Source organism: Magnolia sinica, chromosome 2 (genome assembly GCF_029962835.1).
Source record: "Magnolia sinica isolate HGM2019 chromosome 2, MsV1, whole genome shotgun sequence".
NCBI lineage: Eukaryota > Viridiplantae > Streptophyta > Magnoliopsida > Magnoliales > Magnoliaceae > Magnolia > Magnolia sinica.
The window spans coordinates 9,044,282-9,105,229 of record NC_080574.1 but is presented as its reverse complement, the minus strand read 5'-3'; the positions used below and the strand labels follow the sequence as shown (position 1 = coordinate 9,105,229).

Below are 60,948 nucleotides of genomic sequence, written 5' to 3'. Positions count from 1 at the left end.
CGATTGAGAATGAGCTAGACATCCACTTGAGAAGATGCTGCATCAAGTTCGAAAACTTCAGATATACTCGAACCCCACACTAACACACACCGAACCCCTCCGACAACATTGACCAACTTTGAGTTGCATTGTAATCTCTTCGAACACATGTTGAACTCCTTTACAAAACTTGGAATCAATGTGTATCAACTTGAGAAGACGTTATCTCAAACTATGGAGACTCTGGACACATTTGAACCCTACATCGACACAAACCAAACCGACACTGAATCCCTTCGATAATACCAATCGACTTCAAGTTGCACTACATTTCCCTCGAATGAATGTCAAACTCCTTCACTGAACTACAAAACAGTATGTATCCATTTGAGAAGATGTTATCTAATGGTACATAAACTCTGAACATACTCAAACCCCACACCAACATGGACCAACTAATGCCAAATGCCTTCGACAACACCGATCGACTCCGAGTTGCACTATATCTCCTTTGAATGAATGTTGAACTCCTTCAGTAAATTAGGAATTGATATGTATCCACTTAACAAGACTTTATCTCAAGGTATAGAGATTTCAAACACATTCGAACCTCACACTGACACATACTGACCAACATTGAACCTTTCTAACAACTCTGATTGACTACGCATGTTAAACTCCTTCACTGAACTAGGAATCGGTATGTATCCACTTGTGAAAATGTTATCTCAGGGTGTAAACACCCCACCTCAAGCCGATAAGCTTGATTGAACAGAACCTTGATCCATACCTTTAACCGAAAACCAAACCCCAATCCACACCCTTAAACATGATACAAACCCTACTCTAAACCCTAGAACCCTAAAAACCAACCTTAAAACTAGTCTCAAACCCAAACTTTAGGAACAACTAACTCATAGAGTCAATCCATTAAATCAACTCACCCGATTAACCCACATAACCTACCCAGTTAACACACTAAGTCCATAAACCTATTTTGGCTAAAGCTCATTCCAAAGCCCAAGTTAGAGGAAATGTAAACAACAAGATAGGCTCAAAGGACCAAATATGTCCACGTGTACAGGAGGAACCTCCATTTGAAACTAAAGCAAAAAAGGAACGACGAGGCTTGCCATGTGACACTGGTCGTATTTTGTCCAGCTGCCCACTCGTGTGCCACTATCCTTACTTATTTCATTGATCGAAATAAACCACAAGTGCATGGCTGCAATGTAGTAATAATTTGGTAAGACCGAGGTCGTACTCACAAGGACTTATACTTATGTGATTTATGGAATACTTTTAGAACTAGAACTAGAATTAGTCTAACTTATATAATTTGAATTATAAAATAATGAAGTAATTGAGAAGGAAATCAATAGAGATAAAACACTAGAGCACTAATGATCCACTTATGACTATTCCTTAATGTTTAATTCACTTAATTCAATTGGATTACTCAACTAGAATCGAAGTCCTGTTGTAACTACCTGGATAAATGAGTAATTAATTAAATTATCATTCATAAACTCAAAGCATATTTAAACTTCAATGGAATTAGTTCTCACATAAAATATCAAAGTATTGATCGCAGAATATTCAAAGCATCTATCATGCCCTTAGTATAGGATAGATAAATGAATTTTACAAATCAAACCCTTCCAAAATAAATAAGCAGTTGTCCTTCGTAAGTATCTAATGTGCTTAGAGTCGATAATGGATCAAAGTAAATAAAAAATAAACCTTCATTCAAACTAATATCGATAAAATTGTTCGACAATCAAATCAATTACATGAATCAAAGTATTTAAAAAAAAAAAAACATTAAAAATAACTACAAGATTCACCTCTTAGCCTTATCTAAGAGGTTAGCCAATTATAGATATGATTGAACTAAAACTCAAAAGAAAATTGTAAAAATTAAAATAGAACCGAAGGATTGGAGGAGGATTCTGTATAAGCTTCACAACTCATTACTCTTTCTTTTCTACCTTAATTCGTACGTATGAAAGCCATAATCACCCCTTTATATATGAAAAATTTGTACTGACTTGGAACCGACTTCAAATTTATGTACTTTTGTTATGCATCTGTCGCATTGACTGTATGATTTTGCTTCGGTCGCACAGAATTAGTCTATCAGTTGCACCCTAATTTCTTCAATATCTATTTAAAATATTTATTTCTCTCAAGTCGCATCGAATCTCCCTTTGTTGGCACTAAACATAGTTTCGGTCACACCTAAGTGTCGAGCCGAATTAACTATAAAAATCACAATTTGTTGTTGAACTGTAATTACGTGGTTTCAATGTATGACTAACATTATGCCATGACATTTCTAAAACTTATTTTTGTACATATATGAGTTATATTTGATGTAATAATTTATTATATTTGACTTGATGGTTTATATTTAACTTTTTGTTTTATATATATGGGAAAAGGTTCTATATGGTCGAGCTCATGGTAGTTCCCTATGAGGTCAAGTTGTGTGGGCCCCACCATGATTTATGTTGAATATCTAACCCATCAGTTAGATGCACCATTCCATAATAGGCCTAGGGCTTAAAAATCAAGTCAATACATGACTTGTGTGGGCCACACCACATACAAAAGTTGAAAGGGGTTTCCCTCCATTAAAACACTTACAATCATTTTTTGGGCCCACCGAGATGTAGTTCACAAATCCAGCCCATCCATTATGTGTGTCCCACTTGGATGAGGGATCAGACCAAGTTTCAAATGCATCAAAACTTTAGGTGGGCCCCACCAAGTGCTTTTATATGTTTTAGGCATGTCTTCACATGATTTTAGATGGTATGGGCCACATGTGTGCTGTATAGGGTTGATTATTGGGATATCCCATCATTTAAAGGAGACCCATCAAATGCACCGTGTTGATGTTCAACATAAATCATGGTGGGGCCACACAGCTCTACCACATGGGGAGTTCCCATGAGCTTGGCCATATATAACCTTTTCCATATATATATATATATAAGAGTTACTTACAAATATTTTTCTATAAAAAATCAAATCTATAGTCATTAGCCATCAATTATGCATTTTTTTTATGGCCAGAATGATGGCTGTCGATGTATTTCTCCAGATCATAATAATTCCCAACGGCTATAGATTCTAACCAAATTCGATGACTTGGAGTTAACGAATTAGGCATTTTTTTTATATATTAGATAGCTTACCTGTATGTTAGATCTACCTAGCTTTTGAATCCCGCCCCCTTCCACTCACGATTCTCACCGGCCAAATAGATATGATCACGTCACAAAAGAATTGCTGGTGGACAACCCTATGTGAAACATTGTGGAGTGAATGATTACCATTGCAAGCTTCTTGTCAACTTATGAACATGTTGGATGGTAAATAAACATTATGATATGATGGGAAAGATGTCTTCTCACGAACGAATCATTAGTGGACTACCTCATATGAAACAGCGTGGAGTGAATAATTACCATTGTGAACTTTTGCATGTTGGATGGTAAATAAACATTATGATAAACCTTGGGAAGATGTCATGTCACAAAAGAATCAATAGTGGACTAAACCGTGTGAAAACAATAAGGAGTGAATTATTATCATTGCAAACTTTTTGTCAGCTTATAAACATGGTGATAGGCCTTGGGAAGATGTCATGTCACAAAAGAATCATCAGTGGACTGCCTCACGTGAAAACAATCTCCAGTGAATGATTACCATTGCAAACTTCTTGTCAGCTCCTGAACACGTTAGATGATAAAAAAAACCATCATGATAGGCCTTCGAAATATTTTATACGTATCATTATCCCTGTAGCGTAGTATCGTGTGGTGTGGTCCCACACACAACACTTGTACAAGACAGTTGGATGCTAGCCATACACACCCCAATGGGTCTCAAAGGAAATTCCAAAATAGGGCGTATTGTCTATGCAAGTGGACCATCATTTGGTGACCCAAACCATCATGAATGTCCGTGGGTCCCACCCACAACACTTATATAACAACTTCTTCCACGTGGCTTCTAAAATAGGGCATCTTGTCCATATAAGTGGGGTCAACCCAAACCAACATGAATGATCAATCTCATTAATTCAAAAAAATAATATTGAGTGTGGTCCGCATGAGACTTAGATCTATCTATTTTTGGGATCATGCCCTAAAATAATCATAAAAAGTGGATAGACCATGTATATTAAACACATATATCATGGTGGGCCCATAGATCACCGTATGCAAGTGTCTTTGACCTATGAGGATTGCCTGCCCATTGCATAGGAAGTTCATGTAGTTAGACAATGTGGGCCGAGATTTCGGTCACAAATCCACTCTATACATCAGTTTTGCAGGTCCATAGTAGGACAAAATTATAATAAAGACTAGGCAGATCGAAAACTCTTGTGGGCCATACCACATTAAATAGTGGGAACGTAGACTCCACCATTGAAACCTTCCTAGAGCTGACCATGATGTCTATAAGCTATCCAAACCGTTGATAGATTATTAACACTCAGATAAACTGTAGGCACAAATATCATCCTGATACAAAAGTTTTGTGCCCCCACAAAAAAGTTTCCATTGGTTGGCGTCCAAGCCGCGCTGTTTTTTGGTGGTGTGGCTCACTTGATTTTTTTATCTACCTAATATTTAGATTAATTTTGATTTTGTTGTCTTGCAAAACTGATGAATTGAGTGGATTTGTTACAGAAATCTCTGTGGACCCATACAGCTTCCGACTGTCTTTGCGCGGGTCAAAGGATTCCAAAAACGTGCGGCCTCAACTTCAAGTAACAAGGTATGGCCCTAACCGTGAGGCCCACCTTGATGCATGTATTGTATATCCATGCCGTTCATATATTTTTATGACTCCTTTTAGGCCATGAACCCAAATTTAGGTAGATCCAAATCCCATCTGGACCATACCACAGGAAACGATGCTGATTGAACACACACCGTAAAAAACTTCCTAAGGCCAACTGTAATGCTCACCGTAATGTTTGTTTACCATCGAACATGTTGATAAGGACATAAAGACCTTATTTAAAGGAAAAAAGAAATTTCAGCTTAATCCAGAACTCTTATAGCCCCCAAAAAGCCTTTAATTGTGGGCATTCATCACCACTGTTTCCTTGGTGTGGTTCACCTGAGATTTTTATATGCCTGATTTTTGGCCTCATACTCTAAAATGATTTTTCAAATTGTATGGACGGCATGGATTAAACACATACATCATAGTGAAGCTCATAGTGCACCGTATGCAATCCGCGGGTTAAAGGCTCCGATTGCAGGACATTTTCATCCTTTTAAGAAAAATCATACTTTACACAGACGAATGTTAGAGAAAGCTAACGGAAGTTAACTGGTGTAGCTTAATGAACACTTAATTAAAAAGGTACGGGATATAAATATCACATTTATGAGGTACTAATTTGTAAAATTCTCTTAAGATAATTAAGGTTACAAACCAAATCCGTTTGAATCTGACTTTACCATGGCACACGTACTGTACGGCTCTCCGCACGCACCCCTACCGACAAGCATCTAACTCAAAATCAAACCACTCTGCATTCTTGTGTGGCCCACCTGATAAGTTGAATAGCATACATCTGGCATGTGCCGCCAAGGTAGATTCGCAAACTAATCCGTGTCCGTTGATCATCCACATTGACAACACTCTTGAAGAACGTCTCTGATCATTCTATCCAGATTAATGTAAGAAGATCCCCCTTGTTTTGTAGCTTTAATTGCACATTCTTTCCACATTATGGCTTTATTCCTCATCTGCATTCCTTTCTCTCCATCCATCAATTCTCTCACAAGGTTCTCAACTTCCACTCTCTTCACATTGTTATCAATCTCTATTCCAATTCCCCATTCCTTGCAAGCATACCGACAATTCGTAAACTGTTCAGAGAAGAAAGGCCAACAGATCAAGGGCAGTCCACTGCATACACTCTCTAAAGTCGAATTCCAACCGCAATGCATTAGAAATCCACCAACAGAAGGGTGGGCCAGAACTTGCTCCTGTGGGCACCAACTAGCAATCAAACACCTTCTTTTGGTCTCCTCGATGAAATCCAAAGGCATGATTGTTGAGTCATCATTCAAGAGATCAGGCCGAATGATCCATAAGAATGGAAGCTTGCTATTTGCAAGTCCCCATGCGAACTCTGTCAGCTGGTGGGCCGTCATGACCGTGATACTACCGAAGTTCACATAAAGAACCGAACCAGCTTGTCTTGTGTCCAGCCATTTTAAACACTCGGGGTCTTCTTTCCATAGGCTTGATTCAATCGACACCAACCCATTTTGAGGAATTTGATTCACGAGCATTGAAAGAGAACCTACGGTGTATAACCGAGGAAACATGTGTCTCAATGCTTCGATGACTTCGCACTCAAAGTCATCAAATGTGTTGAGAATTACACCCCAAGCTTTGTGTGCATTTTCAGCTTCCTCGCCCTCGATACTGACCATGATATCATCACGATCAGTGGTCCTCACGAAACTTGGGAAATCTCTTAAACGGATATCCTTCATACCTGGTATCCAATCGATGTGAGCGTCGAGATATCCATTAGTTAAGTAACTCTCATCTACAAAACACAAATTTGTATGATTCATTACATTACTCTTAAAATAAGCACTACAAACAGCCAGATTCTGACCTGTGTCAGGCTGGGCCACTTCAGACTGTTTATTTGTCAGATATCAAAGCCAGGCCTGGTTGATTGGATTTTGGCTGGGCCTATGTAGAGTTTAGTCAAAACAGAGCTAAGCCCTGACATAATTAGGCTAAAAATTTAAATGATCCACGACGGATTGGCAGGTTGAAAAAATGTCCTGACCCTTACCGACAAGGGATTAGACCCGGAAGTCTGATGGAGCAGTTGGCCCACTGGAAGCTGTACTTTCAGATGACATAAATCGTAGATCATTTCCCCAAGTGGGAGCTAAGGATAACGACCATGTGTCAACCCACTTGGGCTCACAGACTGCGGTCTATCCAAGCCGTCTATGTCATACTCTGTAGAGGTGACCATCAGAAGCTTATGCTCAAGGGGTGATGCCGATAATCACTGGTAGCAGAAGGAATACGAAGCATTAAAAAGGCCATTTCAAATGGCTTGCATTCAACTCTAGATCATTTGAAGCATGATTATTACCACATAGAACATTTATGATGGACGTGAAATGCCTCACATCGCCTAAGGAAAAAGGGAAGCCCCACATGAACGGTGAAAAGTAAAGTTTCCTTGGTGTTGCCTTTTTCATCATGAAGCCAGCATCTGACGCCCACACATGATGCTCTTTCTATGAGAAAGGGTTACAGGTTATTTAGGCGCATTCATGATAACATTGACAAGATGAACTATTTCAGGCGCGGGGCAACCTCAGCATGAGGGCATGCATAAGGGGGCGACACATGCAGATTATTCTGAGTTACAACGAAAGCATAATGAACTCGATGGGAAATAAAGGATCGGGAGTTTAAGAGTAGTGGGTGTCAGGGGAACAGCGGAATCACACATAGATGAATCTAGGATAGCACCAAGCAAACACAAAAGAAAATACAACGATTTAACGTGGAAAATCCTTTCAGGAAAAAACCATGGCACGAAGTGACAGAAATTCATTATGAGAGTAGAAATTACAAAGAGAGAAGACTTAACTGATTCGAACAACCTCAATATCTCACCCTTGCTCCACCTCTTTGAAACCCTAGAACTATTTAGAAACCCTTGGAATACGTCTCAATCTTATTTCCACCCATATTTATAGCTTATAGGAGAATCTCAAACAAAATTAGAAACAAATTTCGCAAATCTTACAAATCCGCAAAATTCTACACAAAACATTCGATGTCAAACATCATCGAAACTTATTCTTCAATGACATCGAAGTTGGGTCGATGACATCGAACTGAAACCTAAATTGTCCAGAGACAAAACCCAATTTTCTGTAAAATCTTGATTGCATTGATCTAGTTTCGATGTCATTGAAGGTTTAATCAAACATTCATCAATGGCATCGAAAAAAGTGCCCAAATAGGTCAATGACCAACTGGAGAAAATCCGAAAAATCTCAATGGGATCGAGCACTGTCGATGGCATCGATAGACCCTATATCTAGCTAGATTTAAGACATCAAATACAATAGTGAGTTCTTTCCCTCCTACAATCTCTATCATTCATGCAATTCTTGGCCGTTGAAATTAACCCTCAAATTTTCATTTAAGTATTTTTCTCACTGTCCCATCCATTTGAGGATGTTGTATAATGTCTTAAATCTGTCTATAATAGGGTTTGCCGATGCGATCAACAGACACCACTCGATCCCATCAAGCAGATGTTGATGATGTCGATGCCATCGATAGATACTCAATCCCGTCGAGAAAATTTGAAAAAATCATAGATGGTTGCTGGACAGTTTTAGAGATTGCTACTTGATGGCATTAAAAGATCTTCGATGTCATCGATTGGTCTTCGATGAGTGTCAATACCATCGAAGGTCCCATTAAAGGCGTGTGTAGTTCTACGTGAGTGGGTGATTGTTTCCTATTTTGATTGTGGTAGTATATATGCTGGGTGTAATTGGAATTAGGGTATGTTTAGGGTTCCTTAAGATGTTCTTAAGGGTTCAAGAGCATTGCCAGGGTTTTTAAAGAGATTTTTGAGGTTGTTCGGATCGGTAAGTCCATCTTTTATTATATTGCTTTCATAGTAGATTGTTTGTCATTTTGCGTCGTTATTTTTTCCGTGAGGATTTTTTCATGTAAAATTAGTGTGTTCTCTACGTGTTTGGTTTATGTTTAATTTCATATTATTTGATTGGATTCGGGTTTGCTTCCGCTTAACTTCCATTAGATGACGACTATGGAATAACCAAGAGATTCCAATCAGGTAGGCCTCCCTACATGGTTGATAGCTAGATTTACAGTCTCCATTACCCTGGATGCATCCGTTGCTTTGAGTATACACGATCTTTTTATTTCTTGCAAGTGGGTCCATTGTTCAATGGAGGGTGCTTGAAGGACATGGATTAGCTACTGACAGGTTGAGTAGCGAGACTCGATATTGAAGTGACGTCACCAAGTTCTGGAAGCCCCACCATGACATATGTTTTGTATTCACACCATCCATCAATTTGGAGAGATCATATTAGGGCATGATCCAAAGAATGAGTCAGATCCAAAGCTTGAGTGGACCCCACCACAAAAAATAGTGGAGAGAGAGTGATGCCCACCATTAAAAAACTTCTAATGGCCACAAAAGTTTTCGATGAAGCTGATATTTATGCTTTCCTTTCTTTCATTTGTTAACACATGAACAGGTCAAATCTCAAATAAACATCATATATGGTGGACCTTAGGAAGGTTTCAATGGTGGGCGTCACTCTCCCCATTGTTTTCTGTGGTGGGGTCCACTCCAGAATTGGATCTGCCTCATTCTTTGGATAGTGTCCTAATATGATCTCTCCAAATGGATGGACGGTATGAATGCATCGCATAAATCATGATGGGTCCATAGAACTTGGTGACATCACTTCAGTAGCGAGTCTGGCTACTCAACCAGTGAGTAGCTAATCCGCGTTTGTGCTTGAAGATCTCCTCTCTTGAATTTGTGGCCTATAAAATTGACCATTGCTAAGAGCAATACAGTCTACATTTAGCCAGACAGGGGTCAAAGATTGGTGGCTAGTATCTTCAATTATGTGAGATCGTTGAAGATTGATTCATCCATGGTGGGACACAATATATCAATGGTCTGAATCAATTAACATGAGCCTGAAAATTAGAGTGCACCATGCAAAGTTTTCCATGTAGATCACCAAAATGTCTTGTGTATATGACATTCAGCCATCCAAAAGGTTTACCTGCATCTCCCCTCGTTAGTTGAGTTGGTAGTAGAGACGTGTGCAGGTGTGTGAGTGATCCAAGGTTCATTTTCTTGGTTGCCTTTGTAAACCTTACACCTTCAAAGCATCAAAGGTCAAAAAAAAAAAAAAAAGTTTCCATGAATGTGAAGATCAGCAAGCCCGAACATGGGACAGATCAACTGATTAGAGGGGCAATATGTGTGCATTATAATCGGATTAGCATCTTTTTACGAGATGTCTTAAATCTGTACATGCAACAGGGGTTCGATCGATCGACTACCCTGGTTGATCAATCGAGTGAACCCCAAATTATACTGATTGATCTATGGACAGTTTTGAATAGTATTGATATTGATCGAACTGTTGGGTCAACTGATTGATAGAATTCAGAAAATACCTCTAAATCACTTGAACACTTTTGGGTGTGTTTGATCACTCGAACATGATGGTTCGATCGATTGAGGATTGGTCGATTGATGTCGATTGATTGATTTTTCAATTGACGATGTGTACGATTTTACGTAATTGCATGATCAGTTTCCCAATCCGGTGTTATGCTATATATATATATATATGGGAGTAATTGCGGGATTATGGGATTCTAATTGGGGGCTTAAACATTTTTAGGGTTTGGAGAGGAGAAAACGATATATATTTTTTTCTGTAAGTTCTTACATTTTCTTGTAACTCATTTTCATAGTGATTCATTAACGCTTTCTGCCATGATTTTTTCCCACAGATTTTTCCACCTAAAAATTCATGTATTCTTTGCATTCGTGATTGCTTGCTTGTGTTCATCTTTTGACTATTTAATCTAAATTCAGAGTTTACTTCCGCGACTTTTTCAACACATCTGTCCATTGTTCTTTGTTGATGCAGGGATGGGTGTAATAAGGTCGATCACCATCTTCCCTAAGGATAACTACTTTAAATCCACAAAGCTTCTCTGGACTCCTCACAGAGACTTCTCGAATCCACGAGGAAGAAACAAGAAAATAGAAATAATATTCATGAAATTCATAAATTGATTGATGATTGAATAAACGAGTTTACAACCCTTTAAATAGAGATATCAAGCCTTGGAAGAAGTTTCATAATTAAACTACAACTAAAACTCCCTAAAATTCGTAACTTACTTAAAATAATAAATTTACTATTTATAATAAGTATAATATGTTCCTTAACCATGTTATTCTTCTAATTTTTCTAAACACTTTTTATGTTGGACACAACTCCTAAAGCTCAAAGGATGAAGAGTTATAATCAAACTAAAACTTACTATAGATATTAAAAACAAAAATAAAATTGATTTTCGACCGTTGATCTGATAAAATCTTGCAAATTCGGGGTGGGCAACCTGGCAAAGCTGGGTTGGTTGGTTAAAGTAGCTTCTCCTACCCAAAATCATACATGGTACGTCAACTAACTCATTCCAGTCTACAAGATATGCCTGTTTTAAGGTTCAAACGGTCTTGATGACTTCCACCTCCGATTGGGCCTTCTTTGGTCCATCTTGGAAATGAAAGTGTCCATGACCCGCTCTACATCATTTGTGGTGTTGGCCACGTTATTAGTGGATCCACCTAATTTTTCCATAGGGTGTTCTTTAAAGTGTGGCAAATGTTGTCGGGGTAAGATAATGTACACAGTCCATGTGTTGAAGCTTCTTTTTTTTTTTGGTTAGCTTGTTAGTATACCCCACTGCCAGTTCACACTTCACTGTTAGCCACCCCCACTAGGGATCAATACCAAGACCTTAGTGTTGAAATGAGATATCTTTCACTCAGTCTACCACTTGAGCTATGGATAAGGGTGTCATGTGTTGAAACTTATGCACTAGTTGGATTATAATCTATTATCCAACTAGTAGCTCCTGAGGTCACCTTATTATACAATACTAAATCCGACGATGCGTACAGTACAGGGCCTTTTTAGTTTGTTCAGGTGGGGCTTATAATCACATGCACCTAAAGTTTCAAAATTTGAAATTAAATACTGAGCGGTGGCAACGCCTGCAAGTCTATTTGCTGTGCTGGACTTTTTTTAGTAATAAAATGCATTAAAATGATTGTAATGTACATATCATGGCTATGAAAGACTAGGTGACAAATTCTCAATTGGAAGTTATGTAGGAGAAAGTTACCGCCAATCCCATGAACAGTGAGGATCTATAGGCGGACTATAATTTATGGAGGCAATAATTTTATTAGTAGCCATCTCTTTTGTCCTGATAATATTTCATTGGAAAACTATCCATGATGTCTAGATCCCTAATCAGTCTTTCAAAATAAAACTCTTTAATCCTACATTTAGTTATTTAACTGTTTTAAAAGTCATGTGTGGCTAGTTTCATTCCGGTCCCTTCTGTAGGTCCTTTGATAACCATATGCAGAGATTTTGAATTGTTTGTTTTTATTTGAGTCTGTCATGGTGTAATATTTATTTTCCCTTCAAGAAGGTTAAAGGTGGTGTGGTCTAACCTTTCTCAAAAATAAATAAATAATAATAATAATAAAACTATCACTAACTTAATTTTTTTTGTTTTCGAGTCTTATAGGAAAGTTTGGGTAGACTATAGCCATTTAACTCGGGCCTTGACTGTTGATCTGATCCCCTACGGGCGGTCTGCGTCATAACATCTATGCAGGCCATCTTAAGCCACATAAATGACTGATTGCGGGCGTTTTCTTCGTTTGATTGGCTGAAAATTGCCAACATCCACAAAGCAGGACGCCTGGAGGTGATCAGTCTCTATCCATGTGGGAGATTCACGGTTAATGGGCCATCCAGAGTAACTTCCATCATCAAAACAAAGGATTGGACCATTAAATCATGGATCCCCCTTTTTTCAATCTGAAGAACCCGAACCTGCTGTAGATGAAAAGTAAGGAAAAGGTAAATGAAAAGGTTACCTTTGAGAGGCGTGTAGCCTTTTTGGATGAGCTCTCTGAAATAAAGGTAGGTCATAGCACCACAAGCGCTCATGGTCCAAAACACCAACTCCAAGATCCCTAGTTCCTCCGCAACCTGTAGAGTAAAGGTCATGAATCCATCTGCTATTATGCAAGACACGGGTGGCACGGATGAGTCGTTGTTGAGCTTCCTTATCAGTTTCCGAAACGGTACAACACAGTGGGTCCTTGTCGAGATGCAGAGTGCTGCAATATCTTGTGTCCCATCATGATCGGACGGTGGTAGTCCATCGGTTATTGTTTCGAATCGGAAATCATCTAACCCCTTCACAGAATCTGGGCCTCTGGACCTAAGTAGGCGTCGGTAGTTGTACTCGGTATGGACATAGGTGATATGGAAGCCCCTAAAATGGAAGAGTTTGGCTAGTTTTAGGAGAGGTTTTATATGGCCCTGAGCGGGATATGGAACGAACACTGCGTGAGGCTTCTCTGCCCTTAAAGGATTCATTTTCTCATAGGAACCCTCGAGCTAACCATGTTCTTTTTATATAAGACCTTATGAGCCTGGAACTGTAGTTGGTTTTGCATGGGTTGCCTGATGGGCCACACATGCACCCACTATAAATAATCAGGACCGTCTGTAGTGTAAGATTAATGTACATCCGCCCTGATCTAAAGAAATTACCTTGTAGATATGATTATGACCGTTGAAATCTGGCATACGAACGGATGGTTGAAGACCAAGATTCGACAGCTAATTTTCAATGGGAAATATTGGTGATCTGGATATTTTTGTTCACCAAATGACATTGGGACTATGGTCAATTTATTATAGGGCCAGAAAGGAGGGTTGCATATGACCATCCTACTGTGGATGGATGTTTGATCCATGTGGCCCATCCTACTCGTTTTGTACGGCAGCGTTAGTTGATAAGAAGGGGAGTGCTCACGTAACGGTACACGCAGCAATTCCTAAATTGTACACGCAGCATATATTTTGTTTTACGTGTAAAGGTATCTTTACAGGTGTTGTGCTCTTAACTTTTGTAAATAAAAAAATAAAATAAAATGGTGCGTAGTTTAAAATTTTTCTCGTGTTTGCACCTGCAGCTTATCGAGCTTCGTGCACAACCAGAGTTTTAAAACAGGAGCGGATTAGCTGTTACTCGGGTAACAGCTGTGGGTGTTACCCTGACCGTGTGGCCCCACCTTGATGTATTTTATATATATCCAAGCCGTCCATCGGTTTTTTCTAATCACATTTTAGAACGAGATACCAAAACTTAAGAAGACAAAAAACTCATGTTGATCCATACCACTAGAAACAGTGATGAATGACTATGAAAAGCAATTTGTGGGCCACAAAAGTTTCGGATCAAGCTGATATTTGTATTCCCTTTATCCAGATATTATTCACATTTTCAACATGTTGGATTGCAAATAAAAATCTAAAAAAAAAAAAAACTTATGATAGGCTCTTTCGAATTTTTAATATCAATCACCACTGTTACCTGTGATGTGGTCCAACTTAGATTTGTATCTGCATGATTTTTTGGACCCTGCCCTAAATGGGCTGGATAAGCGGATGGAAGGCGTGGATATACAAAACATCATCAAGGTGGACCCCACGGTAAGGTAAACACCCACAAAGCTGTTACCCGGGTAACAGCTAATCCGCTCCCTTTTAAATCAGCGCCCGCATGTGTCCTCGTATTCGTTTTCTCCGGTCGTTTGCCAATTGTCAAAGCTACATGTCTCCATTAAATGTGAAACATTGTCAAATTATTCGGAGGAAAGGTAATAATAAAAATCTCATGAAGAGAAAATAAGCAAGTACGCTTGTGCAGATGATGTCGTCTAAGATTCTTTCTTTCCGAACCGTTCAAGTTAAACTTGAACACTGTATATGGTAGTGGTTGGAAAATCTTTTCAAGAGAAATCAACCAAACTTACCCATCAAAGTGATAATATGGCAAAAAAAAATTGTATGGCACCTCGCATCACATGTGCCAGATGGGCCCTGGTTGGATGATCCAAAATGTTGATATAATGGGATTAGGCTGAGGAGGCCATTCCTCAAAGTATTGAAACATCCTAGCCATGGAATATTTAGCTTTTCTTAGGTCTGTTGGGATTGTGTGGAAATAAATTTGAATTCCATTAAACAAGACAAAATCTAACATAAATAAAAAAACGCAAAAAATACACAAATTTTATGTGAAAAAACTTTTCACTTACAATTCACTATGAAAGCAATATTACAAAAGATGGATGAACTTACTAATCTAAACAACCTCAAAATTTTCATTGAAAACCCTACCAATGCTATTGAACCCTTAGAAACGTCTTAGAGAACCCTAACCTTTCCCTAATATCAATTATACATAGTATATATACTACCACAACTAAAATAGTAAATAAATTGCGCATTTATGCAGAACGGCATATGACTTCGATATATGGGACCTTTGATGGCATTATGACGTAGGGGAGGATGAGAGGTCGAGCACGGATAACTATTCTGAATCCACAGAACTTCTCTGGACTCTTCACAGAAACTTCTTAAATCTACGAGGAAAGAAAACAGGAAATAGAAATAAATTCTAATAAATTTGAAATTGATTAATGAATGAATAAAAACGAATTCACAACCCTTTAAATAGGGGTACCAAGCAATGAGAAAGAAATCAGAATCAAACTACAACTAAGACTCCTAAAATTTGCGACTTACTATAAATAGTAAACTTACTATTTATAGACAATCGTGATGTCTACTAGTGCGCAAGGTTTTCGACCAAAAATAGTTAGTGTCCTATTTGGCTTCACCAAACCGTTCTCCTAATCTTTCTAAGCTCTTTTCACATTGGACGCAACTCCTAAAGCCTAATGGATGAAGAGTTATAATCAAACTAAAACTTACTAGTTATAGTAAAAACGAAATTAAAATAAAAAACCGACCGTCGATCTGACGGTATTTCACAAATCCGGCTTGGGCAACCCGGCATAGCGGGGTTGGTTGGCTAAAGTAGCTCATTCTACTCCAAAATCATATATTTTACGTTAGATAATTCATTCCAGATTGCGAGATACGCACGATTTAAGGTCCGATGGTCTGAATCATTCTGTCATCGACCAGGCCTTTTCTGATCCATCTTGACCATGTAACTGTCCGCGACCCACTCTACATCACATTAACACCCATTGAAGACCAGTTAATGATACCAAAGATCTTTCGATGCCATCAAGTATCAACCTCTAAAATTGTCTAGCAACCAATTAGAATTTTTGTGAATTTTTTTCAATGGGATTGAGTATCCATCAATAGTATCAACATTTGCTCGATAGGATGGAGTGATCTGTCCATGACATCGACGAACCTGGTTACATACAGATTTAAGGCATTTAGACATTAATAAGGTCTTTTTATCAAAAGGTGAGAGCAGATCACCCCAATGTTTTTTTTTTTTTTTGAAAACTTCCATACATCCATTATAACAGCTTTCAACATAAAGATTCAACCCTCCTTACATTATATGCAGCCATTAAAATTTGGTGGGCCCTTGCTGATTCAACAGCCCAGTCGACTGTAACCAAGTCTGAAGAAACCTTTACCCTACTGCAACAACGTTCAAAGTAGGTGCATCCTTCAGACGACACAGTTACCAATATTAAATAGAATATCACAACAGCCCACCTTGCAGAAGCTGAACCTCAAATCAAAGAGTATATTCCCCTTCTCGATTTACCCAAGTCTCTCAAGAAGATGCTTCCAAAGGCAACGATGCGGGGCTTCTGACTCACAGAAAATCGAAACAGATCCTTTAATTTTGAGCAGCCATTTTGATTTCCACCTGTTGGGAGTTCCAATTACTTTCAATGCTACTTATTCCACAAAGGAGAATTTCTTGCCCTCAGCTATGTTAGTAGCTGTCTCCCTAATCCACAAGGTAACTTTTTGGATGACCTCCTCTGCCATTGCAAATCTACTTTTAAAGACTTCCATTTCTATTCAACCAAAGCTCCCAGAGAATTATACATGGGACAATCCCCTTCAAACAACTGAATTGGGAAGAGTTACAGGCAGTGCTGCACCGTTGGAGGAGCCTTTGGTGGAATAAAATACATGTGCACATGAAGTCGACCCAGGTCGAGCTAGGCCGAACATGCTGAGGCTATAATGGCTTCAGCCCAAGCATGGCCCAAATCTTGAATAGGCCATACACACAAGCCCAAGCCCAGCCATGGGCTAAACTAATAGGTCAAAGCCCGGTCCAAGCAATGTCAGGCTCATGGAGCTGGGAGAGCTATCCAACCCATTGCCACGCATAAATCCAAACCATTGATCTATTGAGTTCAACTTGGACCATGCCCCAAAAGTTTCTAAGATTGGGATATTCCTGCAGCTAGAGCTGGGCATGGAGTCAAGTCGGACCGAGTTAGGGTTGACCCGACTTGATCCGTTTTTTAAATAGACCTGACCGAACTCGACTTGACTTGGTACTGAGTCCAGCATGCCTGAACCAATCCAAATCCGGGTCTCGCTTGGACTAATTCAAACCGCAAGTCCGACCCAGTAAAAAGTACTGAGTTGGTTCGAGTTAGCACCGATTCAGAACGAGAGATGAGGGAGGGAGGGAGGGAGGGAGGCAGTAGAGGGGAGAGAGAGGATGACGTGGTGAATCCGGTTATGGTGGTAGGTGGCTGCCGAGCTTGGAAGAGGAGAGAGAGAGAGAGAGAGAGAGAGAGAGAGAGAGGTGGTGGATGGTTGCTGGACTTGGAAGAGGAGGATGAGGGAAGAAGAAAGAGTTTGGGATCGGGTCGGGATGGGTCAGGTCGGGTCGGGTCCAGCGTGTAGGGTTAGAGATATTTAAAATTTAGGGTTTTTAAAAAAAAATAAAATAAAATCTTCATTAGAGTCATGTGCAAGAATTTAAGTTTAAAAGTTATTTATTATTTTTAGTGAATTTAGAAAAAAAAAATTACAATTTTGAAAAAATTATGATTTTAGAGTTTAAGGTTTCTATCAATCATCTTTATTACTTTGTAAACGGACTTCATTTATACTTCCATTAATAGTATCAATTTTGTTTGTTTTTAGAGATTTCTAGAGATGAAGATGGTGATTTCTTCTATCTTATTTAAGCACTCGGTACATTTATCCAGCGTGAATCAACTTATATGAATGGATTGGACTGCATTTAAACATCACGCGGGCCTTAGGAAGGTTTCAATGGTGGACTTTTCCATCCCCACTGTTTCCTGTGGTGTGTCTCACTTATTTTTGGATTTGCCTTGAGTTGGAAAAACTGATTTACTGATGGACGGAGTGGATGCCGTTCAAAAATTGCAGTAGGCCCTACAGAGCTTAGGATTACAGTAGGCCTGGCATTGGGTGAGGCCCAGGTCTACATTTTTAGCAATGGGTCAGGCCCACGCCTGCATTTTGAACTGATCCGACCAGCCTTGTTCAAAACTTTGATTTAGCTAGGCCCAGGTCCAGCTATTGCCATCGGTAGTTACGGGGGCTCCTTGTAAGCTGTAACTCGGGGTTACAGGAAATTTCTGTCAATGGTAAAGGAGATAAAAGGATCTTGGATCCGATGTGGTTGGGTCATGAGGACTGACATGTGGGCCCACTGTTCCATATTCCGGACCATTGTACCATTCCATCCATCCATGCCCAAGATAATCCTGATCATTCGATTAGTTAGCACATGTGAGCCAAGAATTCAATGGTCATAGACGGGTGATTTTATAAGGACTAGTTGATGTAGGACGTGGTATCAATGCATTCCTAGCATGGTTGGATCAAAAGAAGGTAAATAGTAAATTAACCATAACTTTTGATCCATTTCTGATTATGGAGCACGTAACCTATCAATCTTTACTGCAATAGGCCATTTGGGGTGAACCGACCCACTTTGTAGGTTGCATCTGTCCGTTTTCACCAGAAAATGTGCACTTCAGCTGAAAAATGAAAATTTAAGAAAAAATTACTATTTTTAGTAATTCTGATTTTTGTTATATTTCCTTTTTTTTAGAGTTTTAGATTTTTCTTCACTTGTAAAAGTTTATTTAGAATTTTTGTTTTTAGAAATCAGGCTTTAGAAGAGTTTACTAGAATTGAGATTTTTATTTGAGTTAGAATTTTGATATTTTTGGTAATTAAGAATTTTGGTTAAGGTTTTTTATTTATTAATAATTAACATGGACACATACACATTAGACAATTATCAATCAAGCTATTTTTGAATTTATTATAATTATTTCTATTTTTAAAAGAAAAAAATCCTTGCGTATTCGAAGAATATATGGGAGAATCCAAAGAAGCTCCAGGGATTCAGAGTAGTTATCACCGAGGAAGATGGTGATCGACCTCATCACGTGTGTTGATGCAATTTTCCAGCAGACCCTCCCTGATTAACCCATCTAGACTTGCACAGACAGAAACAAGAGGTAAATGAGACCCTAGCTTTTATAGGGGACCCTCCAATTGCTTAAGTCAGATCTTTGGGGTCTATTGTAGGGTAAGATCTCTTTGGAAAAGAGTCACCAGTCGAGTATTAGGGTGTAGGTGTGCGTACCTAATTACTTTGGCTGGGGATACCTCTATTTATAGGAGAGGGGAGACGTACGTGAAAGGGAGTCTTAGCTGGAGACGAATCCTATCCGTCCAGGATCCATATCAAATCTCAAAGTTCGTAGGATTCGATCTAATCCTCCAAAGATCTTGGGAAGGATCTTCGGGCCGTTAGAGAGATATTCAGATTGTTGATAGACGGGGATTGGTCATTTTACCGAACCTCCCATGAAACAGGTATTCTCCTTTTCTTGGAGGTTGTTCCGAACTATAACTAAGCTCTGGTCGAGCTTCAACCGGCTTATTGCCAACCTATAGTCGAGCCATGGCTGTCCTATAGCCAAGCTATGGCCGACATATAGGTTAGGTCGGCAATTGGCCATTTAAGTGGACTTACAGTTGAATCCGCTTTGAGTGTCCTTACAGTTGCATCGACCCTCAGAGGAGGTCGGCCTGTTTCTGGACATAGACACCCTTCAGGGCTCTGATGTCGAAGGGCCCATGTTGTTTAGTAGAATTGGTTCATTCCATAAGTCGACCTGTCCGAGTTAACTATTTTTCCACCCAACAACGTGCATCCATTCGTCACTAGTTGAAGAGATTCGTGGGAGGAAATATCAAATAACTAGGCCTGCTTTTAATAACTTCAAATCAATCAAACGTATTTGTCTTTTCTTTTTTTTTTTAGAATTTTTTTTTATATCATTTCATTTGAGGGATAATTACATTCGAGCCCCCCTTAAGAGAAAAAATTCTGGAGGGGAACCTATCATAAACGCGGCCACCAAGAGCATGGAGGCAAAAAAAAAAAACCCAGAAAACAACACAGTCACTCACACCCTTCCCTGACCGAACCCAATCCCACCTTGTCAAGAAAATAGAGACCCCAAACCTGAAGCGGGAGGTCCTGGAAATTGGTAAGGAGACGGGATTGTTGGTCCGAGCTCCCGGCCCGAGCCAGTCTTCTCTTTAAAATTAAAAGTATTTGTCATCTATGCATCTCTCCTTTCAGTCTTCTCTTTAAAATTAAAAGTTAATATCATTGTTTTAAGGGAACCGTGCTCCATCCATCATGTGACTTGGGTGGTCTGTATTGGCTAGCAATGGCCTGGTGGGCCTTGTCCTGATTTCAAAAGCTTTTAATCAGTCAAATTTATATTTCTCTCAAAGCGTTGTTCTCTATCATCTTTTGAAATTAAGAGCTTCAATGGATAAGAAGCATCTAATACATGATTAGACTAATATTCTATATTATTATTGTAAGAGAAGACGTCCTCATCCACCTTATGTCATGGATGGTTTGGATAGGTTGCCAATGATGGAACGTGTCTTGTCCTAACTATAACAACTTCAAAAATCTCTGGTCTCCTCGTTGAAATTAAGATCTTTGATGGCTCTAATATGATTAGACTGAAAGGATATATGAAGCAAAAATTCGAAGAAGAAATTATTTATTACTTTTCAAGAAAAAAAAAAGTGGTGAATAGAGAATTGGGACCATGCAGTATGTGCGTGACAACCAAACCATTGTTATCATTTGAAGCAAAAATCTATCGGATCCAACCATAAGGTGGACCAATCCATAAAGTATCATATATAGACCACTTAAAAACATCCATTCACGTGTGGCCCATTTAACGATTTGATGGGCCAGATATTTGGTTCCTTGTAGATATGATTATGACCGTTGAATTCTGGACCTCATCACGTGTGTTGATGCAGTTTTCCAGCAGACCCTCCCTAATTAACCCATTTGGACCTGCACAGACAGAATCAAGAGGCAAAGGAGACCCTAGCTTGTATAGGGGACCCTCCAATGCTTAAGTTAGATCTTTGGGGTCTATTGTAGGGTAAGATCTCTTTAGAAAAGAGTCACCAGTTGAGTATTACGGTATAAGTATGTGTACCTTACTTTGGCTGAGGATACCTCTATTTATAGGAGAGGGGAGACGTACGTGATAGGGAGTCTTAGCTGGAGACGAATCATATCCGTCCAGGATCCATATCAAATCCCAAAGTTCTCGGGATCCGATCTGATCCTCCAAAGATCTTAGGAAGGATCTTTAGGCAATTAGAGAGATCTTCGGATTGTTGATAGACGGGGATTGGTCATTTTACCGAACCTCTCATGGAACAGGTATTCTCCTTCTCCTGGAGGTTGTTCCGAACTATAACTAAGCTCTGGTCGAGCTATGATCAAGCTCTGGTCAAGCTTCAACCGGCTTATTACCAATCTATAGTCAAGCCATGGCCATCCTATAGTCGAGCTTTGAGTATCCTTACAGTCGCATCGACCCTCAGAGGAGGTCGGCCTGTTTCTGAACGTAGACACCCTTCAGGGCTCAGATGTCGAAGGGCCCGTGTTATTTAGTAGAATTGGTCTATACCATAAGTCAACTTGTCCGAGTTAACTATTTTTCCACCCAACAACGTGCATCCATTCATCACTAGTTGAAGAGATTCATGGGGAGAAATATCCAGTAACTAGGCCTGATTTTAATAACTTCAAATCAATCAAACGTATTTGCCATCTATGCATCTCTCCTTTCAGTTTTCTCTTTAAAATTAAAAGTTAATATCATTGTTTTAAGGGAACCGTGCTCCATCCACCATGTGACTCGGGTGATCTGTATTGGCTAGCAATGGCCTGGTGGGCCTTGTCCTGATTTCAAAAGCTTCTAATCAGTCAAATTTATATTTCTCTCAAAGCGTCGTTCTCTATCGTCTTATGAAATTAAGAGCTTCAATGGATAAGAAGCATCTAATACATGATAAGACTAATATTTTATATTATTATTTTAAGAGAAGACGTCCTCATCCACCCTATGTCATGGATGGTTTGGATAGGTTGCCAATGATGGAACGTGTCCTGTCATGACTATGACAACTTCAAAAATCTCTCGTCTCCTCGTTGAAATTAAGAGCTTTGATGGCTCTAATATGATTAGACTGAAAGGATATATAAAGCAAAAATTTGAGGAAGAAATTATTTATTACTTTTCAAGAAAAGAAAAAAAAAAGAAGTGGTGAATAGAGAATTGTGGGGCCCATGCAGTATGTGAGTGACAACTAAACCATTGTTATCATTTGAAGCAAAAATCTATCGGATCCAACCATAAGGTGGACCAATCTATAAAATATCATATATAGACCACTCAGAAACATCCATTCATGTGTGGCCCATTTAATGATTTGATGGGCCAGATTTTTGGTTCCTTGTAGATATGATTATGACTGTTGAATTCTAGACCTCATCACGTGTGTTGATGCAGTTTCCAGCAGACCCTCCCTGATTAACCCGTCTAGACCTGCACAGACAGAAACAAGAAGCAAAGGAGACCCTGGCTTGTATAGGGGACCCTCTAATGCTTAAGTCAGATCTTTGGGGTCTATTGTAGGGTAAGATCTCTTTAGAAAAGAGTCACTAGTCGAGTATTATGGTATATGTATGTATACCTTACTTTGGTTGAGGATACCTCTATTTATAGGAGAGGGGAGACATACGTGATAGGGAGTCTTAGCTGGAGACGAATCATATCCATCCAGGATCCATATCAAATCCCGAAATTCTCAGGATCCAATCTGATCCTCCGAAGATCTTGGGAAGGATCTTTAGGCAATTAGAGAGATCTTCGAATTGTTGATAGACGGGGATTGGTCATTTTACCGAACCTCCCATGGAACAGGTATTCTCCTTCTCCTGGAGGTTGTTTTGAACCATAGCTGAGCTCTAGTCGAGCTATGATTGAGCTCTGGTCAAGCTTCAACTAGCTTATTACCAATCTATAGCCAAGCCATGGCCATCCTATAGCCGAGCTTTGAGTGTCCTTACAGTCGCATCGACCCTCAGAGGAGGTCAGCCTGTTTTTAAACGTAGACACCCTTCAGGGCTCGGATGTCAAAAGGCCCGTGTTATTTAGTAGAATTGGTCTATACCATAAGTCAACCTGTCCGAGTTACCTATTTTTCCACCCAACAATGTGCATCCATTCATCACTAGTTGAAGAGATTCATGGGGAGAAATATCCAGTAACTAGGCCTGATTTTCATAACTTCAAATCAATCAAACGTATTTGTCATCTATGCATCTCTCCTTTCAGTCTTCTCTTTAAAATTAAAAGTTAATATCATTGTTTTAAGGGAACCGTGCTCCATTCACCGTGTGACTTGGGTGGTCTGTATTAGCTAGCAATGGCCGGTGGGCCTTGTCCTGATTTCGAAAGAACGTGTCCTGTCCTGACTATAGCAGCTTCAAATATCTCTCGTCTCCTCGTTGAAATTAAGAGCTTTGATGGCTCTAATATGATTAGACTGAAAAGATATATAAAGAAAAAATTCCCAGGAAGAAATTATTTATTACTTTTCAAGAAAAAAAGGGAAAAGAAAAAGTGGTGAATAGAGAATTGTGGGCCCATGCAGTATGTGCGTGGCAACCAAACCATTGTTATCATTTGAAGCAAAACTCTATCGGATCCAACCATACGGTGGACCAATCCATAAAATATCATATATAGACCACTCAAAAACATCCATTCACGTGTGGCCCATCTAATGATTTGATGGGCCAGATTTTTGGTTCGTGTGACCACCATGCTCGGTTGCATATATAAGTTGGACGGATTGGATATTATACACATACCATGTGGGCCCAACGATTCTCAACTTCACAACTTTTAAAGAAAAACTAAATTAGATATTTTGGTAATTTCCTTCTTCAAAACGTCTCCCTCAGAAATCTCGATTGGTGTAGACATTAGTTAGTAAAATAGAAATTCCATGGAATTTCACAGTAAAAATCCCTATGATAAACCCTTATATTGTTATTGTAAGGGCATGCTCCTTGACTTTGATGGCCTGGATAGGATGGGTGCACCCTGCGGGCTGATAGAAAAGCTTCCAGCCAATAAAATATATTGTCTTCTCTCAATCCTTCGTTCTCTCCCCTTTGAAATTAAGGGCTTCGATGGTCAAGAAGCTTCTAATATACATACTTCAAAATCCCAAAAACTCCATGTCCAGTCAGGTCGGGTTGACTCGAAGACTTTGCCGAGTTTTGAGTTGAGTCAACGAGATTCAGAACTATCGATATTGTAAGATTAGCCTTTATATTGTTATTTTAAGTGAAGCCTTGCTCCATCCACCCCATAATTTGGATGGGTTGGACGGGCTGGAACGATTAGGTTGGCCGGCAGGCTCGATTTGCTTCTTAACATGGGTTTAGGCCATACTTAATAGGTTGCGGCTTGTCTTCAGTCAGGCTTAGCTTGCCTAACCATAACCGACCAGACGCTTGCAAGAAGCTTTTAAATAGTAATATAAGTCTTAAAATCCCTTGACCCAATGTTCTTCCATGAACCATCACTCATCTCGGCTTGTAACGCTGGTACTAGATAAAATGAAAATGCGCAAGAAACAAGAATCAAACTCATATTAGGGTTGGTGATGCCACTCTAACGATATGGTAGAAAATAGATTGTTGTTAAACGCCTTTTTTATTTTTTTCATTTTTGTTAGCTTGTTAGTACACCCACTGTCAGTTCACACTTCACTGTTAGCCAACCTCACTAGGTATCGATACTTGAAACGGGGTATCTTTCACTCAGTCTACCACTTGAGCTATGTATCAGGGTGTTTAAACCCCTTATTATATAATACTTATATTGAATATTAATTATTTTAAATATTCTTTACAATTATGAAGATGATAATTTATAATTATTAATAAATATCAAGTTGAGTTGAGTGGAGCCATTGAGTTGATCCGAGCTGAATGAACATCAAGTTGAGTTGAGTTTTCAGGTTTTTAAACTATGGCTTTTTAAAATTTGAGTGTCGTTACCTCCATCAAATTGGACCCAGTTAAAATTAGGAAGGTTGGGCCAAGTCAGCTCAGGTTGAGTATATATACTTTTAAGAGAAATATTATATATATTAAATATAAATTGATTATTTTAGCAATGGATTGAGTAAGGTTACCTAAGCCACGCGCATGTATGAAAGCACATTTCTACATCATGCATGTGTGGACATGGGGCATGTGTCCACGATGTAATCCATCGATCGAGTTGGCTCGACTATCTAAATGCTCTTGTTTGACTCAATTTTAACTACAAACATTTTTTCAGGTCTGGGGTGAAGACCCGGACCTAAAAGTAGTCAGATCAGGCAAAATGCGACTCCAATTAGTCTGGTAACAGGTATTATAGCACTTAACCTGAACTCAACCTGTTGACAGTCTTACTCATCTCTTCCGTAAATACAATGAACTCTTCCATGAATCATACAACAATGATCATGGTAACGCAACAACACTATCCACAGAATATAGTTGTATGCTTTGAGATCTAGAATCCAAAGTCCTATAAAATTGTTTAACAAACCACAAATTTAATTTAACTATTCCATCCAACGGGGTCCGCTTTGATCAAAATAAGATGACCTACTAGTCTTATATATTAATCCATTACTCAATTTGAAAATCAACGGGGAACTTTTTTAACATGCCAAGTCTCTAGACAATTTTGGTCACTTTCGATTGATTGACTCTACCCATTGATAAATCAAAATAGATCATATTTAATTCAGTTTGCTCGTTGGACATATTTTATTATTCTCGATCGGTGCCATCGATTAATTGAGATCGTTCAAACGGACCATATTATGCTTTTTCAAATTTGGTTGCTCGACAAAAATCAACTCGTTTAATCAATCGAACACTAACTTCGATCAATCAGCCAAAGTTAACTAGGTTTTGTTCCACAATCCAATTTCTCTCTTTCAATAATTTTTTTCACAAGAAGTTAATTACCACGGTATTAGGGATCAACCCATTGACTTATTCTTCCACCAAGATTATCTCTACCAATTATGCTAAGTATTTGATTTTATTAATAGTCATAAAATTAAATTGTTAATATTAATTAGTCTGATTCTCATATGGTTCAAAATTCAAGGTCATTACACCTTTTGTCCAGTTCCAAAAGATTTCTACGGATGGTCCGGCCACGGGCCCAAGAAATGGACCATTGGATCGTTGAATCATGGGCGCTACTTTTACCAACTGAAAACCGAAATATCATGCCCAAATCCTCGTGTAAAAGAATCCATGATTCTTCGTGTAATAAACTAAGTTTTCTGATCATTTATAAATGATGGCATTCATGTGGTACTGGTACCGCCACCACAACTTATTGTGGTATGGGCTGTTGTGAGGCCCGCATCAATAGTAAATCAGATCCATTTGTCCATTCCATCCATCACTCAGGTCTAGGCCATTGGATCAAAAGGCCCAAATGGCAATCCAGGTGGGCCACACCAAAAGGAATAGTTTGGTGGGGAAACTCAATGTTTAAAATAACAAATAGCGTGTAACGCACGTATTGAATATGATTACTGTCAAAGGTCATGTGATCTGTGGCATCCGAATCAATTATCCATTCACTATGACTAACAAGAGCAAAAGTATGAAAGGCCTTATCAACGTTCCCAGATGTAGCAATGAAAGAGGATGCTTGCTCAAGAGTGTTAGTGCTGATGGAAGGTTCAACCACACCTACAGAAGCATGATGATTTGACTTTGAATTTCGTTTGCGAGGTACCTTGGCAGGATCCCACCATTCTAGATACCCAATCAATTCAAAGCACCATGACTTAGTATGTCCGGTTTTTCTACCGGATCACCATAATAGGTGGAAAGAGGGCAACCAACCTGTTTGGTAGAGAATTAATGTGCAAAGAGTTGCGATTCATCTGACCCATCATAGAAAGCTTTGGCAAGTGTAGTCCAGATTTTACGTGTAGTAGACAATCTAAGATAGCTCTTCATAATCTCCGGTGACATAGAAGTCAGTAACTATCCTTTGACCTTTTGATTTTCAGCATACCACTTCGCATAGGAAGCATCAGTAACCTTCGGAGGAGGTGTTTCACCCTTAAGGTATTCAAGCTTCTCACGTCCTGTGATCTGCATTTCCATGATTTAGGACCAGACATCATAATTGACTTCAGTAAGAATGACACTGGTTGTGAAGCCGGGGTTTTCTGATTGCACATGGATAATTGGTACAGAAGATGATTCGTATTTGTCGTTAGTCATGGTGCGAGGAGTATATGAGAATTCAGGCTATGATGATATAGAACTAATAATAAGAACTGCTCTGATACCAAGTCAAAATAAGAAGTTTGTGAGGAAAAGCTTCAATCCATTTTTCTTCTACTTGATTGGCATAAATAGCATGTGTACAGTTTTAGATCCTATAGTTTAGGACTGTAATTGATAAATATAAGGAAATCTATAACTACTGAGATACAATCAAATATTTACAGAAATTCTACTCTATCTATATAGCTAGCAGTAGAGATAAATCAGGACTTGAATCACAGAGAACCAACTTGGAGATAATTACTCTCAAATGTCAACATTATTCACCCCGTAGAAGCTTGATGCATAAGCTATGGAGTGTGTACCACAAGCTACGCACTACTTGTAAATTTTTTATTAAAGTAATAACAAATAGTTAAAGGAGTAAATATATATTAAAAAAAATAGCCACTGAATTGATTTAATACCATTGCTTACTTAAAATAGCTCAATGTAACTAATTATTAAAACTATTAATTGACTTTATTGTTTTACTGATAAATAACATGTATAGCGGACAGGTTACATGTTAGGCTATTTTGATGGGTACCGTAGGTAGCACCAGCTATTTACAACACACCCGTAATCATGCGAGTACACCTGTTATTGAAAGTAGGAAAAATGACCAAAAAAAAAAAACCTACCTACCTACATTTATATAGAATTACATTGTGGTACTTTTTTCACAAAAATTCCCAATAAGCTACTCCATGGTTTAAGCAGTATTATTGGAGTAGGTTGGATTTCTTAACAGAAGTTGGGGTTTGCTGTGCGAGAAAAGGAGTTAGCAGCTTGGGTGAACCCCACCACCCTGACCACCAGGTGAATCACCTTTATGTAGGGTCTAAAAATTAGCTCCATTTGTGATTTAGGTACACCACAAAAAGGTACTCATAAAAAAAAAAAGGGTACACCACACAATAAGAAATAGTATACATGGGAGCACTCACCCTCCAAATAGCTTCCTTTGATCATGTGGTCCATTTGAATCACATGTGAGTCTAATGTTTAGGCCTCAACATAAATTTTAGTGTGGCATATAATGGTTGGATGGGACTTTATACAATCATCACAATGGGGCTTATAAAATTACAGGTGGGCATCTCTCTCTTAATTGTTATTTTTAGTGTGGCCCATGAATCATAGATCAGCCTTGTTTTTTGTCCCTAACCTAACATGGGTCTACGCATCTAATAGTCAAAGTAGATTTTACCTAAACATTACCGTAGCCCCGAATAAAAAATCAAGGGAGGTATCTCTCTTGCAACTGTTAAAAGAAAAACTGAGATTTAAAGTATTTTTATGGGACACCCACTCTTACTTTTCTAAGGGCCCATTGTGATGTGTATATATGAGATACATCTTGACCATTCGATGTGTGGTCTCATGTTAGACCTAGGGAAAAATTAGGTAGACATGTGGTTTAGGTACGCCACACCAAAGGAAATATCTAGGAGAGACATCTGGCCTTGATTTTTACAAGTCCACTACGATGATTATATGAGATCCACCCTAACCATTAGATGCCACACCTGAATTAACTCTTGAAGCCTAAACGTTAGGCCCATCAGTGTTTAGGTGAGCCAGACAACGTATATAATTTGGTGAGTTTGCCCTTACATTATTTCCAATCACCTGGTCTACATAAATCACTAATGAGGCTAATTTTTTAGGCATTGGGTCTAACACGGTGTTAAACACCCACTTGCTTGGGTGGATTTCACACCGACCCTTTTGCTGGCACTGCTAACCGCAACTTTTTGCTTGCACGGCTAACCCCAAATTTTTAATTATGAAATCTAATTGGAAGGTACTCCAATGATAATTAAATTAATACCGTGGCTTATCGAAAACCTTTTTTAAAAAGTGAGAATGTTATTTCTATATCAAGCATGTTATATATATATATATATATATATATATATATATATATATAAACGCATATCCCCACATAGGTCGCAGTGGGATTTCACCACCTATGGTACTGGAACCCCACAACACGGCAATGATAAGGACCCAAAGGGCACTCATCACTCATATGGTACCGGTACAACCACAACTAGTTGTAATACGAGCCGTTGTGAGGTCTACGTCCAATGTGAATCAATCCATCCTGCCCAATAAATAAAATCTTCCCCACCATTTGTGGGGCCCACTGTGCTCTATATATGTCATCTAATCTATTCATTAGATGTGCCCCACTAGAATAAATGGACATGAAAAATCAGGCCATTAGAAAATCAAGGTGGAACACCACGTGAATAAATAGTTTTTAGGAATGATTTACATTGTTCTTGCGTTGTGGCCCACCTAATTTTTTGATTGGCCTTTGAAAATAAAAATAAAAATCTTGTTGTGTTCCACCTTGATTTTGTAATCTAGTATGAGTGGAACAACATGATGGAGAGCATGGAACTAATGCACAATTAATGTGGGCTCCAAAATGACCTGATACGCGGGTTGGCGAATTTGGTAGGGACTCGAACCCGCAGTCTATCAAGTTCAGAGGCAGGGGTCTTTCATTCTCCCACGGCCTAGAACCACTTCCCCTTTCAATCCTTATTGGAAGAAGGAAGTTGGGTTACCAAACCCAGGATGCATGGAGGCCTAGCCAAGAAGTACCACCAGGCCTTGTCCGATCTGTCGAACTTGGCCATATACAAAAACATGAAGTCTTCTGGCGTCAGCCTCTGGTTCCCCGCCCAATGCCAAATGATAAAAGTAGTGGCGAGAGTTCTCCAGGAGTTCGGAACTAGCTGCCCCGGCGCAATTCTCAACTACATTGTCAGCTCGCGCAAGAATGGATGGATGGAAAATTGGAGCCTGCACTGGAGGGCGCAGATAAAAATGGCGATCTCCCCCTCAGCTGGAGAGTCTGCTTGGTCTATGAGGGCAGGAGCTCGGATATGAACCGAGTCAGAGATTTGATAATCTTCACGAAGTTGAGCCATCTGAGACTCGACCAGAATCAAGCCCCCAGGATCTAATGGTTTTGATCTTCCTCCAGAGGGACCTACCTTTAATCGCCCAGCAGGATATTTAAGAGTCTTCTTTGGCCTCTTGCCTCGACTTTTGGCCCTCTGACTTGTGGTTCTTTGGGCCGGGGCTAAAGTGCTAAGGGAAATGGCCTCGAGAGGACCTTCGGACTCCATGGATCCCGAGGTTGAAGTCCCTGGTTCGGACTCTAAACCAGCTCCTCAAATCGAACTCATCTCTCCAGAATCACTCTACATAAAGGAAAGATGTGTTAAGTGTTAGAGGACTCACAGCGTTGCAAGCAATTTCTCCTGGCAGAAGTTTTTTCAGCTCCGACATCTTCCGCTGGGCTGAATCTCCCCTTCGATGGTCGGGAATCCTTTATCTGGCGATAACAACGCTTTCTCCGACAGAAGGCGATTTCTAGTGAAGGGCGATTTTCGGCAAAGGTGATTTCCGGTAGAGAGCGATTCGGAAGGAAGGAGCGGAGAAAACGAGAACGCGAGAAGTGTGAGAGCGAGGAAGGGAGGGGTTTATAAAGTCGCCTCATCGCTCGACACCATCAATGCAAGCGACCGTTTCAGAAGCCGATGCGGCTCGACACTGGTGCCATGGTACACGTGGAAGAGTGCGATACGTCCGAACCTGTGCTTCAAGGTCGGAATCTTCTCGGCATTTAATGTCATTAAAGACGCAGGTGCTTCCTCGCTCCTCTGACACACGTGATGTCGTTTCCTTCGTCCCGCCGTCTATAAAACGTTACCATGTGTCCTTCACTAAGATGACAGAAATCGAAGGGATGTTGTCATTGCGCCGCACGTGGAATCGAAGATGTGCGAATTGCATTAATTGTGCCCCGATCATCCCAATCGACATCATGAACAAAGATACGAAGGCGTCGTCTACATGACCTTATTAATAGGTTGGATGCTAAAAAAAAAACATCATGGTGGCCCTTAGAAAGGTTTCAACGGTGGGTGTCATTTCACTGCAACTTCCTCTAGTGTGGTCCACTGGATCTGTGTACTTGCTTCAATTTTACTTACATATCTTAAAATGATCTGAGAAAAGCGATTAACGGCTTGGATAAAACACTTATATCACGGTGGGCCCCACAGAGCCCTGCCCAGACGGATTACCGTCTGGGCGGGGGTAGGACGCAATCCACATCTGAGGTACACCAGCCAATCTGCTTTCGTAACAAAGGGAAGCGAAATGGCCTGTGAGGGTTGGTGTACATCACACTAGATATATAGCTGTTGTGGGTCTGATCAGGAGGTATGTGTTATATTCAAACCGTCCATTCATTTGGCGAGGTCATCTTAAGGCTTAAGAAGAAAAATAAGACAGATCAAACTATCAAGTGGACCTCGCTACAAAAAGTAGTGGGAGATTGAACGTCTACCATTAAAACTCTTTTTGGGGTCACAAAAGTTTTGGATCAATATGAAATTTCTATTTCCTCTTCATCCAGGTCTTTTTGACCTTATGAACCGATTGGATGGAAAATAAATGTTATGGTGGGCCCTATAAATTTTTTAATGATGAAAATCATTATCTCCACTGCTATTTATGATGTGGTCTAGATGATCTTTGAATATAATTCATTTTTTGAATAATGCTCTAAAATAATATCTAAAAATAGACAAACGGTATGGATATAATAAATACATAAATGTGGAGCCCATATAACTTTGATCTCCTTTGACCCGTTCGTAGAACTCAGAGCTCGAGGAGCGTTAGTGCTCGGCACGACACGTGCATACCGTAGCTATATAGCTGGATCGTGCCAATCCGCTTCCGTAACAAAGTAGTGGTTGTTGTGGGAAACGGATTGGCTACTCCCCCTGCCACCAGCCAATGGCTAGTGGTCGGTGCTCTGTGGCCCCCACCATGATGTATGTCTTTCATCTACTCCGTCCATCTATTTTTCTAGATCATTATTATAATAAGAATGAGGTAAATCCCAATGTCAACTGGAACACATTACAGGAAACAGTGTTGAATGAACGTCAACCATTAAAAACTTTTTAGGGGCCATAAAATCATTGAATCAAGTTGATCTTTGTTTTTTCCCTTCATCTGGGTCTTTATGACCTAATCAACAGATTAGATGTCAAATAAACAGTACAGTGGACCTCGGGAGGATTTAAATGATGGATATCCAATCACTATTGTTTTCTTGTGGTGTGGTCCACCTAAGACATATACCCTCCTCATTTTTGGGAGCCCTAAAATGATCTTTTAAAATAGATGAACATAATGGATGAAGCACATACAACATGGAGGGGCCCACGGAGCACCAACCACCAGCCACGGGGCTGGTGTCAGGGGGAGTAGCCAATCCGTTTTCGTTGTTGTGCGTCCGTACTAAGCATGCCGTGTAACAAAGCAGTGGCTGTTGTCCGACCACATGTAACCCTTACTCGGTAACACCTAACCCTATCGGATTGTAACGGGGACCTGATTGCGCAGGGCGGCATACAGCACAAGGTACAAGGAAAAGCTGGTCCTTATTCTTGACCGGTGGTAGACTCACATGGGTTCTTAGTGTGCATGTGGGTGTGTGTAGGGTGTGCGCACGTGATTAAAAAAAAAAAAAAGTGCTATGCAACCCCACCCTGTTCACTCATTGTATCAACTGACTTTAAGACATGATAAAAATAAAAGAAAGGCATCTCCAAATCCAATGTGAACAAATTCACCTGCTGTTAAAATAAATTTGAGAGCTACAAAAGTTTTGGATGAGATATTTATGTTTTTCCTACATACTGGTGTTGTAAAGTAGGTTGCAGGTGCATTCATGAAAAAAATAAACCAAAGAAGGCTCAATCAGATGCGAAAATAAATCAAAAATGTCAAAATTTTATATCAGTTGTATTTAGAGCTGGGCATTGAGTCGAGTTAGACTGAGTTAGGGTTGACCCGACTTGATCTAGTTTTGAAATAGGTTGATCCGAACTCGACTCCACTCGATGCCAAGTCCAGCAAGCCTGAACCGATCTGAATTCGGGTCTGACCTGGACTAATCCAGACCGAGTCCGACCCGGTGAAAAGTACCGAGTCGGTTCGAGTTGGCACTGATTCAAATCGAGAGATGAGGGAGGGAGGGAGTACAAAGGGGAGAGAGGAGGACGCTGGTGAATCCGATGATGGTGTTGGTTGGCTGTCGGGCTTAGAAGAGGAGGGTAGGAGAGAGAGAGAGAGAGAGAGAGAGAGAGAGAGAGAGAGAGGAGGAGGAGGAGGAGGAGGAGGAGGATAGTGGTGGGTGGTGGATAGTGGTGGGTGGTTGTTGGGCTTGGAAGAGGAGGATGAGGGAGGAAGAGAGAGTTTGGAATTGGGTTGGGTGCAGCGTATAAGGTTAGATATACTTAAAAATAGAATTTTTTATTATATATATTCGAATCCGAGTTGAGTCGGTTTTGGATCGAGTCGAGTCTGACCGGATCGAGTTTCGAGTCGAGTTACCGGGTAACTCGAACTCGACTCGATTTGAGTTCGGATTGGGCGAAGCCTAATCGGTTTGAACTAACTCACCCATTCGATTCGGGTCAAGTTGAGTTTGAACAAGTCAAACGAGTCGAGTTAGGCAAGTTGAGTCCGTTCGGGCCCAACTGTAGTTGTATCTCGCAAATCGGAATGAATTTTTTGACATATTATATATTATTTCGAGTATAACTTTTAATCCTTTGAGTTCCAGAAGTCATGCCTAATATGACAAGGGCTTAAAAAGGTTGAGAGAATAACATTATTGGATCAAATTAGATACTATTTTTGTCTGAAAACCACAAAGTCTAATAGGATTAGAGGTCATCTATGAATAATAAGTTTATTATTTATAGTAATTCACGTTTTTAAAGCGTTTGAGTTAGAGTCTAGTTTAAAATTTCATCCTAAGTTCGAGATTCTTATTTGAAGAGTTGTAAATTTTTTTTTAAATCAAATTATTTAGAATTTATTAGAAATTAATCATGCTTTTATACCTTGTGGATTCAAAGAAGCTCTATAAGGAGTCCAGAGAGCTCAATGGATTTGTAGTAGTTATTCCCTGAACACTGGACGATGATCAACATTATCATGTCCCTCCCTACACCCACACTCCCTGCGCCAACAGGATTATCCGACTTAATCAACATCTTTGATGGCAAATAAATATTATGTTGGGCCCTACGAAGTTTGTAATGGCGGGTATTGAATCAACACCGTTTCCTATGGCATGGTCCACCTGAGATTTTGCTCCCTCATTTCGAGGCTCGTTGTAAAACGAGCTGGAAAATGAATGGACGGCATGGATAAAACACCTACATCATGGTGGCCCCATCAAGCTTCTCCAGCACAGACCAGTACCGACGATAAGTGCTGCGTGCTACACTGCGCAATCCTAGTTCCCTTTACAGACAATCTCCTAGCTTCTCTCTTATAAATACCAGCTTGAGTTTCAAGAATTCCACCACCACCACCACCACCACCCAAGATTTCCTTTCTTTCCTCTTTGAAATCCAGGCTATAACAAAACAGTCATGGGGTCTCTACTAACCCAGAAGCCCCATGTGATTTGCATCCCATATCCATCCCAAGGCCCCATTAACGCCATGCTACATCTAGCCAAGATCCTCCATTTTAGAGGCTTTTACATCACCTTTGTCAACATCGACTTCAACCACCAACGCCTAGTGAGGTCTATGGGCTCGGACTCCATCAAGGGCTTCGATGATTTCCGATTCGAGACCATACCTGACGGTCTTACAACACTCAATCAGGACCGCACACAAGACACTGCGGCCCTATGCGACTCCCTTAGAAAGAATTTCCACTCTCCACTCCTTGATCTCTTAAAGAAGATCAATGCCATGTCGAATGTTCCCCCAATCACTTGCATAATATCCGACGGATACGTGAACTTTACTCTACAGGCGGCCGAAGAGCTAGGCATCCCGGAGTATCTATTCTTTACATCTAGCGCGTGCTGTTTACTGTGCGGTCTTTATTTTCCAGAGCTCGTCGAGAGAGGCTACATACTATTGAAAGGTACCCTAACGAGGAACCTTCTTTCTTTCAACATTATGCAATTTTACAAAATTTAGGGACCTGGTTGGTTGCACAAGTGAATTAAATTGCTATCGTTCAGGGTAGAGGTGGGCATCAAGTCGACTCGAATTGGATTGGTCCAACTCGACTTGATCATATTACTGGAGTAAACGATTGTACCATTCTGCCATTACCAAAAAACCGGGCAAAGGCTATGGATTAAATCCGTAGTCATAGACCTATGGCTACGGATTTAGTCCGTAGCTAGTCTGTAACACGACCGTCGCCGTAGGTGCCATAATGATAGGTCTGGAACCTATAGCTACGGATTTATCCGTAGCAATTATATCTGTAGCAAAAAACTTAAACAGCTACGGATATTATTTGTAGCTGAAAGTCCGTAGCAATAGGCCAAAATTTAAAAGGCTCTGTTTTGAGCGCGCACCCATTTGGGGTGTCGATTGGGTAAGACGGACCCATAGACGGTCCTTTTAAGGGCTCCGTGGGGCCCACCATGATGCATTTGGTTTATCCATTCCGTCTATTAATTTTTATAAATATTTTTACTTCATTATCCCAAATTTAAAGTAGATTGAAGGCCCAAGTTGACCACACCATAGGAAGCACATGTGATTTAATCTCCATGTTTCCTACCGTGTGGTCCACTTGAAGCTTCAATCTATCTGATTTTTGGTTTCATGCACTAAAATAATATTTTAAAATATATGAACGGCTTAGATAGAAAACATATATTTTTTTGGGCCCTATAGAGCCCCTTACACCATCGTTAATTAGTCGTGGCGTGGCAACATTTTAGCTACGGATTAAATCCGTAGTAAATATAGCTACGGTTTATATCCGTAGCAAAATACTAACATGGTCTGTAGCCTTTGCTCAATTTTTTGGTAGTGGATCCGAGACTGAGTCTAGGTCAGCTGACTCGATCTGATCCGATGCACTGCTAGCCTGACCCAAACCGAGTCCGAATCGGTTAGGGAAACCGAATTGGATCAGGTTGGATACTGTTCGGATCGGAAGAGAGAAGTGGGTGATACCAAACTGGAAGCGAATTGGCTGGTGGTGTATTGACGTCAGCAAGTTTTTTAGATCAAACTATGAGGTATGTATTATATCCAAACCATCCATCCATTTGGAGAGCTTGTCTTAAGGCTTGAGCCGAAAAATAAGACAGATACAAAGATCAGTTGGACCATAGTGCAAAAAAACAGTGGGGGATTGAATGTTTACCATTGAAATCCTTTTTAAGATCAGAGAAGTTTTGGATCAATACGAAATTTGTTATTCCACTTCATCCATGTATTTTTAACTTTATTAATAGATTAGATGGAAAATAAACGTTATGGTGGACCCATGTAACTTTGATCTCATTTGAGCTGTTTGTACAACTCGGAGCTCGAGGCACGTAGGCGCTCGTCTTGCACGACACGTATCTACAACAGCTGTATAGCTTGCGTGGGACGCAGATTAGCTACTGACGGGTTGAGTAGCTAGAGTCCCTATTGAAGTGATGTGACCAAGTTCTGTGGGACCCTCCATGATGTATGTTTTGTATCCACACCGTCCATTCATTTGGATATATCAATTTAGGGCAAGAGCCAAAGAATGAGTCAAATCCAAAGTTCAAATGGAGCCCACCACAGAAAACGGTGGAGAGAGTGACGCCCACCATTAAAATTTTCTAAGGCCCACAAAAGTTTTCGATCAAACTGAAATTTGTGTTTTCCCTTCTTTCATGTCTGTCTTAACTCGTGAACATGTTGGATCTCAAGTAAACATCATAGTAGACCTTAGGAAGGTTTCAAAGGTAGGAGTCACTCTTCTCACTGTTTTCTGTGGTGGGGTCCACTCAAAATCTAGATCTAACTCATTCTTTGTCTCATGGCCTAAAATGATCTCTACAAATTGATGGACGGTGTGGATACAACACATACATCATGGTGGGTCCCACATAACCTGGTGACGTCACTTCAATAGAGAGTCTCACTAGCTATTCAACCTGTTAGTATCTAATCCGCATCTGCTTGCGTGTGATACAAGAAATTAAATTGAAGTTTATCCATATGCCACACACAGCTGTATAGTTGGTGTGTGATATAGCGTGAATGCATATGGGCCCACTGCGAATGCATGTGGTTGATCTACACCATCCATTCGTCTTTCCAGATCATTTTAGGGGTTGAACCCAAAATTTATGCATATCCAAAGCTCAAGTGGACCACACCATTGGAAAAAATAAAAGTACTGATTTCCGCCGTTGAAAACTTTATAAGGCCCCACCACCCCAGTGATGTTTATTTGTCATCCAACCTGTTCATAAGATTAAAAAGACATGGATGAATGGAAAAAACAAATATCAGCTTGATCTAAAACTTCTTTGGCCCCCAATAATTTTTCAACGATATATGTTCAATTCACACTATTTTCGGTGGTTTGCTCCACTTGAGAGTTGGATACACTCCATTTTTGGGATAACGCCCTAAAATTATCTATTAAAAGAGATAGACAGAGTGGATAAATTGCATGAATGACATTTGGGCCCACAAAGTTTACTCCGATCCGCTTCTACGCCAGCCCATCCGCTTGCAAACCAGGTTCCAAGGCCTGGTGGGGGTACACCTGCACAACACAGCCTTCATCAATGTGCCACCCGCAATACCCTCACATTACCTCTCTTGGGAAATGTTTTAACCTCGGCCCTTTATTTCTCAACAGTTAGACGCAAACATCCAATGGCTCTATTTTAACTTCATACTATATGACCGGATCGGATCGAATTCTGGATCAGATCGGATTCCGGATCGGATCGGTCCAGATTGACATTAATCCAAACTCGATCTGATGAACGGTCGGATCTGACTGATCCTACTCGATCCGATGAATGGTCGGATCAGACTGATCCTACTCAAACCGCACCGATCCAAGCCTTTGGATCGGGTCGGATCTGCGGAATTGGGTCAGATCCACCGGATCGGGTCAGTTCTACCCAACTCTAAACACAAGGACAACCTATTTGCACCAACCCTTATTGATAGATACATTCACTCTTTCTACTTTTGCTAATACAATGGTACCACATTGTATTAATATATTGTAGAAAGTAGAGAAAGAAGTGTGCATTTATTTATTAGGATTGGCAACCATGAAGCATGGACACCGAGGGATTGAGATATCTTGGGGGTTGGATTTTCGAGGATTTAAAATCCTTTATGGGGTTTTTTTTTTTTTTTTCTTTAAAAGGGTTTTTTTTTTTTTTTCCCCTTCTGGAAGCTACTCTAATAAGTTCCTTTTGTTTTAAATAAGTTCATTTATAAAATTACTTTTTCAAATCAATTTTTAAAAAAAGTTCTTATTTGTATTATACACTACAAGAAATATCATAATCAGCGGCGGATTCTTACTGGCGGCCCCAACGAAACGCCTATGTAGATACAAAATGTGCGGCGTTTTTACGTGGCCGCCTGTGTACGGATAAGCCACCGCCGCTGGAATTAAAACCAAAAAAAAAAAAGGAGGGTCCTTTTGCCTCCCAAATTTCATCCCCAAATCGCGCCCGCCTTCTTCTCTCCAAAATCCGTTTTTCCCTCCTCTCCCAAATCGCCGCATCTCCGAATCGCGCGCGCCAATGTTTCTCTCCCAAAAACCCTTCTTCCCTCTTCTCTCCCAAATCGCCCCATCCCCAAATCCCTCGCCCCATCCCCAAATCCCAAAAATCTCTCTCTCTCTCCAACGTCCCTCCACTTCGGCCTCTCTTGAAAGAAGCATTTGGTACCTCTCTCTCTCTCTCTCTCTCTCTCTCTCTCTCTCTCTCTCTCTCTCTCTCTCTCTCTCTACTTCCCTTCCCTTTCTTCCTTCTCTGCTAGTCTTGTCCATGGCCGCTGACATCTGCTGATTAGTTGTTTGAAGAAATGCTTCAACCAATAACGTATACCACTGTTATACATTTAATCTCTCTGTTTCTTTCATACTTTTTTGGCCCATCCATGAGTGGACTAACCTGATATATGGGAGGGGAACAATCAACATAGATCCACCTCATTAGGAAGGGCTTTTGCAAACTCATCATCTCTTTCCTTGAGGTGGGAATTGAGTGGTTGTGAGAAGCTGGCATATTGGAAAGAGAGTGACAGTTCGGAAAGGTCTGAGTCCTCTTGGGAGTGGTTTTTGGTTTTGCAAAATGCAACATGACTGGTAACAACAATTAATCCTTTTGATGTCCATCTTTAATCATTTGATTTTTGATATGATTTTTCTTTGTTTTAATGAATGCAGTAGTTGGCTTCATTTGTAGTATTGTTACAAAGGTTTAGCCTCACGAGGCTATTTACTGTGTTCAGGAACCTATAATGATGTTGTTGCCTTGTTCTTAAATTGTTTCACCTGGACCTGTGCAAAGCATTTCTCTAACCTGTAGGGAAAAACACCTGTAATTTCTCAACTAAGTTCTTATTTGTATTATACACGTTTGGTAAAATGCTCAAATAGAGCTTTTTTAGAGGTCGTTGATGTCATTTAAATAAAATTACAATTGTTCTTTTTACAAAAGTGAATCTCACTGTGAATGAGTCTTACCCCAAATGGCAAAAGAATAGATAGCTACAAACTACATGTTTTAAGACATTTGGGCATTTATTATGTCAGACATTGGATGTGGACGTCCATCATATGGAGCCACCGTTGATGTGGAACGTCCATATCGTGTAGGCCAAACCTTCAAAGTGGGTCATCCTTCATGTGAGGCCCATCTTAAATGTGGATCATTCATTATTAGGGGCTAATCTTTGACATGGGCCATCCATTATGTGCGGCCCACCTTGATGTGGGCCACCCATCATGTGGGGCACACCATCAATGCTAATTTTCCTCTATGTGGGGCCATTCAATATCCGCTACCCATGACGTGGAGTCCACATTTGATGGGTTCATCTTCTGGGCCCCACCTTCAAAGTAGGTTGTCCATCATGTGGGCCCGCATTTGATGTCCACCATCCAACATATGGGGTGCACCTTCTATATCATCCATTATGTTGGGCCACTTTCAATATGGGCCATCCTTCATGTGAGACATTGGATGTGGACCGTCCATTAGGTGGGGCCCACTTGATGTGGACTATCCATCATGAGGGGCCACACTTTAGTGTGGGCCATCCATCTCGTGAGACCCACTCTGTCCATTATGTGATCGCACCTTGATGTAGACCATTCATTCTGTGGGGCTCCACCTTCAATATGGGTTCACGTGGGTCCCACCTATGATGTGGACCGTCCATTATGTGGAGACCACTTGATGTTAATAGTCCATCATGTTAGGCCACACTTTGATGTGAGTCATTCATCATACAAGGTCCAACTTTGATGTGAACGGTGCTTTATTTGGGCCCACTTTGATGTGAGTTATTCATCATGTGGATCCCCACCTTCAATAGGGGTCATTCATCATACAGGTCCACCTTTGATGTCCACCATCTATCATGTGGGTCCCACTTTTGTTGTAGACCATCCATCATGTGGGACCCACTGATGTGGATGGTCCATCATGCGGGGCTACATTTTGATGTGGGCCATCCATCATATGGGACCCACCTTTGATATGAATCATGCATTATGGGCCCACCTTGATATGGACCATTCATCATGTGGGGCCCAACCTTTAATATGGGTTGTTCATCATGTAGGCCTACTTTGATGTCAACCTTCCATCATGTGGTCCCACCTTTAATGTCAACCATCCATCATGTGAGTCTCACTTCTAATGTAAACCATCAATCAGGTGAGGCTCGCTTGATGTGGATCGTCCATTGTGTCGGGCCACACTTTGATTTGGACCATCTATCATGTGGGGCCCACCTTTGATTCATGTGATCGTGCGTTATGTTGGCACAACTTAATATGGACCATTCATGTTGGATCCCACTTTCAATATGGGCTAATCATCAATTTTAAATGATCAGAAACGTAAACTCTTAGGCAACTGTTTTCCTTAATTTCCATGGCTTAATCCTGTTTTATGGGAGGTTGTCACAAAAAGACTCTCAATTGACCAACTTTCCTTACTAGACCTTTTGGTGGCAAAAACTCCCAACGTCGCCAAACGTTCCTATAACATCTTTTTTATTTCCAAAAATAATAGGAGACTTTTCATTAGAGATGGAATACCAGAGGGGAAATAAAATTTATTTGAAGTAAAGAATCTACCCAATTTTGAAAGACGCAACCTTTTTTTCTTTTTTTCTTTTTTTTTTTTTGACAAATAACGCCAAAGTCTTTTGATGTTCTGAAGATATTCAGCAAGAACCTCTCTATGAATGCTATGAACGCAAATTAAATTTTGTAATATTGGATCGAAACGAATCCCATACGTTTAATTTATTTAATGGCTTCTAATATTATGTAGATGAGAGTTGCTTAACCAATGGATATCTCGACACTCGCATCGATTGGATTCCAGAGATGAAAGACATTCGACTAAGGGACTTGCCGAGTTTCATTAGAACAACGAGTCTTGATGATATCATGTTTAACAGCGAGTTAGAAAATGCAAAGAATGCAGCAAGGGCTAAGGGTGTCATTCTCAACACGTTTGAGGATTTGGGATGTGACGTTCTAGAAGCGATCCGATCCAAGTTCTCGCTTCAGATCTTTCCTATAGGTCCTTTGGTGTTACTGAGTCACCAGATATCCGAAAGCCCATCCAGGTCCATCGCATTGAACTTGTGGAAAGTAGATACTACTTGTCTAAAATGGCTGGACACAAAAGAGCCTGGATCTGTCCTTTATGTGAATTTTGGGAGCATCACAGTCATGACGGCACACCAGGTGAGGGAGTTTGCTTGGGGGCTTGCGAATAGCAATCATCCCTTCTTATGGATCATTCGACCTGATCTAGTGATGGGAGATACAGCGATTTTGCTAGAGGACTTCATTGAAGAGACCAAAGGAAGGTGCCTGCTAGCAGGGTGGTGTGCACAAGAGCAAGTTCTTGCACACCCTTCTATCGGAGGATTCCTAACGCATAGTGGGTGGAATTCAACAGTTGAAAGCATAGGGAGTGGGGTGCAAATGATATGTTGGCCATTCTTCGCTGACCAACAAACGAATTGTTGGTTCACATGCACCGAGTGGGGGATTGGAATGGAGATCGACACCAATGTGAAAAGAGATGAAGTGGAGAAGCTGGTTAGGGAATTGATGGAAGGAGAGAAAGGGAAAGAGATGAAGATGAAGGCCTTGAAGTGGAAGGAGAATGCTGAGAATGCTACCAAGAAAGGAGGCTCTTCTTACGTGAATTTGGACAAACTAGTAATAGCTGATGACCATCGATCATGGACCACTACTGTTTCATTCCTTCTCCATCGTTGAAATATGTATGAGATTTGAGAGTGTGTACTGACTGATGCATGGCATGTTGTATGTGTGTATGTGTGTGTGTTATATGAATACTTGAAATGACAGGTATTTGCTTGATTTCTACAAATTGCACCCAATAAAGCAACATTTAATAGGTTCGCTAGAATACATCCCCAGTTATTGCTATAACCGTCCAATAAACATCCCTCAATCTGATATTCATATAACCAAGTAAACTTATTTCCGTGCATCTAAGCTGGGACACACAATTTGGCTGGCTGAATTTGAATTACTTCTATGCCACATCTACAATTTGGCCGGGCTAATTATGCATAAATTGGAGATGAATGGTTTGATTAAGCTGAAAATCAAGATCAATGATCCAATTTGCTCGATATTGAAGATCAATGTCTAGAATGGATTGATATCAAAGATGAATGGTCTTATTGGGCCAAAAGTGGACATAAATGGTCTAATTTGGTACTAATGATTAACCAACTAGTTGAGTGAATATTGAAAATGAATGGTTGGATTAGGCCGATAATAAAGATGAATGCTTCGATTGGATTGTTGTTGAATTCGAATGGTCCAATTTGAGTGATACTGAAGATCAACGGTAGAATTAGGCCAAATTTGAAGATCAATGCTCTAATTAGACTAATATAAAAAATTAATGGTTTGATTGGGATGAAGTCGGAGATGAATGGTCCAATTGGAATGATATTCATACAAACGGTCCAATTTATTGATATTGAAGATCAATAAAAGATGAACGGTCTGATTGGCCCGAAATTGAAGATGAAATGGCTGATCAAGCTAATATTGATGATAAACGGTCTGATTGAGCCAATAATAAAGATGGATGGTCTGATTAGACAATGTTAAAGCCATTTGGTCATATTCAAACAATATGAAAGATCAATGTCAACTTAGGCTAAAATTAAAGTCAACTTCCCAATTCAACCATTTTAAGATTGTTCATCTTTGATATTGCTATGATCGTAGCTTTAATATTTAATTTCTACTCAATCGGACCATTGATCTTCAATATCGAATCAATCACACTATTTATTTCTAATTTTGCCAATTTAGATAATATAATTTTGATACTGGTCCAATCATACCGTTAATCTTCAATATTTGTCAATTGAACCTTTGATCATCAATAGTGGCCCAATCGCCATTCATCTCCAATTTTGTCCTATTTCAATAATTCATCTTTGATATCAGCCCAATCATACCGTATTTTTTTAATGATACATCTAATCATATTATTTGATCTTCAATATTAACCCAATCAAATTGTTGCTCTTTAGTACCATCCCAATCTCACTATTCATCACAAATTTTGGCTAAATCAGACCATCATCTTTCTTATAATCATATCATGCCATTAATCTTCAATATTTACCCAATCGGTCTATTAATCTTCAGTATCAAACTAATCTCATTATTCATCTTTAGTTTTAATCAAATTAGACTGTTCATCTTTGATATCAATTCAATCATGTTATTATTGGTCTTCAACATCGACCTTTGGTTAGACTATGTTAAAGCCAATTGATCATATTCAAACAATATGAAAGATTAATTGTCAACTTAGGTTAAAATTAAAGTCAACTGTCCAATTCAACCATTTTAAGACTGTTCATCTTTGATATTGATCCAATCATAAAGTTAATCTTTAATATATGCCCAATCAGACTATTGATCTTCAATATCGAACTAATCACACTTTATTTATAAGTTTGCCAAGTTAGATAATTTAATTTTGATACTGGTCCAATCATACCATTAATCTTCAAGATTTGTCAATTGAACCTTTGATCATCAATAGCGGCCCAATTGCCATTCATTTTCAATTTTGTCCTAATTAGATGGTTCATCTTTGATGTCAGTCCAATCATACCATCTTTTTTTAATCATACGTCTAATCATATTGTTGATCTTCATTACTAACACAATCAAGTTGTTGCTCTTTAGTTCCAGCCCAATCTCACTATTCACCACAAATTTTGGCCAAATCAGACTATCATTTTTGTTATCATAATACCATGCCATTGATCTTCAATATTACATTACTCTTAAAATAATCGCTACAACCAGCCAGGTTGTGACCTCTGTCAGGCTGGGCCACTTCAGACTGTTTATTTGTCAGATATCAAAGCCAGGCATGGTTGATCGAATTTGGCTGGGCCTCTTTAGAGTTTAGTCAAAACAGAGCTAAGCCCCGACATAGTTAGGCTAAAAATTCAAATGATCCACGACGGATTGACAGGTTGAAAAAATGTCCTGCCCCTTACCGATAGGGGATTAGACCCGGAAGTCTGATGGAGCAGTTGGCCCACTGGAAGCTGTACTTTCAGATCACGACCATGTGTCAACCCACTTGGGCTCACAGGCTGCGGTCTATCCAAGCCGTCTATGTCATACTCTGTAGGGGTGACCATCCGAAGCTTATGCTCAAGGGGTGATTCTGATAATCACTGGAAGTAGAAGGAATACGAAGCATTAAAAAGGCCATTTCAAATGGCTTGCATTCAACTCTAGATCATTTGAAGCATGATTATTACGGAAGCGGATTGGCTGGTGTACCACACACCATCTATATAGCTAGATACGTGTCATGCGAAGATGAGCGCCGACGCGGGTGCAGATTAGGTACTTCCCCTGCCCGTCCAGAGCTCGGGACGGGTTATACATGTACCCCATTAATTGGTGATGAGCGGTTAGGTAGAAGGCGGAGGTCACGTAAGCATACGGAGGCGTTAGCTGGTACGTCTCCTCTTTTTCCGTTTTTTTACCTTTTTTACCACACGGATTTCTTGCCAAAGCCTTTCACCTGGTAACCCAGGTGGGACCCACTGTGATGTTTGTCAGAAATCCTTCCCATCCATCAGTTTTGTGATTTCATTTCACGACATGATGCCAAAAATGAAATGTATCCAATGCTCAAGTGGACTGAAAACGTGATAATTGAACATACACAGTTGAAATATTCATGGGGCCACAGAAGTTTTGAATCATACTAATATATATATTATTTTTTATTTTTTTCCAGTTCATCCAGTTGTAATTACGTTGTTAACGATATAGATGGCATATAAACATCACTGTCAAACTAGTGAAGTTTCAACCGTAGGAATTTCTCTAACCATCTTTTCCTTTATTACGGCCCACTTGAGTTATTTAACTGTTTTAAAAGTCCTGTGGGGCTAGTCTCATTCCGGTCCCTTTTGTAGGTCCTTCGATGTCCATAGAGATTTTGAGTTGTTTGTTTTTATTTGAGTCTGTCCTGGTGTAATATTTGTTTACCTTTCAACAAAGTTAAAGGTGGTGTGATCCAACCTTTCTAAAAAATAAATAATAATAATAATAATAATAATAAAACTATCACTAAATTTTTTGTTTTTGAGTCTTATAGGAAAGTTTGATATGGACCGTTGATCTGATCCCCTACGGGCGGTCTGCGTCATAACATCTATGCAGGCCATCTTCAACCACATAAATAACTGATTGCGGGCCTTTTCTTTGTTTGATTGGCTGAAAATTGCCGACATCCACAAAGCAGGACACCTGGAGGTGATCAGTCTCCACCCATGTGGGAGATTCACGGTTCATGGGCCATCCAGAGTAACTCCCATCATCAAAACAAAGGATTGGACCATTAAATCATGGGTCCCCCTTTTTCAATCTGAAGAACCAGAACCTGCTGTAGATGAAAAGTAAGGGAAAGGTAAATGAAAAGGTTAACTTTGAGAGGCGTGTAGCCTTTTTGAATGAGTTCTTTGAAATAAAGGTAGGTCATAGCACCACAAGCGCTCATGGTCTAAATAGACTATTAAAATCGAGAACCAAAAAAGAAAATATTTTTTTTGAGAAAGAGAACTTATTGAATTGAGTCGAGGCGTGACTGAGTCACTTCGCTTGAAATCGAATTTGCTCCCCTTGGACAGCGTCCCAAGTGCAACAGGTTTCCAAAGCAATCGACCTCTAGGATACAACGACTATGACCCGGTCCCAGCGGTGCACTCACTGTACACGGGCTTGAACCACTTGCAGTTTAACTCGAAAGTGATGACTTGACTCAGCGATGAACTCAATAAAATTCTTAAAACCATATCAGAGAGATTTTTATAAGAGAGTATTTTTGTATATTTGAAATTGGAATCGGTAGTCTTTATATAAACTCCGAAGTGGTACATAAACACCTTTTACAAAAGGTTAGATCCGTTAGGTTTAAACCCATAAGGTGCAACCAACCGGAACGGATGCATCTCTCTGGTTTAAAACGAAAAGGTGTAAATACGAGTATACTCTCGCAAATAAAGTCCCGTGAGTACCCATAAACACGCCCATGAGAGTACACTCACACTGCACTCGCACCCCACACCCACACCTAGCTCAGCCTGTCCCGTCGCGTCGCGCACACGCACACAGACAGACATGGACTCCGGCTCGGCTCGCGTGTGGTTAATGGCATAAATTAGAGCTATGCCCCCCTCCCCCCGGACCAAATTCACATGCCCCCTGAAAGGGGCTCAAGCCCAAGACAAAAAGTCCATCTTATATACAAAAGGATTTCTTTGTCAAATCTAATGTGGGACCAAAACCCACAACTCAATTCCAAAAGTGAAAGGAGACCAAAAATTTGAAAATCAAATTTTAGTATTATTTTAAAACAAAATACAATAATCCCACTAATATAAAACAGGGTAACACCGACGGCTAAAAACCGTCGGCAATTATATTCTCCGATGGATTTTAGCCGTTGCAAGGTCCGTCGGCAAAGGGTGGGTCGGTGTTTTCGACATTTAAAACCACCGGCATTGCAGACAGTAGGCATTTTCAACGGCTAAAACCATCGGCGTTTTCGACAGTAAAAGCAGTAGTTAAAATCGTCGGCGTTTTCGACGGTTTTTAGCCGTCGGTGATTGTCATAAATAAAAAAATATATATTTTGAAGTATACATCATCCATTCTTGCTTTTCTATTGTGTAGACTTGCCTTCTCGAATAGGTTGGTTCGTTCCAGACTTCGGAGAAATGGGTATATTTAGAAATGGATGTACGTTGATCAACGCACGATCAACGCACATCCATTTCTAAATATACCCATTTCTCCAAAGTTCGGAACGAACCAACCTATTTGAGAAGGTAAGTCTACATAATAGAAAAGCACATATATGGCATACTAGAAACTCAAGGGCAACAAAAAGCAAAAACTTACATCTCTTTCAGCTTGTGAGAAGAAGATGAAAGCAGACATAGCTCTCTTTGGTGCATTAAGATCATTTTTCTTCTTTGGTTCTCTTCTTTAAACTATCTTCATCTCCATCCTTAGATTTCCTCTTAGAGGAAGATGCCTTTAGAGCAGCTGCTTTCATTTACAAGAGCCTGAAAGTAATTGGGCCATAACCACAATTCATTTCTCCTCCTGAGGAGCAAGTACCATATAACAGGCAAGAAAGAGCTGACGCTTTTGTAACTGTGAACACATTCAATTAGAAATTTCAAAAAAAAAAAAAAAAAAAAAAAGTCTGTATATTAAAGATCTGGAGGAAAAGAACAACTTTACTGTCCTGATAACATCTTAAATACATGCATATTCAAGATCATGGCTTAAAATAATCATTGGTATATGGAAAATTTTGACCAATCTATGGATATCCAAGATCAAGAGATCTATATTGGCAATCTGAACCCTAAAACAGCACTAATGCCTAAAGTCATAGCCATTCTTAGAAAATCAAAGATTTAGAGCATGGTCTCTACAATATAGAGACCGAGTAGATAAGGAGAATTACACCCACGCCATTAGTCTTTGGGGAGTCGTTAACTTTATGTTTTGAAAGGACATTGGAAGCAATTTCAAACTTTGTTTTTTTGAAAGATGGAAGCGATTTCAAACATATAAAAGGTTATTTAGGTAACTTGGATGTCTAGATGCCTCTCTGTGCATTGCATGTGCAATACCTACTAGTAAAAGAAATAAAAACTAAAATCCAGCACACAACCATAAAACCACCTGCATTCAACTTCAAAACAGTCTCAATTACCTGAAAACAACAATTTTGCTCAAATTTTTGTTTAAAACCGCAATCCCTATAAAAATAGCATACATCAGCAACTTGATCTTAGAAACAGCACATGACATCTTAAAGTTGTATGCTTTGAACTTCAAAAACAATCCGATTAACTAAATATGCAAGAGTCTGCTCTGATTTGCATTCGGAAAATGTAATTCGTAAGAAAATCAAAGATGGGGAACTTAATATTGGCAATATGATCTTAGAAACTGCAGAAAATTCCACAGATCCTTAAGGAAAGAACCAAGAATAATGTGACAGGTAAATGAATTAGCAGACAACCAACACTTCCATGCCTTTATAAAGCAGAGGCCATACCTAAGCCAGTTGAACCCATCAACAATACATTGCTTTTCTCTAGCTCCACCGAATCATCATCCTCAGTTTCTGCCTTGGGACTTCCCAAATCTCCCTCAGTCCTGGAACAGGAACCAACATATCTTATCAACATATTCTGGATTAAATTGCCAAGGAACATGTTTAACTGATTGCAAATGCATGCCAACTCAAGGGACAGAACCATGCAATGTGGATATGAAACACAATGAATGTGTTATGAAGAGTAGAGGCGGAGAACAGAGTAGATGGGTGGGTTCACAAGAACTAACCCTTTCTGTACAGATGAGTGATAGATCCTTTTGTAGTGGTTATAGACAGCCACGGAAAGGACCTGAAATGTGTGACAGGGGCAATTACATAGGAAGAATTAGGAACAAAATCATAAAATCTGCTAAACTTTCTCTTCTTTTGTGTGTGTGTGTGTGGGGGGGGGGGGGGGGCGAAGAAGCATAGATGTCTGGTATTATTCTAATCAGCTATCCAACAACCAAAACACATATGCACCCGATTAGGAGTGTAATGTCTAACTCTTGTTTCCACTCAATCTTCAAAGGCTTGCAATACCCCAAAGAGAAGGTTTTTTTTTTTTTTAAAAGAAAAAAAAAAAAGAGTAGTCAAAATCCTACCAGTCTCCTAAATCTCCACAGATGTTAATGCGGAAGACCAAAAGGAAAAAAAAAAGTATAAAAATACAAAAACATGTTGTGCCCAGAAAAAAGTAGTATAAAAATGTGGCACATATTCTTCAAGGGTCCATTCACAATAAATACAAGGTATTTCCCATGCTTTCTCTTAACTCTCAATGAATATGCAATATCCAACAGAAAGAAGAAATGCATAAAAATGCACACAAGTCCCAATCTTTCTTTCTTGTAAATATATACGAAAAGATAAAAGAATAATACCCAACCAAAAGATAAAACATAGAAGTGTCCATAAATATATGTCCTTATTCTCCTAAATCTCTACCGCATACGACATCCAAAATCAATCATTCAAACAAAGAAACAAAATACAAGCTGCAAGTAAATATCAGTAGTACTCTCCTGACTCTCTGTCAACATGCATTATCCAAGCAAAAGCAATAAAAAGAAGTGTACAAATGCAAATAAGTATCTGTTCGGCTTTTTCCCAAATCCCCGAACCATGTTTTGCACAAAAAAGAAGAAAATTGTCCAGACATGAATGTGGAGTTTCTTGGACGATTGTTCATTGTTTTCTATAGTGTCCCACCTGATTAGTTGGATCCACCTAACTTTTGGGGTATATCATTTTCATGGTGAGACAACTTGCTGAACAGGCCAGATGTCATGCAAATGCATCGTGGGCCCCACGCCCCACCTGATAGTTGGATCCAACTAACTGTATGAGAGTCTTTCTCATATAAGCCATCCTATTTTTCCTTCGAATTTGACTAGCTAGCTATTTTACTCTTAACCATACATTTAATAGCTATTAATGGATGGTTAGGATTGCTCCATCAATGTGATTGTAGATATATGATCCATCCACAATTAGCCCCACAATTTGGACGGTCTGATAACTGCACATCAGTGCCACATGTGAGAAGGATGAGTCACCACCATTTTCTAAAATGAGCAAAACTAGCGAAGGAGTCTACAACCATTGGATACATTGGTGGGGGAGAGTACAGTAGAAACAGCATGAAGAAACAGAGAAGGGTAAATCACCAGGCCTTGTTTGGATGCACTATTGCAATTGAATTAAAATACTTAGATTCAATAAAAAATAATCACAAAAAGCCTATGAGAACTTCCAACACAGCCCTTTATTTTCCACTAATGCATCACATATGTAGGATAATAAGGTGGGCCATACCATGACGATCACCTGGTGGGAAAATAAGGCTGACCCACTCATCAGGCAGGACAACTAAATCAATAGACAGTTGATGGTATGACTTAGTGTATAGGTGTGGCTCACCCAATAACAGATATGAGTTGATTTCATGACAATTCACCTTCCTGGTGATTCCCACCTTTTTCAAGGATTGGATTCATGAAATCGGTTTACCATTAGAAATTGCTCAAAAGATCACATTTGAAGAGAAGGTCACGGCATACAACATGGATCATTTACAAAAACTAGTGGATGACAAATAATGTGTAACATACAGAGATGGTTCAGCCACTTATGCAATTAGAGAAGGTTCAAAAGGACTTACATATTTGAAAGTTGGTCAAATCATAAACAGGCGTATTAAGGACGGAGACATTGTTTTCATTAATAGGCTACCTACCACTCATAAACATTCATTGCAAGCATTTTCTGTCTATGTGCATGACGACCATACTGTTAAGATCAACGCATGCATGGCATACCAAAAACTTTGAGAAGGTAAGTCTACACAATAGATCGAAAAGCACATGCATGGCATAACAAAAACTTTTAAAGGCAACAAGAAGCAAAAACCAAGATGCAAATATGTGAAACGAGTATCAAAATTAGCAACAAAAAGAACCAATAATGCACAAATACATCTGTACAGTTATTTTTTAATAAGCTATGCTACAATACAAATATATATTTCTTTAGTATAACATGTGCGTTTAAAAAATTATGATAGAAGTATCAATACTTGCATTTGGATATAGCAACAACTTTGTGTTTCTGAGGGACTTCCAAGCAAACTTGCAATTAGCAGTTGGGAAGGCAACGAAAACAGAACTTGCATGAAGCTGGCTTCCTTTTTCTTGCTTTTTCCACCCAAATCAGAGGAGAGTATGTACTGGGAGACACTAAACATACCTCACATGTGTTTGGATGATAGTGAATCATGTGTGAGAACAGGAAATTCCAAATGCACCCTAAAATATTCTACATAAGCTCAAGCTTATTGTGCATGTAATATGACTGAAAAACATATGACCTTTGGTATCCCATTATGTAAGCATGAAAAATAAATGTGACAAACCATCCATTTGTGAACAGGCTGCAATCAGTAACACTTATCATCAGTGAATGTTTTTACCCATTATTTCATGTTACCTGTTTCCCCTGTCATATTTTTCATTAATAAATATAGAAGCATACTCTATGTTAGTTTTTCACAGTATAAATATTGGTAATGGTTCATCAATCCTCATATGTGACAGTGATGTACAGCTATTAGACCATCCAAATGGTCCATTCCGTTGTGGATGGAGCATCTCTATAATCACACTGATCAAGCAATCCCAACCATCCAAATGGTTCATTCCGTTGTGGATGGGGATCCACTATGTTTTTTAGCATTCTAGATTGTACTGTTTGTTGACTAAAGAGAAGAAACTTGTTAGTACATAACTGAAATGTGGCTGAACTATGCACATACAGTTGAGTGCTTGTTATATGTTACATATATATGTACGATATATAAGTAATATTTACACAGCTTAATGGATGGTAAGTTACTGATAGCCTTGTCTCAACAATTCAGGGTTGAATTTTAAAAGGTAGATTGATAAAATGATTCAAGACCTCAGCCAATCATCAAAATAGGGTCATAATGGACTCCACATTCCATACAACATATGCCTGTCTATCCCACCTACCACCACTATTTCCTATATTGTCCGATACAAGATTTTAATAGAAAATTTAGCAAACCACGAGAAAGAAAATGTAGCAGAATCTCATCCCTAAGATTACTTGTATACTGGGATATACAACATTGTTTCCAGACATCAATAAAGATATAGGCAAAATATAATGACCAGAAAAAGGGTTTTTTTTAAAAATAAAAAATTAAAAAAAATTAAAAAAAATCAACAAATTCACCATTTCGGAGCCGAAAAGCCTGGCTGTAATTTTACCCGATAGGTTTTTTTTTTAATTTCATAGCAACTTAAATGATATTTTTTTAAAGGAACCATATCATTGATAGAAAAGCTGTACAACTTACAAGATGCCTTCGGGCGGATCTGATAGAAAAACAGGAAAGGAAACCTAAAAAAAAAAAACTCTACAGCTTCACAAGGGAGGATCTGATGGAAAACCTAAACCGACTTTGTCTAGGAAGACAAGCCCGCGCACATGTAGTTGTTGAAGTAGCTAGCAAGTACATAAATGCTAATAAATTGGAATAGGTTGTCGTTGTTGAAGTAGCTAGCAAGTACATAAATTGGAAAAACTGTTCATTCAATTGTATGCCATTGCCTTGCTTCCAAATGCTAATAAATTGACTTGTTAAATAAGATCCAGATGACATTCAGGGCAATAAATTTGAATCATATTTTAAAAAAGAATGCATTGACTCCTTTGAATATTAGAATCTACAAACTAAAATAATTTTCAGGAATCAATTGAATGACAGCATTATGACTTACCAACACTGTGCCAACACTTGTCAATATGTCTAAGCCTAACAAGCATCGTGCACATGAAGTTTTTTTAATATAAATTTAAGATTTAAACAAATATCAAAATAGTTTTCCAAGAAATACCAGAAAACCAAATCCAATAACACAAGGTAAAATATCTGCATACCTGAAGTAGCTGCTGCTGCTGCTGCACCATCGCAACAGCCAGAAATTCCTACGGATTGCAGCTATTCAGCAGCCTTTGCAGCTTCCCTGTCATTTGCTTCTGAAAGCACAATAAGAAATTTAAAAAAAAAAAATCAGAAAAAAAAAAAAAGATTCATGGAAGATAGTTGTGTATATGTCATCCAGGCCATTCAAACCCTTCATCTGGTCTGGATGAAGGAAAAAATGGGGCTGTTTTGAAACTCGGATGGGCATTGGTGCGCATTAAGGGTGAGCATTTCCACCCAATTTGTTCCCTATGTTGTGGCCCAACTTAGTTCTGGATCAGGCTGATATTCGAGACCTGAGGATAATAAAGGTAGGATGCACTAGTAGCAAAAGAAAAGGGACAAAATAAAATTCATTGCAAGCATTTTCTGTCTATGTGCATGACGACCATACTGTTAAGATCAATCCTCTTATCTTCATTTACAGAAACTAGTGGATGACAAATTATGCTTAAAATAAAGAGATGGTTCAGCCACTTATGCAATTAGGGAAGGTTCAAAAGGACATACATATTTGAAAGTTGGTCAAATCATAAACAGGCATATTATGGACGGAGACATTGTTTTCATTAATAGGCCACCTAGTACTCATAAACATTCATTGCAAGCATTTTCTGTATATGTGCATGACGACCATACTGTTAAGATCAATCCTCTTATCTTCATTTACAGAAACTAGTGGATGACAAATTGTGTAACATACAGAGCTGGTTCAGCCACTTATGCAATTACGGAAGGTTCAAAGGGGCCAAATTTCCACATCAAGCATCAGTTGCATACATATAATACAGAAGCACAAAAGTATCACCTTCAACATGTGCGTGCATGTGGCCTCAACCGCTGTAGCAGACCATGACTGTCAAACAAGTTTCCTCACCAAAAATTTAGATCACAAACCATCATGGCATGTGTCCAATTTTTGTGGAAGCACAAAGTAAATGATTGATACACATTGTGCAGAAGATGACCAACCTTGTATACAAATGTCATCTCCGTCCTCATACATGTTCTGCAATAGGTCATTTTCTCAGCTTAATCCAGGGATCCTAGAGACAACTGAGAAAGATCTCCAAGGGACCTCATGAGCCTCCCCACACCTCAGATTGCATATGGTCATGGTTCAAATGTAAAATGGTAACACAAAAACAAAAAATTAGCATCACTATCATACATGGAATTTGAGAGAAGCAAATGCATTGCCATGAATTTGAGACCATCCAAGTGCTAAAGCAGGCTAAAACAGTAACCAAGTGTTTCAAATAAATGCAGTTTTTTCATATTAAGATGGGGAACATGTATACCATAGGAGATGAAATGAGAAGAATAGCTGGTTCAATCTCTTCTTCACATACTCCCACGTGACTGTTATTAGTAACTGCTTCACACTTTTTACTCGTGCAACAATACCCAAATATTCTACATCCCAATGCCTAGTACATGCACATAATGCAATCAGGTATTCCTTTTCTTTAATAGTGGAGTTTGCTTGTCTATATCTTTCTTCAAGGTCACATAATGCATGTTCAGTGTCCTCGAGTTTTCTCTGCAGCATATGCGAAATAGAGATAATTTCTTACATTCAAGTTACATAATTAGCACATAGATCAGTTTGTATGTGTGTGCCATGATGAAAGAAAGAAATATCTATGGTTTGTGAGTACCAACATTCAACCTTCTATAGAATCTCTTTCCTGCTAAAAGCTTCTTCTTTCACCTTTGCAATTTGAGCCTCAAGAAGCAAAAACCAGCATGGCATACCAAAAACAACTTTTAAAGGCAACAAGAAGCAAAAACCAACATGGCATACCAAAAACAACTTACATCTCTTTCGGCTTGTAAGAAGAACATGAAAGCAGACATAGCTCTCTTTGGTGCATTATGATCCTTTTTCTTCTTCGGTTTTCTCTTCTTTGAACCATCTTCATCTCCATCCTTGGATTTCCTCTTCGAAGAAGATGCCTTAGGAGCAGCTGCTACTTTCTTAGCTTTTTTCTTGGGAGGCTTTTGACATGGGAAGAAAAGAGAAAGAAGAAAGTATTAACTTTCATGGCTAGACATTGATGAAAGTTTGATAGGTTAAAGATGGGGTTAAGTAGAGAAGGTAGGCCATTTGATGTACAAGGTGCAGGTATTAAAGGTAGGAGGGTGGGGCCATTAGATGTTATGCCTTAACTATTTCAGGGGAGAACATGGTAATGGAATTCAGAAAACAAAATTGTGTATTAAGGGAGGTAGGGATCTCCATATTTCAGGGGACAAGGATTATTCCCTGTCAAATGGGGCTGAATATTTGCACAGAAACTTGCCAAAAGGATCAACAACAGAATTTGCTTATTCTGAATACCTGAACTTCCAACACGCTCTAATATATAAGCATATATTAAAAAATAAATAAAGTATCGGAAAATTTTACCACCTGAATAACGACTCTGAACTTCCAACACGCTCTAACTTGTTGCCGAGAGTGCTGTGAAATGTGCCAAGCTCTGGTGAAGTTTGACCATTTTCATAGATCCCACTCATTCTTTCAAAACTATCAGAGCGAGATCCAAGGGTCCCAGATGCATAATCATCAAAATGTTGCAATTCTTTCTGGTATCTTCGTCCAGTTCTCTTCCTTGACTTAAATCAGAAGCCTCTCTGGTAGAAACACTTTCAGGAGACTGATGCTCCAATTGCCTAAGTGAAAACGAATGGACCTCATTATCTGATATGAGGCCTACTGCAGCTGCAGTAAGACCTAATATACTGTCAACGGGTATTGTAGAAGTCATCCAATCTGCTGAACCCTCCGTTATAGGGGAATCACAGTTCTCAGTCATTTGATCTTGCATTCTAATCACTGATGGAACATAATCTGAGAGAGCCATTTCACTAACAAACTCAGTTATCCTTTCGAGACGCTCCTGTGCAATTATACTGTGTCCATGAAAGAAAATTGTAATGAATAGAATAAATTATAGAAAGAAAAATAAAAAATAAAAAATAAAAGACATTGTAATAACTTATAAATGATATTCTTGATGGAACATTGCTTATAAATAGTGCACTCTTAACATTGTAACAATGATGCAGACCTGTTCAGCATCTCATAGTGTAGCTCAAAAAAAGGTACCCTGGTAAGTATGCAATAACAACGACGTGCAGAAACCAAAAAACGACTGCGCCCTCCAGAAGACGATAATTTTAGCTCCAATCAAACAGTCACTTCATCATACATCTCCAACATTTTCCACATGCTCTGCTAGAGACCGTACAAGAAAACAAAGGACTAGAACTCCACATTCCACTTTTAAATAATTCATCAAAACAAACTTTGCACTGCCAGAAATAAGTCCATTTCTCTTGAAAACTGCAGTTTTGGACCAGGGGTTTCTGCCCGTGATGATGTCTCCATGAACCCTCTTATCTGCTGTAAGACCATGTTAAAGTCACAATGTAGGCCCCACAATTCACCAATACAAAATAAATACACGTGAGATATTGGTGGATCATTATGGGAATGCATTTGAGTTTCCATGAAAAAAAAAAAAAAAAAAAAGATTACCATTAAATATTCCGGGAAAACATTACAGATCAATTTTCTACAACTATCCATTACATGGCAAAAAGGAGGGAAATGCTTTGAATGATATCCAAATCTTCAGAAACTCACTACTGTTCTACTATTAATATAAATAACACTTCTCAGTCGCAGATAAACCATTTTCCAAATTCAGGCTTCTATATCGAAAAAGATTGTAAAACATGAAAATATCATTGCAAACTTAACTCTATTGGAATCATACATATCTACCTTATCAATTCAAAAAAGCGACCTCTGGGTGCATCCTAGCTCCTTCCTAGAAAAAAATCTACAATTGTTTTCAGACCATTTGATATATGACTTCATCTGATCATGCGGCTTAGAGCTTCAACTGGTATGGAGATTCACGCATTACACAATTCATCCTCTCCATGGGGTTTTCCCAAGAAGACTCACTTTGTCATGACTCTATGCATCATCGCTGCACCACAGGTGGATTACTATGGTTGCACCTGCACATCCTTTGTCACTTTATGATTATGATTTTGTAAAACAAAAACAAAAATTCATGTGATTGGTCATGTTTTGGGACATACACGAGAGGAGATGGTTGGACAATGCTCTAATGAATGAAGATTTTTGCAGGAAATTCTGCTTCTAAGCAAATGTACTGTTTGCTGACATGCAGGATTTTCCATTATGGGGGACCTGTTTCAATGATCCAAACTGTCTATAGGATGGGCCTTATCATGGATGGTTAGGATCAACAAACTATAGTCCATATGTTTGAAAGCACCATCAACTGTATGTTGGATAATGAGCATGACCCTATAATTGGTTCCCACATGTATGAAATCATACGCATCAGCTGTTGGAGAGAACAACCTATCAACCAAAACAGTGTAGAATAATTGAAAATCTAAATAACAAAATCAATGGATATTCATTAAATAACTTGAAACACCGAAAACTCCATATCTCTCAGCACAAAAATCACTGAAAACAAGTATCCATCACACTAAACTCCCATAGATTTTCATCAAATAATCAAGAACATTTCAAAAACAAATAAAAGTAATCACATGAGATTTCCTTATATACAACAGAAAAGATGTACAAGTACTTTGTCTTTAAGTATTCGAAATTCAAAAGAACATCAAAATCACTCAATGTGCAGAAAATAATTAAAAACAGAGAAGAAAAACCAATAAATTCAATTGGGTTTTTGTCCAAAAAACACCTGAAAACAAGTACACATCATCCTAATCTATCATTGATTCTCACTGCATAATCACACAAACTACAAAAACAGGCAAAAGGAGAAGTATTCACATTAGATGTCCTTTTAATAACAGAAAACCCATATAGATCTCCCATGTCTTCAAGTAATCAAAATCTGAAAAACATTAAAATCAATCAACGTGCATCAGATAACTAGAAAAAGCCCCTAATTACCTTAGTTCCAATCAAAACACCTGAAAACAAGTACCCGGCATCCTGAAGTCCCATTGATTTTCATCAAATAAACACAAACTTCAAAAACTAATAAACAGAAAGTATCTACATGACCACTCCATTTTTCAGATAATCCAAGTACGAAGAACATCTGGGTCAATACATATGCATCAAATTGCTTGAGAACATCCCAAATTACCTTGATTTTGGTCCAACAAAAAAAAAAAAACCCGGAAACAAGTACCCATCATCCTAAATTCCCATCAATTAATATAACATAATCACATAAACTTCAAAAACTGCCAAATGCAAAAGTACCCACATGAGATTCCCTTACATGTAACATAAATGATGTGTACAACACTCCATTAATTATGCCAAGTCCAAATAACACTAAAATCAATCAACTAGCATCAAATAACTTGAAAGTGCCCCAAATTCCATTGGTTTCAGTCCAAGAACACCCAAAAGCAACTACTAATCATCAAAAACTCCCATTGATTCACATCAAGTAATCCCACAAATTTTAAGAATTGATAAATGCAAAAGCACTCACATGAGATTCCATCGTCTAAACCACAAAAAATTATAATAAATCTACATAACACTTCATTTTTCAACCAATATGCATCAAACTGCTTAAGAACATCCCAAATTTCATTGGTTTTTCATCCCAAAACAATTGAAAACAGCCCACACATCATCCTAAAGTCACATTGATTTTCACCAAATCAAAGAAAGTTCAAAAGGAGAGATACCCATATAAGATTTCCTTCTTGACAATAGAAAAATTATTACAGTAAAATCCAAATGGATTCACATCAAATGATTACACAGACTTGAAGAACTGATAAATGCAAAAGCACTTAAATGAGATTCTGTTACATATAATAGAAAAAACCCACATAATACTCCTTTTTTAAACTAATCCAAATCTGATGAACATTGAAATCGAAAAATATGCATAAATTGCTTCAAAACATCCCAAATTTCACTGATTTTCCAAAAAAAAAAAAAAAAACAACTACACATATACTAAAATTAAATTGATTTTCACCAAAAAAAAAAAAAAATCAAAGAAACTTCAAAAACAAAGATACCCATGTGAGATTCCCTTCTATAAACAGAAAACTAATTGCAACAGAATCCAAACAGATTCACATGGGTGTAAAAAATTTATAAAAATAAAAAATAAAAATCCAGCCAAACCGTACTAAATCCTCATTGATTTTCACCAAATAATAAATAAATTTAAAAAGGAAGTACGCCCATATGAGAGTATAAGAGAAAAATAATCTGCAATAGAATCCAAACCGATTCAAATCTAAATTACCACAAATAACCACACAGACTTCAAGAACTAACAAATGCAAAAGCACCCCACATGAGATTCCCTAAAATATAACATTAAAATAAAAAAATAAAAAAAAATCAAATAACACTCCAGTTTTACAACAAATCCAAATCCCAAGAACATCAGAATCACTATTTTCACCCAAAAAAATCACAGAAACTTCAAAAGGAGATATACCCACATGAGATTTCCTTCTGTACAATAGAAAACTAATCTGGAATAGAATCTAAACAGATCAAAAGAAATATTCAAAAAGCATATACCTCATGAACAAAGAAAATTCAGGATTTTTTCTCTTCTTTTTTAATTTGGAAAGATAAGATCATCAATCATAGCTGAAAGCGGTCATTGCCAATCCAGCTTCAAGGAAGGAAGAAGTATATGAAATGGACCCCAGACAACATGCCCAGCATCACACACGTTTCGTTTGGGCCCTACAGATAGAAGTTTAAGAAGAAAATCTAGCAAGGAAAGAAAGAAGTATATGAAATGGGGGAAATTGCTGTTAGATAGCTTCAAGCTTTCAGTTAACAATGGTGAATCTATGCTATTCTGGGAAGATGAAGGGCTAGGGAACTATCCTCTAGCAGTCAGGTTGACAATAGCCCGGGTCAGTACCCGGGCCTGGCTAAGAGACATGGGTCATTTTGCACACGAGCTTGATATCAAGGTCTGTCTTGCACACGAGTGTGTGATCTAGTCCATCGATCTTGAGAATCCCACCATGTAGATGCCTTGGCCCTAAAATCGGGATCGCCCTCACAAATGGACAGCATCATCAACAAAAATGTCTA

At 39.0% G+C, this 60,948-nt stretch overlaps 4 protein-coding genes across 4 annotated transcripts; 1 reads left to right on the top strand and 3 right to left on the bottom strand.

Moving 5' to 3' along the window:
* Positions 1–5,343: 5,343 nt before the first annotated feature.
* LOC131234000 (7-deoxyloganetin glucosyltransferase-like) lies at positions 5,344–13,603 on the bottom strand. Its single transcript, XM_058230949.1, has 2 exons — positions 12,770–13,603; positions 5,344–6,574 (listed from the first exon to the last, which is right to left on the bottom strand). The coding sequence occupies exons 1-2, from the start codon at positions 13,275–13,277 to the stop codon at positions 5,634–5,636; spliced, it is 1,449 nt and encodes a 482-aa protein (XP_058086932.1). The 5' UTR covers positions 13,278–13,603; the 3' UTR covers positions 5,344–5,633.
* A 21,301-nt stretch (positions 13,604–34,904) lies between these two features.
* On the top strand, positions 34,905–42,870 carry LOC131238033 (7-deoxyloganetin glucosyltransferase-like). The gene is made up of 2 exons (XM_058236161.1): positions 34,905–35,493; positions 41,906–42,870. Exons 1-2 carry the CDS (start codon positions 34,986–34,988, stop codon positions 42,868–42,870), a joined length of 1,473 nt encoding a protein of 490 aa, XP_058092144.1. The 5' UTR covers positions 34,905–34,985.
* A 5,366-nt stretch (positions 42,871–48,236) lies between these two features.
* On the bottom strand, positions 48,237–53,889 carry LOC131233993 (CLP protease regulatory subunit CLPX1, mitochondrial-like). The gene is made up of 4 exons (XM_058230937.1): positions 53,774–53,889; positions 49,555–49,616; positions 49,265–49,365; positions 48,237–48,345 (listed from the first exon to the last, which is right to left on the bottom strand). The coding sequence occupies exons 1-4, from the start codon at positions 53,801–53,803 to the stop codon at positions 48,245–48,247; spliced, it is 294 nt and encodes a 97-aa protein (XP_058086920.1). The 5' UTR covers positions 53,804–53,889; the 3' UTR covers positions 48,237–48,244.
* A 2,322-nt stretch (positions 53,890–56,211) lies between these two features.
* Positions 56,212–56,992, bottom strand: LOC131226188 (uncharacterized). The gene is made up of 2 exons (XM_058221946.1): positions 56,897–56,992; positions 56,212–56,738 (listed from the first exon to the last, which is right to left on the bottom strand). Exons 1-2 carry the CDS (start codon positions 56,905–56,907, stop codon positions 56,339–56,341), a joined length of 411 nt encoding a protein of 136 aa, XP_058077929.1. The 5' UTR covers positions 56,908–56,992; the 3' UTR covers positions 56,212–56,338.
* Positions 56,993–60,948: the final 3,956 nt, after the last annotated feature.

Coding starts and splice junctions, on each gene's coding strand:
- LOC131233993 (XM_058230937.1), bottom strand. CDS start 53,803: ATGGTGCAGCAGCAGCAGCAGCTACTTCAG. Junction 49,617..53,773: donor AGCAGCAGCAGCTACTTCAG/GTATGCAGATAT, acceptor CACACATTTCAG/GTCCTTTCCGTGGCTGTCTA. Junction 49,366..49,554: donor CACTCATCTGTACAGAAAGG/GTTAGTTCTTGT, acceptor TTCCTGTTCCAG/GACTGAGGGAGATTTGGGAA.
- LOC131234000 (XM_058230949.1), bottom strand. CDS start 13,277: ATGAATCCTTTAAGGGCAGAGAAGCCTCACGCAGTGTTCGTTCCATAT. Junction 6,575..12,769: donor AGGCTACACGCCTCTCAAAG/GTAACCTTTTCA, acceptor TGTGTTTTGTAG/ATGAGAGTTACTTAACTAAT.
- LOC131238033 (XM_058236161.1), top strand. CDS start 34,986: ATGGGGTCTCTACTAACCCAGAAGCCCCATGTGATTTGCATCCCATAT. Junction 35,494..41,905: donor AGGCTACATACTATTGAAAG/GTACCCTAACGA, acceptor AATATTATGTAG/ATGAGAGTTGCTTAACCAAT.